Genomic DNA, 72,089 nt, shown 5'->3' with positions numbered 1-72,089 from the left:
GATCGGGACCCTACATTCACTTCCAAGTTCTGGAAGAGTTTACAGCAGGCCATGGGTACACAATTGAAGTTCAGTATAGCTTATCATCCTCAGACAGATGGGCAATCTGAGAGGACGATCCAGATATTAGAAGACATGCTGCGGGCATGTGTATTGGACTTTGGTGGATCATGAAGTAAGTATCTGCCTTTGATAGAGTTCTCCTATAATAACAGTTATCAGTCTACCATTGGAGTTGCACCTTATGAGATGCTATATGGTAGGAAGTGTAGATCTCCCATTCATTGGGATGAGACAGGTGAAAGGAGATACTTAGGTCTTGAGGCAGTTCAGAGGACCAGTGAGGCTATTGATAAGATTAGAGCTCGGATGCTTACTTCTCAAAGTAGACAGAAGAGCTATGCGGATCCCAAACGCAGGAACGTGGAGTTCCAGGTAGGAGACTATGTTTTCCTCAGAGTCTTGCCATGGAAAGGGGTGAGAAGATTTGGGAAGAAAGGCAAGCTGAGTCCCAGGTTTGTAGGTCCATTTGAGATCCTGGAGAGGATTGGTCAAGTGGCTTACAGGCTAGCTTTGCCTCCGGCGTTGTCGGCCGTGCATAATGTATTTCATGTTTCCGCTCTTCGGAGGTACGTATCTGATGAGGGTCATGTTTTGAGTTATGAGGATCTAGAGCTTGAGCCAGATCTCTCCTTTGAGGAGCAGCCTGTTCAGGTACTTGATCAAAAAGATAAAGTCCTCAGGAACAAGACAATACCTTTGGTTAAGGTGTTATGGAGGAACAACAAGGTTGAAGAGGCGACCTGGGAGCTGGAGTCTGATATGCGGAGTCAGTATCCTGAGCTGTTCAGGTAAATTTCGAGGACGAAATTTCTGTAAGGAGGGGATAGTTGTAATGCCCCGGATTCCCTAATGTGGTTTAACGGCTGGATTTGTAGGCCGGGAGGGCCATAATTGTTTAATTATGCCATTTAACGTGTTTATGTATGTTTATGAGAATTATATTATAATATAATGTTAATTGTATGCATGTCGATGATATATGTTGAGACCACATTATGATGTGGGTTTGTTAGAGCTATTCGACATGAGACGATCGTAGAATATTGACTAGCGGTTTAGTCACAACGGGTTTAAGTGTCGGGACTTGGGTTGAGTCTCGGGATGATTTTGAGGGTTAGAGCGTTACCGGGAGATAAAGGGTAACGGGATGTGAATTATTGGTATTTGAGATTATTGAGAATAGCGGGAATTGGAGAGCGTTAATTATGATTAACGAGTTAGGAGGAAAGTACCAATTATGCCCTTGGGAGCCTTTAGAAAGTATTAATTGACCTAGGGGTAAAATGGACATTTCACCCCTAGGATAGATATAACACTTGATGACTTAAGAAAATGATAGAAAACAGAGTATACTTTAGAGTTCTCCCGTACCTTCTTCTCCTCACTGTTCTTTGTGGTTTTTGAACCAATTTTGAGGATTCAAGCTTGGGAAGCAAGCCTTGGGAGTTTGGGAGTGTGTTCCACCATTGAAGACCATCATAAGCCGAGCTTTGGGTGAGTTTCTAACCATGGTTTTCTTTGGTTCGCTCTGTTTTAGTTTTGTTTTGCAGCTGAGTTTTCTAGGGTGAATTCATGGTTTTGTTGGGAGTTTTGGCTAGGGTTCCCATGCTTGTGATGATTGGGATGTGTTGGGATGGTTTTTGGGTTTATTTGGCATCAAGAATAGGCTTTGAAAGCTTGGGAATCGAGTTCGAATCGAAGAAGTTGAAGAAGGTCGGTTCAGGGGTGTTTGGGCCTGGAGGTAGCGCTACAGCGCCCACCCTAGGGCGCTATAGCGCTCCTCGGGAGGCTTTCTGGCGCTTGGGAGGTTCTGAGTTGAGTGCTGTGGCGCTAGGGGTTGAGCGTTGTAGCGCTACCCTGTTCCTTCCAAACCCCGTTTTGAGTGTTTTTAAGGGTTTTTGACTTGGGGTTTCAATCCTTAAGGCCCGGGATCGAATCTACTCACCGTGTGGGCATGTTTCGAGGTCCTGAGGGTGGTGCTTAGGTTAAGACCCTATTATTGTGGATTCTCATTAATGGAGGTTATAATTGGTTGTAATTTGGTAACCGCTAAGGAACTAAAAGATCGATCGTTCTCAGGGGTCGTCTCTATCATACTTCTCGCTCGAACTTGAGGTAAGAAAACAGTGTATGGATACAGTTGCACCCTGTACAGGTATATGACATGCATGGTTTGATATTGAAGCATGTTGGTTGATATATGTGAACGTGGATTGCATATTAAAACAGTGTATGGATACAGTTGCACCCTGTACAGGTATATGACATGCATGGTTTGATATTGAAGCATGTTGGTTGATATATGTGAACGTGGATTGCATATTAAATGCTAATGAATGCTGATTACCTGGTTAAGACACTGACTAGTCAGGGACCGACTCCAAAGTCGATGATCACGCATTGAATGGCTCTATGGCATTAATGCGGGACCGACCCTAAGGTCGAAGAACTTATAAGCACTTGCCTGGTCTACGACCAGATGTCTATAGCCAAGGTATACGACCCCGGTGACCGTTAGTCACATGGCTAAGGGATGTTGTCCATAGTTACGACTCCAGAGTCGTGAGGAAGGTTATGTTGGTGACTAATCACCATACACATGTCCTGATCAATTTATGAGAGAATCACTTGTCAGTTAAGCCCTGGTGACCCTATCGTCACATGGTTAGAGGGAGCGCTGCTCGTTATCGTGGCTTTGGGTTATTGTCATCTATTTGTCTGGACTGATAGTCCTGAATGGTTATTATGATCGCTGTTGATATCATATCATGTTTTATCGTGTTTTCTTGCTGGGCCTCAGCTCATGGGTGCTATGTGGTGCAGGTAAAGGAAAGGAAAAGCTTAATCAGGCCTGAGTGGAAAGCTTGGGCGACGTTGTGTACATACAGGGCCGCTTGACCGCCACGGTCAAGGAGTTCTCAGAGGGACTAGGGGTTTACCCTATTTTTGCCACTTAGGTCGGCGGGGATTGTAAATTTGAAACTGTAGCGACTCTTTTGTATTACGAACTACTTGTAAACATTTTGAAAGGCTCATGAGCAGTTTATTTACTTAATGAAATGTACCATTTCCTTTTTACTGGTTTCCTACCTTAACCTGATAATAACACTTAGATCACGTTTTTAACCAAAGGACTCGGGTAGCAGGTCAAATTTCCGGTTCACCGTTCACTGTAACTGTTCTGGGGTAACCAGGGCGTTACATGTTATTTCTTCATTAAGCTTGAGAGAGAAAATACAGTTTGAAAGAGTTTACGCATGTAAAGTGCGTATGAAAAATAATTGTGGTGAGAGGTCTCTATTTATAGTCTCTAGTGGGTCTTGAGCCTTACAGAAATAATACGGGTTTGTTACAACTGGATATGCAATAAAAGAATATAAAAAAATACATTCAAATCACAGTTAAATAAATATCTTGTAAGATTCGGATTGCTCATCTGGTCGTTTGAATTGCATCTAGGGATTTCCTACGACCAGGGCTTCTTTGAGCCATCATAGTTTGCATGTATTTAAATTGTTGTCTTCGAACAACATCCTTTAACTATATCGGATGAACCTGAGGAGGGAAATTCTTAACTTCTGGTCGAGCTTAATTAAATCAGCTCTGATACATGCCATTTTGTTATATGTCACATCACTATGTCTATTTTTTTTTTTGGATAAACAAGTAATAACAACAATAATAATAGTATATGAATTAATAATAATAGTATATGTTTATATGATTTTATTATTAACATATCATATATATTTTATATCTTAGGTGTGTATTTTATGTGTATATATAATATTATCTTAACAAAAAATATTAAATATCATATATATATATATCTTTATATATTATAAAGATGAGTTTAACATAAATTGTTAATTTATGTTAGATTTAATACTTTTTTATTGTTTTCTAACACAGTTAGTATTAAAGTCGTCTAAAAAAAGGTAAATAGATTAAAAGATTATCTAAATAAGGTAAATAAATTTAAAATAAAAAAATAATAAATAAGCTATAATAATTTCTCATTACATATTTTAAAATTTCATATTAAAGTATTTAAATTACTCTATCAATTATGTTTTAAAAACAATAACAAAAAAAAATGGAGAGTGTGAGAGATAGGTTGAGAGAGAAAGAGAAGAGTTCATGAGATGGACATTATAGTAGAAATTTTTTTTAAAAAAAAGCCTATTTTCAAGATGCCACATAATTTTGTCATATTTTTTAATTAGTGTGTGTTATTATGCATAAAACACGAAATTTCCCTAATAAAATTACAGTAGCTTGGGAGCAGAGTCATGTTTGTAATTCCAAGTCAATTTTTGAACATTCAAAATATGCTGCTTATTTGAAAAAGTGTTGGCTTCCAATCAATTTTTTTTTAAAAAAAAATTATGTAATTAATTATTTTACAACTTAATGTATAATGTTTCATACTTTTTTAAATAAAAACTTACGAGTTGGGGTGTTCAAAATCAAAACCAATCCAATTATCCTGAACTAATCTAACCCAATACAACTACAAAAAATTAGAATTGATTGGATTTGAAAAGTTGGATGTTAATTGGATTGAATCAGGTGGCGGATTAAATTGTGAAAATCCAATTAGGAACATATCCAATCCAATTATAATTAATATATATACATATACATATATATTATATTATATTTACATATAAATATATTTAATTACATTCTTGTTATTTTTTGTAACGCCCTGGCTACCCCAGAACAGTTACGGAGAACGGTGAACCGGAAATTTGACCCGCTACCCGAGTCATTTGGTTAAAAACGTGATCTAAGTGTTATTAACAGGTTAAGGTGGAAAACCAGTAAAAAGGAAAGGGTACTTTTCATTAAGTAAATAAACTGCTCATGAGCATTTTTAAAATGTTTACAAGTAGTTCATGTTACAAAAGAGTTGCTACAGTTCCAAATATACAATCCCCGCCGGCCTAAGCGGCAAAAATAGGGTAAACCCCTAGTCCCTCTGAGAACTCCTTGACCGTGGCGGTCAAGCGGCCCTGTATGTACATTACATCGCCCAAGCTCTCCACTCAAGGCTGGCCAAGCTTTTCCTTTCCTTTACCTGCACCACAAAGCACCCATGAGCCAAGGCCCAGCAAGAAAACATAATAAAACATGATATAATATCAACAACATTCATAATAACCACTCAGGACTATCAGTCCCACAAATAGGTGACAATAGCCAAAAGTCACAGTAATGAGCATCGCTCCCTCTAGCCATGTGACGATAGGGTCACCAGGGCTTAACTGATAGGTGATTTCTTTCATAAGCTTGATCAGGACAGGTGCATGGTGATTGGTCACCAACATAACCTTCCTCATGACTCTAGAGTCAAAACTATGGACAACGTTCCTTAGCCTTGTGACAGACAGTCACCGGGGTCATATACCTTGGCTATAATCATCTGGTCGTAGACCAGGCAAGCGATTGTAAGTTTCTCGACCCTAGGGTCGGTCTGGCATTAATGCTATAGAGCCATTCAATGCGTGATTCTCGACTTTAGAGTCGGTCCCTGACTAGTCAGTGTCTCAAGCAGGTAATCAGCGTTCAATAACATTTAATATGGAATCTATGTCCACATATATCAACCAGCATGCCTCAAATATCAAACCAAACATGCCATATATCTATACAGGGTGCAACTATATTCTTACATTGTTTTCTTACCTCTGGTTCGAGTGAGAATTATAATATGAACGACCCCTGAGAACGATCAACCTTTAAAATCCTTGACGGTCACCTGGTCATAACCAAATTATAGAATTTATCAATAAAAATGATAACCGAGGGTTCCCAAACCAAATCCTAGCCCCCGAGACCTCAAATACTACCCAACCGGGTACTAGGTCCAATCCCGAGGCCTATGGTTTGAATCCCTAAGCTAAAAACCTCTTTCTAGCAAATTTGGCCTTATGGGCCGCGGCCCCCAAAAGCTGTGCCGCGGCACGCCCCCAAACAGAGAAGCCCCCATCTGCCAGACGCGCATGGGCCGCGGCACGCAAAAGCTGTGCTGCGGCACCCAGCCCAGTTCAGCAACTAGCCCACGCACAAACCAGATTTTCCCCCTGTGCGTTTTTCTCTCAAACCAGCCTCTCAAACCATCATAAAACCTCCTCCATACATGTAATTAAACCCCCAAATAACAACCTTAGCTCAGTCACATTAAACCCCAATCAAAACAACATAAAAACTCCCTTTAATCCTCACTCCCCACATCAAAATCCATGAACTAAAAACTATAAGCAAAACAGAGCACCAGCTGAAATTAATGGCCAAAACTCACCTTGAGACTAGCTTTAAGCCTCCCTCACAGGCTGACACAAGTGCTCCAACCCAGCCTTAGGTTCCTCTAGCTTGAATTACCACCAAGAACACAAAACTCTCAAAGAAGGCAATGGAGAAGATGAAGCTATGGGAAGGTACGGGAATGAAGAAGCAAACCCCTGTTTTTACTCTGTTTTCCACAGCCTTCCAATCCACTTATGTCACATACATCCTCCCAAAAAGACCAAAATACCCCTTGTGTCAACTTAAGCCTCTAAGCCACCCCAAGGGCAAAATTGGTACTTCCCGCTTAACCCGTTAATTATAATTAACGCTTCCCAATTCCCGCTAATCTCAATATCCTCAAACATCAATATTTCATAACCCGTTACCCTAAAATCGCCGGTAACGCTATAACCTTTAATATCACCCCGAGACTCACCCCGAGCCCCGAGCTCAAACCTGTTATGACCAAACCGATAAATCATGTTTTAAGATCGTCTCATGTCGGAATACTCGAACCAATCCACATTATAATGTGGTCTCACAATATATCATTATCACGCAAACAAATATTCAAGTATACCCTCAACGGGCCAAATTACCAGAATACCCCTGTAAACAAATGTGGACTCACATGCATGCATTTAACATCATATTATAATATAATTCTCATAAACATGCATAAACACATTTAATGGCATAATTAAACAGTTATGGCCCTCCCGGCCTACTAATCCAGCCATTAACCATAATAGAGACTCCGGGGCATTACAACTATCCCCTCCTTACAGAAATTTCTTCCTCGAAATTTACCTGAACAGCTCGGAATACTGACTCCGCATATCAGACTCCAGCTCCCAGGTCGCCTCCTCGACCTTGATGTTCCTCCACAACACCTTAACCAAAGGTATTGTCTTGTTCCTGAGGACTTTATTCTTCTGATCAAGTATCTGAACAGGCTGCTCCTCAAAGGAGAGATCTGGCTCAAGCTCCAGATCCTCATAACTCAAAACATGACTCTCATCAGATACATACCTCCGAAGAGCGGATACATGGAATACATTATGCACAGCCGACAACGCCGGAGGCAAAGCTAGCCTGTAAGCCACTTGACCAATCCTCTCCAGGATCTCAAATGGACCTACAAACCTGGGACTCAGTTTGCCTTTCTTCCCAAACCTTCTCACCCCTTTCCATGGCGAGACTCTATGGAAGACATAGTCTCCTACCTGGAACTCCACGTTCCTGCGTTTGGGATCTGCGTAGCTCTTCTGTCTACTCTGAGAAGTAAGCATCCGAGCTCTAATCTTGTCAATAGCCTCATTGGTCCTCTGAACCGCCTCAGGACCTAAGTATCTCCTTTCACCTGTCTCATCCCAATGAATGGGAGATCTACACTTCCTACCATATAGCATCTCATAAGGTGAAACTCCAATGGTAGACTGATAACTGTTATTATAGGAGAACTCTATCAAAGGCAGATACTTACTCCACGATCCACCAAAGTCCAGCACACATGCCCGCAGCATGTCTTCCAATATCTGGATCGTCCTCTCAGATTGCCCATCTGTCTGAGGATGATAAGCTGTACTGAACTTCAGTTGTGTACCCATGGCTGTCTGTAAACTCTTCCAGAACTTGGAAGTGAATGTAGGGTCCCGATCTGACACGATCGACCTAGGATCTCCATGGAGGCGCACGATCTCTCTCACATAAAGATCTGCATACTGGTCAACAGTATAAATAGTCCTCACTGGGAGAAAGTGAGCTGACTTGGTATAGCGATCCACTATCACCCAAATAGAATCATGCTGACCAACAGTCCTGGGCAAACCCACCACAAAGTCCATTGTGATGTCTTCCCACTTCCACTCCGGGATATCCAGAGGCAGCAGTAACCCTGCCGACCTCTGATGCTTAGCCTTGACCTGTTGACAAGTCAAGCACTTAGCCACATACTCTACTACATCTATCTTCATCCCTGGCCACCAGTACAATGATCTTACATCCTGGTACATCTTCGTGGTACTCGGATGCAAAGAGTAAGGTGTAGTATGAGATTCATCCAGAATCTCCCGCCTCAACTCAATGTCTAACGGAACACATATCCGTCCCTTGTATCTCAATAACCCCAAATCAGACACTGTATAATCCCTGGATGCTCCAGCCAAGACATCCTCTCTAATCTTGATCAGCTGTGGATCACTCAACTGACCCTCTTTAATCCTTTCTAACAGCGTAGACTGTAGCGTAACATTGGCCAACTAGCCCACCAGCAACTCTATACCAGCTCTGGTCATATCATTAGCTGACTCTCTGGCTATCAGCCTAATACCATGAATCTGTCCCGGACCCTTCCGGCTTAAAGCATCAGCTACCACGTTGGCTTTCCCCGGGTGATACAGAATCTCACAATCATAATCTTTCACTAATTCCAGCCAACGCCTTTGCCTCATGTTCAAGTCCTTCTGAGTGAAGAAGTACTTTAGGCTCTTGTGGTCTGTATAAATCTCACACTTCTCTCCATAGAGATAGTGCCTCCATATCTTTAAAGCAAAAACCACCGCTGCCAACTCTAGATCATGGGTAGGATACCTCTTCTCGTACTCCTTCAGCTGACGAGAAGCATAAGCTATAACTCTCTCTGATTGCATCAAAACACAGCCCAAACCCTGATGAGAAGCATCGCAGTATATCACAAACTTCTCTTGATCTGTAGGAAGACTCAGAACTGGAGCTGTTATCAACCTCTGTTTCAACTCTTGGAAGCTGTTCTCACATTTGTCTGACCACACAAACTTCTGACCCTTGCGTGTCAGCTCAGTTAACGAAGTAGTAATCTTTGAGAACCCCTCCACAAAACGCCTGTAATATCCTGCCAATCCAAGGAAACTTCTAACCTCAGAAGCATTCTTTGGCCTTGGCCAATCTCTGACCGCTTCAATCTTTGATGGATCTACTGTAATCCCCTCCTTACTGACAATGTGCCCAAGAAAGGACACCTGAGACAACCAGAATTCACATTTCTTGAACTTTGCAAACAATCTGTGCTCCCTCAGTCTCTGTAAAACCAACCTCAGATGATGCTCATGCTCTGACTCAGTCTGAGAATACACCAGAATATCATCGATAAAGACGATCACAAACTGGTCTAAATAATCCTTGAACACTCTGTTCAGCATATCTATAAAAGCAGCAGGGGCATTAGTCAACCCAAATGACATCTAGGAACTCATAATGCCCATACCTGGTGCGAAAAGCGGTCTTCGGTATGTCTCCCTCCTTAACCCTCAACTGATGATAACCAGAACGAAGGTCAATCTTAGAGAATACTGTCTTACCCTGCAATTGATCAAACAAATCGTCTATCCTTGGCAAAGGATATCGGTTCTTAATTGTCAGCTTATTCAGTTCTCTGTAATCTATACATATCCTCAGAGAACCATCTTTCTTCTTTACAAACAGAACTGGCGCACCCCAAGGTGAAAATCTAGGTCTGATAAAACCCAAATCCAACAGCTCTTGCAGCTGTACCTTTAATTCTTTCAACTCGGCTGGGGCCATTCTGTATGGTGCTCTAGACACTGGCTCCGTCCCTGGGGCCAATTCTATAATGAACTCAATTTCTCTGTGTGGTGGCAACCCTGGAAAATCCTCTGGAAACACATCCTGAAACTCACATGCAAGTCTAGTATCCTCTGGTCTCACTGGCACGACCTGGGTGGTATCAACCACACTGGCTAAGAATCCAATGCAACCCCCTTGCAATAAATCCCCAGCCCTCAATGTTGAAATCATAGGAATACGGGGTCCATGCACAGCACCAACAAATACAAAAGGATCCTCACCTTCAGGCTCAAAAGTGACCATCTTCCTTCTGCAGTCAATGGTTGCCCCATACTTGGCCAACCAGTCCATACCCAATATCATATTGAAGTCATTCATAACCAACTCTATAAGATCCACTGACAACTCTCTGCCCTCCACTATCACTGGCAAAGATCTGACCCATCTCCGGGATACAACCAGCTCCCCAGTGGGTAACAAAGTACCAAACCCCACAGCATGGAAATCACAAGGTCTACACAATCTATCAATAACACTACTAGCAACAAAAGAATGTGTAGCACCAGAGTCAATCAATACATTATAAGCAGTTCCTGCACTAAGAAGCTGACTTGTAACAACTGAGGGGGAAGCCTCAGCTTCTGCCTGAGTCAATGCAAACACTCGCGCTGGGGCCGAGCTGTCCGCCTTCCTGGGCTCTTCCTTTCTTGCCTTAGGGAAATCCTTCTTAAGATGACCCACTGCTCCACAAGAGAAGCAGGCCCTTGCCTTACACTCTCCCAAGTGATGCCTCTTGCATCTAGGACACTCGGGATAAGACTTCCAGGCCTCACTGCCCCCAGGACGACCCATTGTAACACCACGAGGTCTCCTGTCAGGACCTGGAGCTGGGAAGGTATCAGGAACCTTCCTCTTCTGATCACTGGGGCCAACACCCCTACCAGAACCCATAAATGGAGGACCTGGCCTCCTGAAATCCCTTCTGGCTGCATTCTCACGCCAGATCTTAATCTCTGCAGTTTGAGCTGTAAGTGCCTTCTCCACCACCTGTGCATAAGTAGTCACTCCTGCCACAGTGGTGATGCGCACATCTCGGGCTAACCTAGGCTGTAGCCGCTGTCAGAAACGCTCTCTCCTGGTCCCATCAGTGGGCCCCAGCTCCTTGGCAAACTTGGCCAAACGGTCAAACCTTAAGGCGTACTCGGTTACTGATAAGTTTCCCTGAAGTAGCCTCATAAATTCATCAGCCTTCGCCGCTCTAATAGCGTCATTATAGTACTTTTCATTAAACAAGGTCTGAAATTCCTCCCAGCTCAGGAGATTAACATCCTTGGTCTGGCCAACCACTTCCCACCAAATCCGGGCATCTTCCCGAAACATATAGGCAGCACAGGCCACCCTCTCAGTACCAACTACCTTCATAAAATCCAGAACAGTGGTCATCATGCTCATCCATTGTTCAGCTTTGGTGGGATCAGCACTGCCTTCAAACACAGGAGGTTGCTGTTTCCTGAACCGCTCATAAAGAGGTTCCAATCTGTTTTCAACCCCAGGCAGTGGCCCAATAACTGGCACCGACACAGAAGGTGCCTCTGCAACACTGACAACTACAGGCACTTGCTGCTGTCTTAGGAGACGAAGCTCCTCTCCCTGTTTCAACACTATAGCTTGTAAATCATTAAACAACTGCTGCCAGTTTGCAGGTTCTGGCTGTGGAACTTGAGATTGGTCATTCTCTTGACCCTGACTATTGTCATTATTCTGACCCTGACCATTCTGGCCAGCTGAGGTGCCTGTCTATTCTGGGTTCATTCTGTCACTGATACCTTACTGAAACAATGATCAATACAGCCAGTCAGGTAGTAATAACTAAACCTCTTGCCGCCTTACGGTCCAAGAACAAACAGATAATAGTCACATTTCACAGTCATTCAATATTCACAATCAGATACATGTTCATGGCATTCAACACTCAGCATGTATCACATAATAACTCATAAACAACCATACTAATAAGCAGGTGCCAGCAATCTCAGTACTACTCAGTACACATTTGCTGAAGATATAGTATTTCAGGGCACAGGCTCAACATATTATCTCATACACGCAGGTAAAGCATATATATCACGTTTAAACAATTATACACGTAACCACATAAATAGTTACCAAACCATGAGTCGAGCTTGTCTTCGGTGATGTGTGTACATACCCAACCAGTTTACAGGAACCCTAACCTTGGCATTGCTCTGATACCAAGTTGTAACGCCTTGGCTACCCCAGAACAGTTACGGAGAACGGTGAACTGGAAATTTGACCCGCTACCCGAGTCATTTGGTTAAAAACGTGATCTAAGTGTTATTAACAGGTTAAGGTGGAAAACCAGTAAAAAGGAAAGGGTACTTTTCATTAAGTAAATAAACTGCTCATGAGCCTTTTTAAAATGTTTACAAGTAGTTCATGTTACAAAATAGTTGCTACAGTTCCAAATATACAATCCCCGCCGGCCTAAGCAGCAAAAATAGGGTAAACCCCTAGTCCCTCTGAGAACTCCTTGACCGTGGCGGTCAAGCGGCCCTGTATGTACATTACATCGCCCAAGCTCTCCACTCAAGGCTGGCCAAGCTTTTCCTTTCCTTTACCTGCACCACAAAGCACCCATGAGCCAAGGCCCAGCAAGAAAACATAATAAAACATGATATAATATCAACAACATTCATAATAACCACTCAGGACTATCAGTCCCACAAATAGGTGACAATAGCCAAAAGTCACAGTAATGAGCATCGCTCCCTCTAGCCATGTGACGATAGGGTCACCAGGGCTTAACTGATAGGTGATTTCTTTCATAAGCTTGATTAGGACAGGTGCATGGTGATTGGTCACCAACATAACCTTCCTCACGACTCTAGAGTCGAAACTATGGACAACTTCCCTTAGCCTTGTGACAGATAGTCACCGGGGTCATATACCTTGGCTATAATCATCTGGTCGTAGACCAGGCAAGCGCTTGTAAGTTTCTCGACCCTAGGGTCGGTCTGGCATTAATGCTATAGAGCCATTCAATGCGTGATTCTCGACTTTAGAGTCGGTCCCTGACTAGTCAGTGTCTCAAGCAGGTAATCAGCGTTCAATAGCATTTAATATGCAATCCATGTCCACATATATCAACCAACATGCCTCAAATATCAAACCAAACATGCCATATATCTATACAGGGTGCAACTATATTCTTACACTGTTTTCTTACCTCTGGTTCGAGTGAGAATTATAATATGAACGACCCCTGAGAACGATCATCCTTTAAAATCCTTGACGGTCACCTGGTCATAACCAAATTATAGAATTTATCAATAAAAATGATAACCGAGGGTTCCCAAACCAAATCCTAGCCCCCGAGACCTCAAATACTACCCAACCGGGTACTAGGTCCAATCCCGAGGCCTATGGTTTGAATCCCTAAGCTAAAAACCTCTTTCTAGCAAATTTGGCCTTATGGGCCGCGGCCCCCAAAAGCTGTGCCACGGCACGCCCCCAAACAGAGAAGCCCCCATCTGCCAGACGCGCATGGGCCGCGGCACGCAAAAGCTGTGCCGCGGCACCCAGCCCAGTTCAGCAACTAGCCCACGCACAAACCAGATTTTCCCCCTGTGCGTTTTTCTCTCAAACCAGCCTCTCAAACCATCATAAAACCTCCTCCATACATGTAATTAAACCCCCAAATAACAACCTTAGCTCAGTCACATTAAACCCCAATCAAAACAACATAAAAACTCCCTTTAATCCTCACTCCCCACATCAAAATCCATGAACTAAAAACTATAAGCAAAACAGAGAACCAGCTGAAATTAATGGCCAAAACTCACCTTGAGACTAGCTTTAAGCCTCCCTCACAGGCTAACACAAGTGCTCCAACCCAGCCTTAGGTTCCTCTAGCTTGAATTACCACCAAGAACACAAAACTCTCAAAGAAGGCAATGGAGAAGATGAAGCTATGGGAAGGTACGGGAATGAAGAAGCAAACCCCTGTTTTTACTCTGTTTTCCACAGCCTTCCAATCCACTTATGTCACATATATCCTCCCAAAAAGACCAAAATACCCCTTGTGTCAACTTAAGCCTCTAAGCCACCCCAAGGGCAAAATTGGTACTTCCCGCTTAACCCGTTAATTATAATTAACGCTTCCCAATTCCCGCTAATCTCAATATCCTCAAACATCAATATTTCATAACCCGTTACCCTAAAATCGCCGGTAACGCTATAACCTTTAATATCACCCCGAGACTCACCCCGAGCCCCGAGCTCAAACCTGTTATGACCAAACCGATAAATCATGTTTTAAGATCGTCTCATGTCGGAATACTCGAACCAATCCACATTATAATGTGGTCTCACAATATATCATTATCACGCAAACAAATATTCAAGTATACCCTCAACGGGCCAAATTACCAGAATACCCCTGTAAACAAATGTGGACTCACATGCATGCATTTAACATCATATTATAATATAATTCTCATAAACATGCATAAACACATTTAATGGCATAATTAAACAGTTATGGCCCTCCCGGCCTACTAATCCAGCCATTAACCATAATAGAGACTCCGGGGCATTACATTTTTTGATCCTATGTTAGCACTTTGAAGATGTTGTTGTTGTTTTTATGTTATGTTATTATCTAAGAACTTTAGTTATTGGTTTTTGGATATTAGTTTTAAATTTGAATGGTTATATTGTAAACTTAATATTTCAAGAGAAATTTCACTATTCATGCATAATAGTGTCTATTATTACAAAAAAAAAAAATACCATCACTATTAACTATTTCATTTGGATGTTAAACATTCCTCATCTACCCAAAATACCCTTGCCATTTTTTTACCCAAATTTTTTTTACATCTCTCTATACACTTGGTTTCTCACTCTCACACAGGAAACCCCAACTTTCCATCGAACTCAACCCCCGTCGAGCCCCAACCCCTTCGAACCCCAACCCCCTGTCAAGCCCCATTCCTCGTCGATCCCCAACATCTGACAAGCCCCAGCCTCTATCGAGCCCAACCCCCATCGATAACATCTCAGGCGACCTATGGTAAATGAATGTAATTGGAACCTAGCCCATGACAACACGATTTCCTCCCAATCAAATCAAAGGTTAGATCTCGAATACCCACTCCCTATTCAATAGAAAAATGAGTTTCATTTGGAATATGGGCTCTGTGATCTGCGGAAGGGAATGGGTTCGTCGATACTGTGCGTTTTTTGTTTGGGTTCATAACAGTTGCTCGATAGGTTTGATATTTTTCTGGGTTCATACCAGTTGCTCGATAGGTTCGATACTGGTTCGATAGTAGGCTTGATAGCGACAACATGAATGGTTTGATAGGTGCTTGATAGGAGCTCAATAGGATGAGTGTAAATTGCTCGATGGATCTGTGGTATTAGATAAAAGGGGCTCGTTAGACCACTCTGGAAACTGTTCAGATAGAAGATCATGGTCTCCAAAATTGTCTCTCGACCATAGAGCGACTTCAGCGCACCATGATGTCTCAAGTTGATGTGGGTCCTTCCAAATGATGCCTTCTGTCCCAAACTATGTTTTGGCTACACCGTTTTCAGTTTAAATAAATTGTACAAGAATGCTTTTTGTGTCTTTTTGTTTGGCTTCTTTTGTTTGTGTTGTTTTTCTCCTTTGGCTTATTGATAGACAACAAGGGGGAGAAATGTTTATCTTGGTCTATGTTTATTTTGTCATTGTGATAATTGATTATCTTGTTTGTGTTGTTATTGTTGTTATTGAGATAACTATCGCAGGGGGAGTAATTACAATGTATTTTGCTCTAACCTGGTTGTCTTTGTAGGGTCTTTCAAAATAAAGTCTTAAAATATATTTGTCTATCAAGTTGCCAAAGGGGAATATTGTAAAACCCTGATTGGCTAACTTTATTTTTAGACAAAATATTTTAAATTGCAAAAAATCAACAACATATTATCCCATAATTTGGCTGGTTTTTTAAGTGAAAATATCTTTTAGTGTGAATTACAATTTTTACCTTATTTATCACAATCAATCTTTATTGGTAAAATATTATATTTTATCTTGTGAGAATATTTTTAGGGATTATGTTCATTCAGGAATAAAGAAGGTTTCGAAAATGAACATGGTAAAAAGAAATGACCATGCTTGTTTTTCCATATAAGTCTAATGTCGTTGCTGACTCATCAATTTCCTTTTCTGTCGACACAGAATTCATTTGGTTGGCAGATTTCCTAAATCAAAGGAATTTGCAAATTGATTACAAAGATCCCAGAGAATACTGGTCTTGGATGATTTCTTTTCCTATAAATACTATGTCAATGCATTTGGAAATTTCACCTCGTCCATTTGGAAATTTGTAAACATAATGTTATTTTGAAGAGTGTTTTCTTTGTAGAGATTAAGTTTGTTCATCTTAATCTTTGTAAGAGTGCTGAGTGTACTTGTGGATATCTATCTGGTCATTTGCAAACAGGTAGTGTATATTGTGAACGTGTTTATAGGGCTGAGCATAAAATCTGAAAAACTGAAAAAACCATGTACACCGACCTACCGAACACCGAAAAAACCAAAACCGTTTAAACCGAAAACCGAAAAAACCGCTGACGGTGCAAACCGCCACTGTTCGGTCGGTTTTGGGTGAACCAACCAATAAAACCGAAACCGACCGAACACAATAAAATAATAATATAATATTATATAATTATTAATTATTAAAATTTTTAATAAAAAAAAAAAAACTTAAGGCACTTGTAAATGTAATTATGTTGTATATATTTATGTTTTAAAAACACACAAAAATGGATTCTAACAATCCAAAATTTTTAATTTTTTAACTAAAACTTTTTAAAAAAAATAATAATCAATTCGGTTTGGTCGGTTTAACCGACCAAACCGCAGTCCAAAACGGTCGGTTTTTTTTTAAACTAGTTTGGTTCGGTCGGTTTTTGGATTGCACCAATCCGAACCGAAAACCGAATTCTGGATTTTTTTTTGTGAAAAAACCGCCCAAACCGACCGATGCTCACCCCTACGTGCTTATAAGGTGTAGAGTCCAAGAACTTTACTTAGCTAATTATTTAGTAGTATTATAGTATGTATAGTATTATCTTTGTTACTGTGGATTTTTTGTTCAGACCGGGAATTATTTGGACACTCATAGTAGTACTTATAGATTTTCTATGTTTAACCTATAGTTTGAGAATATTAAGTATAACCTAAGGTTTGATTATATGACTGATATTAAGGATAATATTTGTTATATTATAAGGTTTAGACATCAACCAATAGGATTTTAAGCACATGTTATGAATGGGTAATTAAGGATTAAGTATTTTTGAGGATTAAATTAAATAAGGGTAAAATTTGAATGCTTTAAGGTCAGTCAGCAGCTTCGAATACGTTGAGGGCTTAGTCAAGGCTGTTTACCCCATTCAAACTTAGCTAAAAATGTGTAATTTCGTGTTTAAATATTCAGCGTGTGCCGATATATCGCAGCTATAGGGGGCGATATATCGCAGCACGTAGATACGGAAAACACGAGACGATGCACGGTCGCCTCGGGCATACTGGCCCAGGCGATATATTGCCTACAGGGGGCGATATATCGCCTCCTCCAGCATGTTTTCAAACATTTTTTAATTCTTTTCCTTTCAGCCATTCAAACTCCTTCATAAGTCCAGCATCTTTTGAACGAGTCTTCAGCCTCTGCTGAACAATTATTCAAATTATTTTCACCTAAAAAGCCATTATTTTTATTCAAGTAAAATCAAGATACTTTCATTCCCAAACTCTATAAATAGGACCTAGTACCTAGCCATTATTCACCTTTTGCTCTAAGTTCAGAAGCTGCTAGTGTTAAGTGAGTGTGAGAGTGTAAACACCTGGTTTGGGAAAATCATAAGCTTATCAAACACTTTGGGAAGTGAGGTTCTATAGTATTTCGGTTGTGGTGTAGATTGGTCTTTCAAGTCTTTGAGGTAAACCAAAACTCTAGCTCATTGTATTATGTTATTTTCTTTCTCATAGCCTTCTATTCAGTTCCCTAACCTCATTCTTATTTTGGTTAGGAAAACTAAGTTCTTGAGCACATAAGTTTCGGTAAGCATGTTTTTCAAATGGTTTAGTTTTTCCATCCCTTTCATTTCATCTCTTTTCTTCTTTAGACTCACTCTTTCTAATGGTTATTAGGAGTGTTCCAAAAAGTCCCAACTCAGTCCACATATCCCGGTAACTTTGGTAAGGAAAATAGGCTAGAATCTAGGGGTGAGCATCGGTCGGTTTGGGCGGTTTTTTCACAACAAAAAATCCAGAATTCGGTTTCGGTCCGGATTGGTCCAATCCAAAAACCGACCGAACCAAACCAGTTTAAAAAAAAACCGATCGTTTTGGACTGCAGTTTGGTCGGTTAAACCGACCAAACCGAATTGATTATTGTTTTTTTTTTTTTGAAAGTTTTAGTTAAAAAATTAAAAATTTTACATTGTTGGAATCCATTTTTGTGCATTTTTAAAACATAAATATATAGAACATAATTACATTTACAAATTTTAAAGTTTGAAACATAATTAAAAAAATTTATTTTTATTAAAAATTTTAATAATTAATAATTATATAATATTATATTATTATATTATTATTTTATTATGTTCGGTCGGTTTCGGTTTTATTGGTCGGTTCACCCAAAATTTCAAAACCGACCGAACAGTGGCGGTTTGCACCGTCGGCGGTTTTTTCGGTTTTCGGTTTAAATGGTTTTGGTTTTTTCGGTGTTCGGTAAGTCGGTGTACACGGTTTTTTCGGTTTTTCGGATTTTATGCTCAGCCCTACTAGAATCTATATGTTTATGTTTATGTTATCTTATGTGTTATGTTATGAAACATGCTATAAATATGTTATGAAATGTGTATGTTTGTAGGCTTGGGCATATGCCCTATTTGACTAACAAGACCCCAAGTAGATTATGGGCATATGACCTACTTAGCTAGTAGGACCCCACTAATCTCATGGGCATAAGCTTGTTTAGTCTATGGGACCCCAAGTAATAATGGCCATTATAATAAGTGTATGTATTAAGTGTTATGATATGTCTTTACGTTTATTATGAAATTATGTTTATGACTATGTGTTAGATTTTCCTTGCTGGGCATTAGGCTCATTCCTTTTTGTTTTATGTGCAGGAAAATAGCTTTAAGAGGCGGTAAGATTCGTGGACGCTTAGAGGATGTGTATCGATGGTGAATGGATGTGATTCGAGGATGTAGTTACTGTTTTATGTCTTTTTATGGTTTTACATGTATTTTCCGCATTTCTTATGTAATGTTTTTTTTATTAAATCATGTTTTGTTTTTAAAGACAATGGGATCCCATATCCTTCTTAGTATTTTATTTTGTAAGTAACTCTTATTTCTTTTACAAGTTACTTAATAAAATTATGGTATTTTCGCAAATGTAAGTTCTATTTAGGATTTTATGTATAGTTTCGTTAATGGTCCAAAAGTCTAGATTAGTGGGTCATTACATAAGGATCTTCGGGAGAGGATTCTATCCAAGTCTCACTTCAGGAGGAAGTGAGCACTCACTATTCTTTGAAGGGATATCAACTTCTTCTATGTTCACACCTCTAGTGGATGTTAAACCATAACTTCTTAATTTATCACATAATTTGCAAAATACATGTTTTTCCATTCGAAAAATTTCATGGCAACACTGATCGTGTCTATTAAGAATTTCCGTGATAAAATTCCATCTTGAAAGAGGAGAATCTCTACATGGCTCTTTAAATACAAAATTTTAATACAGTTTGCGACTGTGAGAATTAGCCAAGAGATAAGTAGCGAGGTATCCTAAGAGTCTGAATGATCCTTGGGGTGCTTATGCTCCATTGTATAATACGGTGTGTAAATGTGTTTAGTGTGTGCACACATTACAATAAAAAAAATTATCCGCATTTTTGAGACCTTTTAAATGTTATGAATGGTTTTAATTCCGCAAAATTGGTGTTAGTATTTTCCGGTCATTGATTAGTTATACAATAACATTCAAACATACCTTTGATAAATTATACATAATCATATATATTATATGTTAGAATATTTTAAATGGTATATAAAATCAATTTGTTACAATTAATTGATTTAATATATCAAAGTTAATATTTTATTTATTGACAAAATATTCTAATTAATGGTCAACATTATTTGTTACCCGATTTTGCATATCCCAACTGATTGAGAGAATATCTCAATCTATGGTAGAGACTCTGATGGTAGGTCTCACTATATAAATATAGAGTACTAGTCCCCAAGCTCACTGCTCATTTTGACTTTCAGTAACTCCATCTAAAAGAGTTTGTGAGAGCTTGGAAGCCCGAGTACTCGTTCTAATTATTTTCTTTTTCTTTTGTAGATCTAAAGCTTTTAGATCAAGGTTCACCAAATCAATGGTTGGAGGTATACAATTTCGATCATCTCTTTGTATATGTTCAATCTAGATATTAATTCCGCCTACATGTATAGGATTGTTCATATGCCTATATTTTATTTTAATCTAACATTTGGTATAAAGAGCATGGTTTACCTCTGCCTTAATTTATATTGTCTGCCATGAATTATATATATATACATACGTATGTGTTTAATTTTTGTACATATACGCACACACACACACACACATATATATATATATCTAAATTTTAGTTTTTGTATTTTGGTTGTGTTTTACTGTGTTTGTTGTTGGGTTTACGTTGATTTATTCATTCCTAACAATTTTGGACATAAAAACCTATACCATATGGCCATATACACTTATATATATAAATATATTATTTATTTTGACCGAACATTTAATTTGTTTTTGGTGGATGGTTTCTTTTTTTTTTTAATCCTAATTTCATTAGAAATACATTAAGTTTTATATTTCTTTTCATTTGGGATAAATTGAACCACGTTTCATATCTATTCATCCACGTAAATGGCCATAAGTTTTCTTTAATATTAAAGTTCGGTTTTCATTTGCTTTTAAAGCAATAAAATGCCACGAATCTCTTTAGACATTGTTTTAGATCAAATATGGGCAAAAATCTATGCATTTGGATGTAAAAATCATTGTTTCCATCAGTTTTTTTCGTTCGGACTTGTTTATGGCCGATTTTATTTTTGAAATTCAAGCCCGATTTTAGTTGTTGTTTATGCAAAATAATCCCATGAATCTCTTCATATAAGGTTTTCTAATTGATCTGGGCTTTAAAATCTTGAAAATCGACGTCAAAATGGGGTTTTCCAGTCGGGTTTGGAAATCGGGTCGTGTGACCTGCTTTCAAAAAAATGGGTCAAAACACTACTACAAAAACGGGATTTCTCGACAGTTTTTAACTGTCGCTATTGAGCAATGACGACAGTCGAATAACTGTCGTATTTTCCTATGCTGGCGTAGGGTAGCTACGCCGACAGTTAATAAGTGTCATCATTGTTGGCTATGCCGACAGTTAATAAGTGTCGTCGTTGCTGGCAATGCTGACAATTAATACGTGTCGCTGTTGCTGGCAACGCCGACAGTTAATACGTGTCGCCGTTGTTGGCAACGCCGACAGCTAATACATGTCGTCGTTGCTGGCTATGCCGACAGTTAATACGTGTCGCTGTAACATTAAATTTATATTAAACCGAAGCGTGCGACTCTCTCTCTTCTCTCTCCATGGGGCGGAAGAAGAAGGAGTTTCAGAAGCTAGATCTGAAGGTCATCGGGCAGGTATCGACGGTAGCAACGGCACAGGAGGTCCCTTCGATCCAGGCACTGGTGGAAACATCGACTCCGACTGAGATCTTCCATGATTCTGAGACCCAGCTTGATGCCGAGACAAATGAGATGGTTACAGAGTTGGTTGCTAGAGGGAAACTTTGGGCAGAGGAAGTTGAAGGTGTGGAATCTCAGAACAAGGGGACGATGGAGGGCTCTAATTTCTGCAACTCAGCCAAGGATTTATGGAGTAAATTCAAGGCTAATCAGGTGTGTACCCCTTCTACCAAGCTTGATTTTACTGAACCAATGAAGCATGGGGATCAATTGATTGCAAAAATGGATACTGATGAAGTTGTTGTTGAAGCATCTTTCTGGAAAAGCTCGGTAGTTTGTGTTGTTCTGGGTGCGAACCCTCCGTTTAGAGTTTTCGAAGGTTTTATCAAAAGAATTTGGGGGAATTTGTGGGTAGACCAGATTGTTCGAATGCATTCTGGCCTAACGTTGGTTAGCTTCCGTGATGAAGCAACAAGAGACTTGGTTCTTGAAACGGGAGTGATCCACTTTGACAAGAAGCCGGTTGTGGTGCGACCATGGACAAGTGATATGGATACAGCCCGAATGATTTGATCGGTCCCCATTTGGATTCGTTTGAACGGTTTGGGCCTTCAATACTGGGGTAGAAACAGCCTTAGTGCTATTGTTAGTACTATTGGCAAGCCTATAATGATCGATAAGGTCACTCGAGATCGATCGATGGTTAAATTTGCTAGAGTTTTGGTTGATGTTGAAATTTCAGATAAGCCGCCTCTGTTTGTTAATTTCATTAACTGTAACGACCCACTACTCTAGAATTTTTGGACCATTAACGAAACTATACATAAAACTTACATTTTTGCGAAAATACCATAATTTATCAGAAACTTGTAGAAACAAAGTTTACTTTCATAAAATAAGTAGGATATGGGTACCCATTGTCTTTAAAACAAAAATAACTTAAGAACTAAAAAGAGTTACATAGAAAATGCGGAAAATACATTTAAAACCATAAAAAAACATAAACAAGACTACATCCTCGAATCGAATAACGCTCGGCCCCTTGACTCCATTCACCATCGATACACATCCTCTAAGCATCACGAATCTTTCCGCCTCTAAAGCTTATTTCCTGCACATAAACAGAAAGGAATGAGCCTAATGCCCAGCAAGGAAAAATCTAACACATAGTCATAAACATAAACATAATTTCATAATAACGTAAAGACATATCATAACACATAATTCACTTATTATAATGGCCATTATTACTTGGGGTCCCATAGACTAAACAAGCATATGCCCATGGGATTAGTGGGGTCCTACTAGCTAAGTAGGTCATATGCCCATAACCCATTTGGGGTCTTGTTAGTCATATGGGTCATATGCCCAAGCCTACAAACATACACATATACATATCATAATACATTTGATAACATAAAACATAAGATAACATAAACATATAACATATTGATTCTAGCCTATTTTCCTTACCAAAGTTACCGGGATATGTGGACTGAGTTGGGACCTTTTGGAACACTCCTAATAACCATTAGAAAGAGTGAGTCTAAAGAAGAAAGGAGATGAAATGAAAGAGATGGAAAGACTAAACCATAGAAAACATACTTACCGACTTATATGCTTAAAAGCTTGGATTCCCTAACCAAAATAAGAATAAGGTTAGGGGACTGAGTAGAAGGTTTTGAGAAAGGAAATAACATAAAATACAGAAAGGAACTAGAGTTTTGGGTTTACCTCAAAGATTGCAAGATCAATCTATCATCCACCGAAATACTACAGCACTCACTTCCCAAAGTGTTTGATAAGCTTATGATGTTTAAGCTTATAGTTTTTCCCCAAACCAAGTGTTTACACTCTCACACTCACTTAACACTAGCAGCCTCTGAACTTAGAGCAAATGGTGAATAATGGCTGGGTACTAGGTCCTATTTATAGAGTTTGGGAATGAAAATATCTTGATTTTACTTGAATAAAAATAATGGTTTTTTAGGTGAAAATCATTTGAATAATCGTTCAGCAGAGGCTGAAGACTCGTTCACAAGATGCTGGACTGTTGAAGGAGTTTGAATGGCTAAAAGGAAATGAATTCAAAAGAGTTTGAATCCATGCTGAAGGAGGCGATATATCGCCCCCTGCAGGCGATATATCGCCTGGGCCAGTATGCCCGAAGCGACCGTGCATCGTTTCGTGTTTTCCGTATCTACGTGCTGCGACATATCGCCCCCTATAGCTGCGATATATCGGCACACGCTGAATATTTAAACACGAAATTACACATTTTTAGCTAAGTTTGAATAGAGTAAACAGCCTTGACTAAGCCCTCAACGTACTCAAAGCTGCTGACTGACCCTATAACATTCAAACTTTACTCCTTATTATATTTAATCCTCAAAAATCTTAATCCTTAATTACCATTCAAAACATGTGCTTAAAATCCTATTGGTTGATGTCTAAACCTTATAATATAATAATATAATCCTTAATATCAGTCACTTTAATCAAACCTTAGGTTATACTTAATATTCTTAAACTATAGGTTAAACTTAGAAAATCTATAAGTACTACTATGAGTGTCCAAATAATTCCCGGTCTGAACCAAAAATCCACAGTAACAAAGATAATGCTATAAATACTATCATACTATTATCTATCTTAGCTAAGTAAAGTTCTTGGACTCTACATTAACGAAAGGGATCAATTGGTGGAACAAATGGTGGAGTATGAGTGGCTCCCAACCAAATGTGCTGCCTGTGATATGCTTGGACATAATGTGAGTAACTGTGCTAAAGAGAAGGGTGGGACTTGGGTTAGGAAATCCAAACCAGCAAAAGGTAAAGAGACAGTGACTGCTGATTTAGTTAATGATGAAAGCAAGATTGATCCTGGAATGCTAAAGGGTAATGATGAGACAGCAGGGAAGGAGGCTACTAACTTAGTTGTTCCCTCTATGGAGATTACAAACCAGACACAGGTTCATGTACATCAAGAGGATAATGTTTTGAAGCAGAAAACTGTTTTGGAGCATATTGATGCTAAAAAAGGGGATATTGAAGGGGTTTGGATTACTCCAAAGAGGACAGGGGCCAAAATTGCAAAAGGAGTGGTTGCTGTGGCTTCCACAAGTAATCCTTATGATGCTCTTCAAGAGCAAGCGGTTGGGAATGGCACTAAATTTTCTGATGTTATTGTCAATGGAGTGGTGCAACGTATTGAGTTGGAACGTTAGAGGAATGAACAAAGTCAATAAACAAAGATCTATTTTGGATCTTTGTAGATTGAATAAGGTGGGTTTTGGGGCTCTCTTGGTGTAATGCCCCAAATTTCCTAATAAGGTTTAGGACCTTGATTAGGAGGCCGGGAGGGCCATAAATGATTTATTATGATATTTAATGATGATATGCATGTTTATGTGAATTATATTATTATATGATGGTGAATGCATGCATATGGGCTCATATTTATGATGCGAGGGCATTTTGGTAATTTGGCCACAGTGGGCGTAAATGTATATTTTGGGTGCATGGTTGAGATTAATTAATATAGCCACATTATAGGGTGGATTGGTTCGAGCTTTTCGACATGAGACGATCATGAGATGTAAGTGTTCGGTCTAGTCATAACGGGTTTAAGTTCGGGGCTCGGGGTGAGTCTCGGGGTGAATTTATTGATTAGAGCATTACCGGGAATTAAAGGGTAATGGGATGTGATTTATTGGTAATTGAAATATGGAGATTAGTGGGAATTAGGAAGCGTTAATTATGATTAACGGGATAGGTGGAAAGTACCAATTTTACCCTTGAAATGGTTTAGAGGCTTTTATTGGCTTAAGGGTATTTTGGTCATTTTGGGTTTTGGATATATATGATTTAAAGGCTGCTGGCTGTGGAAAGTGGTAGATTAAAACAGAGTTAAAACAAAGCCTATCCCTTCTTTCTCACTTCCTTCCCGTACAAGTTCTCCTTCACCCTCTTCTTTAGGTTTTGAGAGCCTATCTTGAGGAAGCAAGCTAGGGAGTCAAGCTTGGGGAGGTTTAGCTTGAGTTCAGCCATTAAATTGGATTCAAATCGTGTTTGAGGTAAGCTTCAACCATTAGTTTCTGGTTCATACTCTGTTTTGAGTTTTAGTTTTTAACTTGTGAATCATTTGTGGAAAGTTTGAATTAATGGAGGTTTGGATGATGTTTATTTTGGGTCTTGGTGAGGGGAGGTTATGGGTGATGTCTAGGGGGTTGAATGAGTGTTTGGAAGAGGTTTTGGGCTAATTTGAGGGGCTGGCTCTAAGGGAAAATGCAGGGGACATTCTGATGTGCGTGCTGGGTTTTCTGGGCAAAATTGGGTGTTGCGCCGCGGCATGGTCAGGGAGAGCCGCGGTCCTTGGAGGATGCTGGGTTTGGGCGCCTCTGTCTGAGGGGCGGGCTGCAGCATGGCCAAGGAGGGCCGCAGCCCTTAGTGACCTTTTAGCCCAAAATGGTGTTTTAAGCTTGGGGATTCAAGCCATAGGCCTCGGGGTTGAACCTAGTACCCAGTTAAGTGGGGATTGATGTCCTGGAGGCTAGATATTGGTTTGGGAACTTATATTGAACATTTTTATTAATGGTATTCTATATGTTTGGTTATGACTAGGTGACCGCTAAAGGATTAAAAGCTGATCTTTCTCAAAGGTCGTTTTTTTTATTAATTCTCGCTCGAACCCAAGGTAAGAAAACTGCACCCTGTATGTGACATGCATGGCTATGATTGATGCATGTTGGATGTTTAAATGTAAACATTGATAGCATAGTGAATGCTTGGCGATCTTGCCCAATTGCATATGATTATTATTGAGGCATGTTGGATGATTAAGTGTGATGCATGTGATGCACGAGAAACATGTGATTAGGGCATGCCATGAGTGATGAATATGAGATTGGCCAGAGCTTGAGTCTCTGAGTTTGTGCATGATCATGATTATGCTAGCAACTATTTAGTAAGCGTGTTGAATGCCCTATTCTTGGATAACTGGCATATGATACATATTGATAGCATTGCTTACTTGTGCATGGTACTGACTAATTAGTCAGATTTGGCAAAGGTGCTAGTATCAACTGTGAAGCTGTGACTTATTAGTCAGGTTCGGCAGTGGTACTGGGCACTGGTCACGTTGCACTGACTCGTTAGTCAGAATTGGCAAAGGTGTTAGTATCAGCTGTGAAGCTGTGACTTATTAGTCAGGTTCGGCAGTAGTACTGGGCACTGGTCACGTTGCACTGACTTGTAGTCAGAATTGGCAAAGGTTTTAGTATCAGCTGTGAAGCTGTGACTTACTAGTCAAGTTCGGCAGTGATACTGGACACTGGTCACATAGCGCTGACTGATTAGTCAGAACGGTCTTAGCGTGGTTCACGCAAGCCAACAGAGATTAGATCTAATCGACCATCAGCATTGAATGACTCAAGGAGCATTAATGCTAGACCGACCTCGAGGGTCGATGAATGAAATAAGTGCTTGGAGGCTAGTGGCCTACCTAGCAGCCACTCTCCCTCTTGAATCATACGGTGTTCACTCATTGGTTTGGAAGCTTTATGCTCCGTGTGATTATAATGATAATCATTTGATAACGCTTATGTATAGTGTTATGTTTTCTTGCTGGGCTTCGGCTCACGGGTGCTATGTGGTGCAGGTAAAGGCAAGAGGAAGCTAGACCATCCTTGAGTTGGAGGGCTTAGGTGATGACGTGTACATATGCAGCTGCTCGACCGCCACGGCCGGGGTTTAAAATGGAATTAGAGTTGAACCCTGTTTTGCCGCTTAGAACGACCTGTTGTAAAGATTTTCTGTAATAAACTCTGAAATTTATATTCTCGGGATCCCAATGTATATATTAAATGTTCTAGTGAAACGTTACATCTTAACCAAACTATTTAATCCCTAAACTGCTAGTCATACTTAGTTCACGATTTTGGCCAAATGACTCGATTAGCGAGTTTAGCACTGTTTACAAGGCACACCGTAACGGTCCCTGGAGTTTGGGGCGTTACACTTGGAGACCAAAGTTTGTGGTAACAAAGTGAGTGAGATGATGTTGAATAACTTCCCAAATTGGGATTTTTATTCTAGTTCTACTATAGAGGGGAGGATATTGTTGATTTGGCAAAAATCGTTTGTTAAAGTCGAGATAATAAAAGAAGACCCGCAATTTATCCATTGTAGGGTCAATGTTACTGGTTTGAGCTCTGTTTTTTTGGTTACTGCAGTGTATGGTAGGAATACCATAACTGAAAGGAAGGTGCTTTGGGATGGTTTGGCTAGTCTCGGAAGTTTTCACCAACCGTGGCTCGTCCTTGGAGATTTCAATGAAATGTTTGTTGGTGATGACCGAATAGGTGGTAAACGGGTAACTCAAAATGATACTGAAGATGCGCAGAAGTGGCTTGCTCTGGGCCAAGTGGATGTGATGAAATGCACTGGGTCCCAGTTTACTTGGTCTAATAAACATGACCAAGGGGCTAGGATCTACTCTAAACTTGATAGGGTCTTCAAAAATGAGAGTTGGGTTGATTGTTTCCCGGATACTGAAGCGATGATGACTTGGGATACTTGTTCGGATCACTGTTATTATGTTGTTAAGAAGGTGAAGATAGAGGTTGCTGGTATAAAACCTTTTCGATATTTAAATTATTGGCAGGAACATGATCAGTACAAGTCAACAGTTCTTAATTGTTGGGCTAGGCCTATCATTGGTAGAGGGCTGAATGTCATTATGGGCAAGCTGAATAGACTTAAACAATGCTTGAAAAAGTTTAATAGGAGGGAGCTCGGGGTCATACCCATGGAGTTTCAACTTGCTAAAGATCAATTTATTATGGCTCAAAATTACTCAGCAGCTAATCCTACTGATGGGAGTCATATTATGGCTGAAAAAGAGGCTCAAAGGCACTTTGAAATGGTTTACAAACGGTATGCTAGTTATTTACAACAAACTAGTAAAATCACCTGGCTCAAATATGGTGATGAAAACTCTAAATTCTTTCATGCTAGCCTCAAGAAAAGAAAAGATCAAAATAGAATTACAACCTTTGTGGAGAATGGGCAGATAATTGATTCTTATGATCTGGTTGTTAACCACTTTCTAAGTCATTTCAGGAAGTTCATGGGCAGCAAGAGCTCAGCTACGAAAACATTGAACAGGGATTGTCTAAAGCTTGGCAAAAGGCTCAATCTGAAGCAACAACTTCAGCTTGTAAGACCTTTCTCGAGGAAAGATGTTCGGGATGCTTTGTTCAGCATTCCTTCGGTTAAAAGTCCAGGCCCAGATGGCTATGGAGCAGGTTTTTTCAAAGGGCTTTGGTCTGAGATTGGTAATGAAATAGCTGATGCAATCTTAGATTTTTTAAAAGGGGGGCTAATTCTGAATGAGCTCAACAAAACAGTGATTTCTTTGATTCCAAAGATTGATTCTCCTTCCACGGCTATTAACTATAGGCCTATTGCATGCTGCAACACTTTGTACAAGTGTATTTCGAAAATGATCTGCTCCAGATAAAGTGTGGTGCTGCCTTGCTTGGTTCATGATAATCAGGGGGCTTTCATCAAAAATAGACTTCTAGCCCACAACATCTTGATCTTTCAGGATTTGCTCAAAGGCTATATGAGGAAGAATATTTCAGCTAGGTGCCTTATAAAAGTGGATTTGAGCAAGGCTTATGATACGGTTGATTGGGATTTTGTTGAAGACATTCTTCATGGTCTCTGTTTTCCAACAAAGTTTATCAATTGGATCATGGTTTGCCTTCGAGGCACGTCATACACGTTAATGCTCAATGGTAGAGTCCATGGCTTGTTCAAGGGCGAGAAGGGCCTTCGTCAAGGCGACCCCTTCTCTCCTTTATTATTTGTGTTGGTGATGGAGTATCTCACTAGGTTGCTCTCTCAAGCCTCTCTCTCTAAGGGCTTCGGGTTTCATCCAATGTGCAAATCTCTCAACCTTTTTAATCTGTGTTTTGCGGATGACCTTATCCTTTTTTGTAAAGGAAATGGTACCTCTTTGAAGCTTGTACTTGAGGCTTTTGATGAGTTTGGTGTTGCCACAGGGTTATCAGCCAATGCTTCCAAATCTTCAATTTACTTTGGTGGAATCAAAAATGAAACAAAATATGATTTTCTTAGACTTTCAAAGATTGCCGAAGGGTCTTTCCCCTTGAAGTATTTGGGAGTCAATCTTCGTCCAACCAAATGGAAAGCTTCGGATTGTGAAGGAATTCTTAGCAAGTTTCAAAAGAATTTGCATGGTTGGTCTTCTCGGCACCTGTCTTTTGCTGGACGATGTCAACTCATTCATTCTATTTTGATGGGTATCCAAAACTATTGGATGGGAATCTTCATTCTTCCTCAGAAAATCACTACGCTTATAGATAAAATGTGTCGAGATTTTCTTTGGGGTTGTAATGGGAATAGAAGTAAACTTCACTTTTGTTCTTGGGAGCATGTTTGCTTGCCAAAGGACCATGGTGGTTTGGGCTTTCGAGAAGGAAAGAAGTGGAACATTGCAATGATGTCTAAGTACATTTGGGTTGTTTCAACTAAACAAGATAGCTTGTGGGTTCGTTGGGTTAATGCTATCTATATGAAGAATGTGAACTTCTGGTTTGTAACTCCAATTCCGGATCTAAGTTGGTATTTCAAAAAGATGTTAAAGCTTAGAGGTTGCATTGATAAACAAGCTCTTTTGGAGGCTGGTTCGTCAGGAAGATTCAAGGTGAAAAAATTCTATCTCTCTCTTATAAGTCATGAAAAAGTTAAGTTCCATACGATGGTTTGGCATAGATGCACAGTCCCGAAGCACATATTTATTTTCTGGCAAGCTATAAATTGTCATCTCTTGACTAGAGATTTAATTGGGAAGATTATGCCTATAAGCTCCCTTCTTTGTCTGGTTTGTGAGCTTGATGTTGAATCACACTCTCATCTTTTCTTTTGCTGTACCTTTTCAAGGAAAGTTATAGATGAGATTATGAGTTGGTTTGGTTGGTTGGTTTGGCTGAAGAGCTTGACTGATTTGCAAAATATGGACCCGAAGCCTTTGAAAGGCCTTGTTGAGGAGCTGAATGTGGTCACAGTTGCTGCAGTGATCTATCTGATCTGGTGTAATAGTGTAATAGGAATCGGTGCGTTTTTGAAAATATTTGTGGCTTGGTTGGTTCTATTTGTGACCAAGTGAAGAAAATTGTCCAAATTAGAGCTCAACTTTATAATTCAAAGCTGAATGCTAAAGAAAAAATTGTAATGTTGTCTTTAAACATCTTGTAACTGTTTGGTAGCTGCTTTTTGCAGTGTGTACTGGTTGGTTTAATCTCTTCCTTTCTTTAAAAAAAAAACATTAAATTTATATTATATATATAAATAATAATTTTTCGATATATATTTTTTAAAACTTTTAATTATATTTTTAACAATTAAAGTTTGATATAAATTTAAATAAAAATAAGTACTCACATAATTAATTATTATTACCATAACTTGCAAAAAAAAATTATATTTATCATAATAAAAAATCATTTACATAGAATATTTATTCATACAATTGAAATGTAAATAATACATTAAATCCCCATGAGACTAAATAATTCTCAATAAAAATTCATTATTCTCAATGTAAATAATACATCAAATCCTCAGTGTATATAATTCTTACAAGCAAAAAAGAAAATAATACCCAACAACTTGAAGAAGAATTTCTTGATGCCTTGGTTCTCTTAAATATCCAAGTAGAGTTTTAGCCTACAATACAGAATAAACACCATTAAAGTCAAACCAAAACTAAAATAAATAAAGAAATTGAAGTTGCAGAATAAATTAAAAGGATGATTGGTTGTTAGTCACAAAAATGATTCATATAAAAGTTGTATTTTTCTTATCAAACTAGATAGCCTCTGGCTTAAATAGTTAGTCTTAGTTCTTAAAACTAAGGAATACATACCTATCCGTCTCTATTTAAAAGTGCTCAAGCTAGTTAGTTTATCAAATCACATAGACATTAATAAACCAAATTACCAATCATTCACGGCACATTAGCAAATATACAATAAACGAGAAATTAATATACATATATACACACATATAAAGACATGCACTATGTATAGGTAATATGCATGAGATTCTAAGTCCATAGTACTTAGCGAGAAAAGAAAAGATAATATAGTATAAAGCCACCTAAATGACCCCAGAAATTTCACAGGGCTGGATGACGTTTTCTTTTAAATGTGCAAAGTCAATACTATTAATATAGCTTTTTCTTGTAGTGAGCAATAATACTAAGCATGACAGAGCATAGTAATTCAGAAAACTAATAGATTAAGAAGAAACTTGAACATAAATACTACCGATTAAGCAATATTATAAAACCTGAACATATATCAAATAGATTATAGCATAACAAACCAAAAAATTCAAAACAAAATTTGAGTTACTAGTAAGAAAAAGATTGATATTTTATATCACAATTACATTTCAGTTATCAGTGAGAAACTAACAAAAAGAAAAAAGAACAGAAAAACACTTACCATTCTTCATCTTCTCCGTTAACACAGATAGAAACCGCCACAATCCAGGAATGAAGAAGCATGCGGCTTACTACTTGTGCATACAACACATGGTAAGTACATATATGGATAGAATGAAAATAAGATTATAATATGATAATATACCTTGTTGATGATAAGGTCAGCCTGAGAAATATTAAGAGCAATTGAATGATGAGTCCATTAAGATGGCATCTATTTTGCTAGTCCAAATTCAAATATCTAAAAACAATGAAGATACACCAAAATTAACAAAAGAGTAGGTATGTTAAGGCAATGAAAAAAGACATAATATTTCACAACCACATAAACCAACACCATTTTCTTCTGTACTATTGATTTCTTAAAAACCCAAAGACAACTGTAATATTACCAAACAAAGGGAAACTAAATCAATCATGATTGATCAGTAGACATTTTCTAAAACACCATTTCAGGGACTGCAGAAATTTAGAGACTCCAAAAACCAAAAAACCACTACAGCTGCCCTTTGTTAATTCTTAAACCAAATAGTCGGTGAACAAGAAGGAAAACAAAAAGAGAGATCAAGTGCAGCAATATCATCCAGGGGTACATGACTGTCATTATATTTAAACAATTTTTAGTAGTTGAATAATATGCCATGCATATTAGAGAATTATTCTCTTTAAATAATGGTAACTTGATTTAAATATTTTCATTTCAGATTTTTATTGCCATGTAGCAGTACAGTTTTAAACAAAGTTGATTGTCATGTTGAAAACTATTTTCCAAGAAAGAAAAGTTGTCTACCTAAATGAGTTGTCAAGTTTCATGAGCATAGTAATATGATATATGAATAATACGAGAAAAAGCTAAACTAGATAACATATTAATTATATATATACATATATATATATATATATTCATCTGAGTACATTAACATATGAAGACACACATTAATCCTATCATGAAAAGCTAAGCCTAAGACACATTATATCATACAAAGACATCGGCAGTCAAAAGATCTATCCCAAAATCCAATACTATAAAAAAATACATAAGATTTTTAAAGAAAGAAAAAACTCCTTTTCGCAAATATACAAACAGATATCAGTCAAAAAAGAACATTTCAACTAATATCTCAAACATATATTCACATGTATATATATAAAAAAATATATACATATCATCTAATAATAACAGACCTAAAAGATTCACAAAAGCAATCATTCACTCTTCAACTAAAGAAAAATGCAGAAATATATGAATCAAATTGATAATCTCATACCCATTTCAGATTTAAGCCAGCCAAAACGTCGATTCCAATTCCGACCACAGTTGAGTCTGATCCTTCAGTGGGTTTTGAAGCCCAAAACATAAGGAGTAGGGTGGTGGTAGCGGCTCGGCTAGTGGTAGCTTAGGGTGGCCAAAAAGTACTTGGAAAGCTTCGTAGCACTCCCATTCGTTCGAACTTTGAAAGCCCAATGGGGGACCTTAAGGGGCGCGTACGGCCGTGGGTTCTTGGGGGTCGAAATTTCGGAGGCTGGGGAACACGCCTGTACGACACGTGTAGCTTTCCGGCGACTGGAAAGTGATCGTTCAAGTTTGGCAGATCGGACACGAGAGAGAGAAAGTGAGATCTGGTGGGGAAGAGGTAGATCTGAGAGGGAAAGAGGGTTTGCGTGTTTTTCTTTTCTTTTCTTTTCTTTTTTCATTTCCTACTTAAATTAATAATAAAGTATTATTTATTTAATTTGATTTGCTTATTAGTTAATTAAGTAATAAATGTGATTTTATAATGTTAAAATTTCAATACAATTTATTTTAACTTTCTAATTAAATTAATAATCTTATCAAATTAAATTTGGTCCCAAAATTATAAATTAACTTTTAAATCATATTTTACTCCAATTCTCATAATTTTTTTATTGAGATTAAAAACATCTTATTATTTATTTTCATGAATTAAACAATAATTAAGTGGTCCAAAAAATTTCAATCTCACAATTTAAAAAAATATAAACCTTCAAATTTTGATAAATTCTAATTATCAATTTAATTATTTCTTATTAATCATTTCCCAATAAATAATAATAACTCAAATTAAAAGACATAACTTTGTAAAGCTTTAATTTTACTCTAAGTGTTTTTCTTTGTTTTTGTTTTTTTTTAATTTACTTATTAATAAAGCTTTAATTTATTATTATTATTATTATTATTATTATTATTATTATTATTTTAGGGTTCACTTTTAGAGACCTCAATACTCTTTTAATAATATAGTTAATTATATAAATATGTTAAAGAATAATAAATTTAAATCTTGATATAAATATTCTTATAAATACAAAAGTTAATAATATAAAAAATTTAGAAAAAAAAAATCTAATTTTAAAAGTTTTTAATAAATACATAATTTTTATAAATATATATTTACATAATTTAGTTTATTTTTAAAATTATACTATTCATTAATTTTTTTACAATATTTTTCCAATTAATAAAACAACTCTTTTTAACTAATAAATTTTTTTTAAATATGTTAAAAAATAATATAGTTAATATATAGATAATTTTATAAATATCTTAAAGAATAATAAATTTAAATTTTGATATAAAAATTATTATAAATACAAAAGTTAATAATATGAAAATTTTATAAATAAAAAAAATCTAGTTTTAAAAGATTTTAATAAATACATTATTTTTTTAAATATATATTTACATAATTTAGTTTATTTTTAAAATTATACTATTCATTAATTATAATTTTTTATTTGAATTTTGGCGACATTTTATGACTGTCGGCATTGGACTTTTATTAGCTGTCAGCGTTGGGGTCAATAACGACACCTTTTAACTGTCGGCATTGGTCTCGAATTAACTGTCGGCGTTGCGTTCAATAGCGACACATTTTAGCTGTCGGCATTGGTCTCGAATTAACTGTCGGCGTTGAGGTCAATAGCGACACATTTTAACTGTCTGCATTGGTCTCGAATTAACTGTCGGCGTTGGGGTCAATAGCGACAGTCAAAAGCAACGGTGACAATTATTAACTGTCGGTATTGGTCTCTATGCCTACAGTTTTTAAGTGTCGGCGTAAAGTCCCGCTAAGCAATTACGACAGTCAACAGAGTTGACTGTCGTGGTTGGGTGTCGGGAAAGCCCAGTTTTGTAGTAGTGGAACCAACAATTTCTTCTTCTTCTTCTTCTTCTTCTTCTTTTTAAAAAAAAAAAGATGAGTAATTAATACTACTATAAATCTTTTAATATAAAAAAAAACTAGATGTAATTAAAATTTACCAGCATATTAACCATTAATAAGATCGTCTATAATTAATGTATGTGGCAAATGTAGCGTTAAATTTTACACAATATTTTAATATATATATATAGTGCTCCCTTGCACCATTTAAAATATTGGCCATTTGATTTGAAAGTTAAAAAAATTACTAACGTTAAAATTGTCATTTGTCATGTTATTTTTTCTTCATTTAAATAAATGAATAAATAAGAAGGCATAAAATGTTATAGTTTTAAGTCAAATTTTGTAAAAGAAATGGACAAAAAAAGATAAACTATTAACGTCGGCTGTACGTGTATGTGTGATATGCCTGACTTTTGAACAAAAATAGTTCCACTAACTTTGATAATAAATAATTATACTTTATATATAATGTTGAAAAATCTTATAAGTTATATGGCTTAGTTAAAGGATTCACTTTCTCATTCATTATCTAGTCTTCGATCGATTAAACATAGTGAGCCAATTATTCCAACTTAGTTTACACGTTTTGACTTTCTTTTGAGACTATAATGAATTTCTTCTCAATAGACAAAATAATATAATCAAAGTAGTATTAGTTCCATTAATTTCCACCCTACTTTACACGTTGTACCTTATCTATTATTTTCTCTCGTCTCATCCTTTGACCTCTTTTTTGTTCTTAGTTAGTTTCTTCTCTACACAACTACAAAAATAGGCTTTAACTTCAGTTTTTTCGCTTGTTATTCTTCGGATCTCGCGCAGATATTAACTGAAGTTAATCCAAGCGAAGTTAAAAGTATTTAAAAACTGAAGTTAAAGGGTATCATTTAAATTCGGTTATTATGTAAAAACCGAAGTTAAAATGTACATTTTAACATTGATTATTATGTAAAAACCGATGTTAAAGCCCTTTAATTGTTTGGACTCGGAATTAAAATTATAAATAATTCACCGAACTAACAATCGAAAAAAAAAAAACCATTTTGTCTAATAACTGTGTTGTTATATTCAATTTTTACTTCATCAAAATTGAATTTAGAAGTCTATTTGTACCATTTTACAAAATACATGGTCCAAAAATGAATTTGTCAAAACACAATTCCAAAAAGGGATAAACTCTTTTATCAATTCTATTTTATATTCCATTAGACATTAGGGGTATGTTTGGTGACTATATTAGAGTTAAAAAAGATTATGGAGTTTGTTTGTTTAATTTTCTTGTTTGGTGGTGCAAATTCCTAAAATTCGGTATCTTTGAAGACAACTTGTTCTTACTCAAAAGTTGTCACAACAATTGTTGTGACAAATGTGAAAATATAATAGATTACTCATATAATTAAGAGAATAAAAATATAATAGATTACTCATATAAAAATATAATAGGACAATTCTTCGATAGGGCTTCACTTTAAGCCCTACCGGTAGGGCTCTCAGTGTTTCTCGACCCGTGAACAGTTTTCTGTGCGATTTTTTTATGACCGTGTATATTGTAACTATTTAGAGCATCCTGCAAATTTTTCAGAAAATTTCAAATAGTTTACAGTATCAAAAACTAAGTTCAAACATATTGTTTTCCACGCGCATAAAAAAAATTAGTCACGCGTGCAACAACATATTTGAACTTAGTTTTCGGTACTGTAAACTATTCATAATTTTCTGAAAATTTGCAGGATGCTCTAAATAGCTACAATATACACGGTCATAAAAAAAATTCGCGCTGAAAACTGTTCGCAGGTCGAGAATACTGAGAGCCCCACCGGTAGGGCATAAAGTGAAGCTCCTATAAGAGAATTCCTCTATAAATATATAGGACAATTCTTCTATAGGGGCTTCACTTTAAGCCCTACCAGTAGGGCTCTCAGTATTTCTCGACCCGTGAACAGTTTTTGGCGTGAATTTTTTCTATGACCGTGTATATTGTAGCTATTTAGAGTATCCTGCAAATTTTTAGAAAATTCCGAATAGTTTACAGTACCGAAAACTAGGTTCAAACATGTTGTTTTCCACGCGCATAAAAAAAATTAGTCACGCGTGCAACAACATGTTTGAACCTAGTTTTCGGTATTGTAAACTATTCAGAATTTTCTGAAAATTTGCAGGATGCTCTAAATAGCTACAATATACACGGTTATAAAAAAATTCACGCCGAAAACTGTTCACGGGTCGAGAACAATGAGAGCCCTACTGGTAGGGCTTAAAGTGAAGCCCCTACAGGAGAATTCCCCTAAATATATATATATATATATATATTCATTTTTTGTTCTCCTTTTCTCTTGATGTGTAATGGAAGATAATTTATTGGCTAGATTTCACAACTCAACCAATTTACCAATTTTTTTTTTTTTTATATATAGTTTTATCAAGAACTTGAAGCTTTATTATTCATACTGATCAATATTTATTTTATATTCTCAAAATCAATTTATGATCTGCTTGGAGGTACTTGAGTCTTAATTAATTAAGGCCTCTTGTTGCTGATGTTGCTGATACTAATCAGAATAAGTCTAAATAATTTTTTTAAAAAAACAATATTTGCATGTGAGTAGTATATTTTCAATTCAGATTGTACATGATGCTCGTTAGCGTCAACTAAATTGCATCAAACACAGTAGTATTTTCAAAATTCTCCTAATAAGTTCCAGATTGTATAGATAAATACAAATGCAATGCAATGTCTTGAGTTTTTTAAATACATTTATATGATTGACCATCGCCACCAGCCACTTACTAGTTTGAAAGCCATGTTTTTCTTCTCATAAAAGCTACGAGAGAATGAGAGATGAATCATTATATGACGAGAGAGGAGAGCCATATCTCTTTGGTCCCCACCAATGATGATATTTTTTTGGTAGAGATGTATAATTAAAAAAAGAAAAACAGATGACATAATTCATTAATGACTTATTAGAAGGGACATAAAAACTTTGGAAAAAGAAAATGGGGTTCTTGTACAATGATATATGTTACATTCAAAAAGTTGTGTATAGAAAGAAGGACATAATTTAATTTATACAAAAGAAAAACACACCAATATGTTTATTAGTTGTACAGTAGTACTTATATAGCCGAAGAAATAATATAGGAACAACAGCTATTGTGGATCCATACACACTTAATTAGTTTCTGATCATCAGCTCCGCCAATCTTGTTCTAGAGAAGTAAATCAACCACGCCAACCGCGTCCTTGGGATCACCATCTCCCCAGGAGAGAGTCCAATAACAAGCCCGCTAACAAGTCCAGCCAAAGCGAATTTCCAATCTAGTTCAATGGCAAAATTAGAATTAGCATCTTTATTTAAAGCAGATGATGGTGGGAGCAGCCAGTTTTCACATTTCTTCGACAATGGATCTCCGCACAGTCCTTGATTACCCTCAAATGAGGTATTCTCGAACGTGTGGAATTGGTTCTCCTGTGGTATAAGACCTATGAGATTGTTATAAGAGACATCAAACTTTTGGAGGAATTTTAGCTCTGCTAGTTGTTGAGGAATCTTTCCCGACAGTTGGTTTTGAGAAAGGTCTAATGATTCCAATTCTGTTAATGCCCCCAACGATGGTGGAATGTGACCGGTGAGCGCATTGTTTGAAAGGTTGAGTGAGTAGAGAGCCTTGAGGCTTCCAATGGACTCAGGAATCTGACCACTGAAATTGTTGCTCGATAGGTCAATGACTGCTAGATTTGCTGGGATTTTCCCATAGCTTGTTGCCACACTTTTCATCACAAATGTTGTTGAATAATTATACAAAGTGGTTTCACCAACAATTTCATGTGTGTTAATGGTGACATTTTCCCATGCGTTCATGTATTTCAAATCACTCACCTTAAAAGCTTTCATAGCATCCCATAAGAGCATATATTGAGAAGGCAATGCCCCTGTGAAATAATTGTGAGACACATCAATAATTTGTAGCCTTGGAAACTCACCCTTAGTGTATTCAGGTTTCCCTATGACTCCATGAAATTTGTTCTCCCTCATTAAAACAACTTTTAACAGAGGAAACCTCCCAAGCCAAGTGGGGAACACATCACTGATTTGATTGTAAGAAAAGTCAAGAAACTCAAGATTCACACATGTTGCAAATGGTCGTTTAAGTTTTCCCTGAAAATTATTGTGACTGAAATCCACCATCCTCAAATCACTTTCCTGCTGCTGACATTCAAGAGGAATGGTGCCATGGAAAGAGTTGTTTCTCAAATTCAAAGCTATTATAGAGCTACTGATCATACCGCCTGAACAACGAGGAAACTCCCCACTCAAGTTATTATTTGACAAATCAAGGATCAAAATTGAACTCAAATTGCATATCGACTTGGGAATTTCACCACTTAGAATATTGTCAGAGGCATCGTAATGTATGACATATGATGGAAGAACTGGCAGTTGTCCTTGCAACAAGTTAGATTGGATTTCTAACACAAGCAGACTAGACCAAGGTAGAATGGTTTGATGGTTATGAAACCCTGTTATCAAGTTGTTGGATATATCTATCACTTCCAAGCGTTGAAGACTTGAGTTCATTAGATTTTGGGGAATTTGGCCGTATATATTGTTACTGGAAAGGTCCAACAGTTCGAGATTAGTTTGATTACCAATAAATTCAGGAAACTTGCTCAAGTTGCAAGAGGCCAACGATAGATAATTGAAATTTAAATCTAACAGCAATGTACCACTCAAACTATTATGCGAGAGGTCGAGATCTTCAAGATTATTGAGTTTGAACAAGGACGGCGGAATTGAACCAATCAATTTGTTTGAAGAAAAATATATGTATTGTATTGCAGTAAGATTGCCAAACCAAGAAAGGATTGGCCCTGAAATTTGATTGTAATCTAATTTAATCTTAGAAAGTAGGGTGAGGTTTTGAATAAAAGATGGGATGTACCCAGTGAAATCATTTTCTTTGAGATTTAGAATAGAAAGTTGGGTTAATTCACCAAGTGAAGATGGAATAGGCCCATACAATCCACAACCTCCTAGACCAAGATTTTTCAAAGAAGTCAAATTTGCCAAGGAATCACCTAGTTCACAACCCATGTCCACATAGTGTAGAAAAAAAATCCAAAGCAGTCAAGTTTTGGACTAGGCTTCCAAGATTAGGATTTTTAAGTTTCAAAAGATTCTCAACTACAGATGGATCGTTAATACCAGTGTTATATGACAGGTCAAGGAGAGACAACTTAGACAAAAGTGAAAGTTGAGATGGAATCTGACCTTGGAAGAAAGAAGAACGCAAGCGAAGAAATTTCAACTCCGGAAAAAAGCCCATCGCAGTGGGAATTGGAGAGTGTTGTAATGACCAATTAGTGTACTTAAGTCCTTTAAGTTAGTCTGTTAGTTAGTTTCAGTTATTTCAGTTATTAACTTATAGTATGATTCGGGTTGGCTATATATAGCACCCTCTTATTTTCTTGTAAGGTCTGACTCATTTTTGTAAACATTCTTTATATTCTTCAATAAAGCTTGATAGAGATTTTTGCCGTGGACTAGTCTAATGAGAACTTTATTGTCTCATTAGGAAACCACGTAAATTGGTGTTCTGTGTTCTGTGTTCTGTGTTCTATGTTCTGTGTTCTTTGAGTAGTGTTTTTCTTTGTGGTTCTTGGCAATCAACTGAAGTGTTAAGAAGCTGGTGTGGTGGTTCCCTATTTTGCACAACAACTGGTATAAGAGCCAGGTTGTTAAGAGGAGAGTCTTGATTACCATTGTCAAGATTTGGTTGACAACCAGAGGAGAAATGGGGAAAGCAAAGTTTGATCTTGAAAAATATACAGGGAAAAACGATTTCGGTCTATGGCGTGTGAAGATGCATGCACTGTTGGTTCAACAAGGTTTGCAAGCTGCCTTATTGGGAGAAAAGTGTCTCTCATCTGAGTTATCTGAAAAGGAGAAGACTGAGTTACTGGACAAAGCTCACAGTGCCATCATTCTCAGTTTGGGTGACAAAGTTCTTCGAGAAGTATCAAAGGAGAAGACAGCAGCTGGTATTTGGATCAAATTGGAGAGCTTATACATGACCAAGTCGCTGACAAATCGTTTGTTTTTAAAACAGAAGCTGTATTCTTTCAAGATGACACCAAGGAAACATGTTGAAGATCACTTGGATGAATTTAACAAGATCATTCTTGATCTTGAAAATATAGACATCAAGATTGATGATGAGGATCAAGCCATCATTGTTCTAAACTCTCTACCCATTGAGAGTTATGAGCATTTTGTTGATACAACGATGTATGGCAAAGAATCATTGTCTCTGGAAGAAGTTCAGAATGCTTTAATGTCAAAAGAATTAAAGCGAAAGTCTGAATTGAAGGAAGAGGCAAATGGAGATGGGCTGTTTGTTCGAGGAAAGACTTCCAAGAAGGAAAACAAAGATCAATCTGGACAGAACAAGGCAAAAGGAAACTCAAAGTTCAAGAGGAGGTGTTTCATTTGTAATAAGACCACGCACTTGAAGAAGGACTGTCGTGTTATGAAGAGTTACAATCAGAAATAATCTGGAAATGTTGATGTTGTTTCAGACTGTGATGACAATGATGGATATGGCAGTGCATGGGTATTGGTTGTGTCAAATGGAGTAATAGACAACGACTGGATTATCGATTCTGGATGTTCTTTCCATATATGTCCCAACAAAGACCAGTTCAAAGAATATCAGGCAGTAACAGGAGGAACGGTCAGACTTGGAGACAATCGTGCATGCACTATTGCTGGAATTGGGACAGTAAAGATTGAACTCGATAAAGGTTGTGTTACAGAGTTGAAACAAGTAAGACATGTACCTGATATAAAGAAAAATCTTATATCAGTAGCCATGTTAGATCAAGATGGCTGCTTGGTCAAGGTTGAAGGTGGAGTACTCAAAGTGATTAAAGGATCCATGGTCATCATGAAGGGCATTAAAGAAAATGGCATCTATGTTTTAAGAAAGAGAGCTGTGAAGAATCAAGTTAACACAGTGGCTAATGAGAAGAAAGTATCTATGATTTGGCACCAAAGATTGGGTCACATTAGTAACAGAGGTCTAAAAGTCTTGAGCCAGAAGGGTGATTTTGGCAAGGATAAAATTGAAGAACTTGATTTATGTGAGCAATGTGTGCTAGGAAAATCAACAAGGGTCAAATTTGGAAAAGGCAAACACAATTCAAAGGGCGCATTTTAGATTATGTGCATTCGGATCTGTGGGGACCATCCAGAACTATCTCAAGAGGTGGAGCAAGGTACTTTCTTACTATCATAGATGACTATTCTAGATTTGTGTGGGTATACATACTGAAGCATAAGAATGATGCTCTTCCTAAGTTTAAAGAATGGAAAAGTTTGCTTGAAAACCAAATAGGAAGAAAGGTGAAGAAATTGAGAACTGATAATGGTTTGGAATATTGTTCCAATGAGTTTAATCAGTTTTGTAAGAATACTGGTATAGGAAGGCATCTTACTATTCCAAGGGCTCCTCAGCAAAATGGACTAGCTGAGAGAATGAACAGAACTATTCTAGAAAGGGTCAGATGTATGCTCATTTACTCAGGATTGCCTAAAAATTTCTGGGCTGAGGCAGTTGTCACTGCCTGTTATCTCATAAACAGATGCCCTTCCTCAGCTTTAGAGTTTAAGACTCCAATTGAAGTCTGGACAGGTACAAATGCTAGATATGAGCATTTAAGAGTTTTTGGGTGTTTGGCATATGCTCACATTAGGTAGGACAAGTTAGAGCCTAGAGCTAGGAGGTGCATTTTTCTGGGATACCCCGAGGGTATTAAAGGCTACAAGTTGTGGAGTATTGAAGATGGTAATCACCAAAAATATTTCACTAGTAGAGATGTAGTCTTCGAAGAAAGGAAACTATACAAAGATACACTCAAACAAGATAAATATGATGCTCATACAAAGCCAGAAATAAAGGAGACGATTCAAGTTGAGGTGGAGATATCTTTCAATCATTTTCAAGAGGAACCTGATACTTCAGAAGAAAATGAAGAAGAAACTGAAGAAAAGGCAGAAAGTGACATGGATATAGTTGACAACACTTGAGATTATCAACTGGTTAGAGACAGAGAAAAGAGAGACATAAAGGCACCAGAAAGGTTTGGTTTTGCAGACATTGTACACTATGCTTTGAGTGTAGCCGAGCAAAATGAAGATGAACCAAGGACTTATGTTGAAGCTATGACATCAGTTGATAAGATTGAGTGGAGTAAATCTATGAGAGAAGAAATTGATTCTCTAAATAAAAATAACACCTGGAAACTAATAGATAAACCTATTGGGTAGAAAATTGTTGGCTGCAAGTGGATTTATAAGTTTAAGGAAGGAATACCAGGGGTAGAAAAGCCTAGATATAAAGCAAGGCTTGTGGCTCGAGGTTTCACACAAAGAGAAGGTATTGACTACAATGAAATATTCTCACCAGTAGTCAAACACACTTCAATAAGAATGCTACTGAGTCTTGTGGCAACTGAAGATCTTGAGCTTGAACAATTAGATGTAAAGGCAGCTTTTCTACATGGTGATCTTGAAGAAGAAATCCTAATGTTACAGCTAGAAGGTTTTGAGGTAAAGGGTAAGGAAAATCAGGTTTGCTTATTAATGAAATCTTTGTATGGCTTAAAACAATCACCAAGGCAATGGTATAAGCGGTTTGATGATTTTATTACTAAAATTGGTTTTAAAAGAAGTGCTTATGACAGTTGTGTGTATGTTAGAAATGCAAAGTCAACTGTCTTTCTCTTGTTATATGTGGATGACATGCTAATTGCTAGCAAACATATGACTGAGATTGACAAAGTTAAAAAGCTGCTAAATAGAGAATTTGACATGAAGGATTTGGGGTCTGCCAAGAAAATACTTGGAATAGAGATCACTCGAGACAGAAAACTAAGGAGGCTGAAGCTGTCTCAAAAGGGGTACATTCTTAAAACTTTATCTAAGTATGGTTTTGATAAAGTTAGCTTTGTTAGTACTCCTATAGCTCAACAATTTAAACTCTCAAATTCTCATTCACCCTCTACTGATAAGGAAGAAAAATTCATGGAATCTATTCCCTATACTAATGTGGTAGGTAGCATAATGTACATTATGGTCTGTACAAGACCCGAATTATGCTATGGTGTTAGTGTGGTTAGTAGGTTTATGGGAAAACCAGGTGTTGAACATTGGAAAGCAGTTATGTGGCTCATGAGGTATCTAAAGGGAACTTCAGACATAGGATTAATATATGGTACTGATTGCAGCAAAACATGTGTATTGGGGTTTGTTGACTCTGATTATGCAGGAGACTTAGACGCTAGAAGGTCCCAAACTGGTTTTGTTTTTCAACTTAATGGTTGTACTATTAGTTGGAAAGCTAATCTTCAATCTATTGTAGCTCTCTCAACAACAGAGGCAGAGTATATTGCTTGTACAGAGGCTATTAAAGAAGCCTTATGGCTTAAGGGGATCACTCGAGAATTTGGCATAGAACATCGATATGTAAGTGTCTACTGTGACAATCAAAGTGCATTACACCTATGTAAAAATCAAGTGTTTCATGAGAGAACCAAACATATTGATGTGAGGTTACACTTCATCTGAGATATTATTGCAGAAGGAAAGGTTCAGTTACACAAGATTGCTACAGAAAATAATCCCTCAGATATGCTCACAAAATCACTGCCAACAGCCAAGTTTAGACATTGTCTAAGCTTGCTTCAGATCACTCACACATAAGCATTGTGATCTTAGGAATCTCTGTTATAGTTTTTTAAATTGTAATATATCTGTTATAATTGTTTACTGATCTGTAATGTACTTTAATTGGTCAAGGTGAAGAATTGTTGTAATGACCAATTAATGTACTTAAGTCCTATAAGTTAGTCTGTTAGTTAGTTTCAGTTATTTCTATTATTAGCTTATAGTATGATTCGGGTTGGCTATATATACCACCCTCTTATTTTCTTGTAAGGTCTAACTCATTTTTGTAAACATTCTTTATATTCTTCAATAAAGCTTGATAGAGATTTCTGCCGTGGACTAGTCTAATGAGAACTTTATTGTCTCATTAGGAAACCACGTAAATTGGTGTTCATTGTTCTTTGAGTAGTGTTGTTCTTTGTGGTTCTTGGCAATCAACTGAAGTGTTAAGAAGCTGGTGTGGTGGTTCCCTGTTTTGCACAACAGAGAGAAAGTGAAGTTATTATAACTAAGATCAAGCTCCTGAAGATGAACAAGGTGAAAGATAGTGTTGTTGGAGTGGAAAGAGCCGTAGAGACATGAACTATCGAGGTAAAGACCAATGACATGACCAGTCTCCACATCACAGTCGACACCATCCCACGAGCAGCAGTTGGTACCATTATTCGATCCCCAAGACGATGTCTTTGGATGGACAACTACAGTCAAAAAGGGATCATGTCTCCTCCGACAATCTAATTTAAAGCTTTTGTTGAATTGTATCAAAGCATTTCTCTCCTCATCATGGCAAGAAGGCTGCATAGAATTAACAAGCTGATGAGATAGTAGCAAAAAATGAAACAGTACATTAATCACAACTAATAATGAAAGAGCCATAGTGTTTCTTTCCAACTAATAATGGTTTTTATGATCTTGGTAGAGACCATGCAATTCCCTTATTCCTTTAAAAATAGACAGAAATGTGTGGATATATATATTTATATATATATATGTTATCTCCATTTATTCAACTTGATGTGTACCAACAGTTTGTCATCATTTCCACGTCCCAATACTAACGAGTCATCACCACATGAAATCAATTCGTATTTTCCACGTTAAAACCATCAAAAAGACAAAAGCCAAACCGTGGAAAGTACGTAATGCTGACAAAACGCAATGTCTTTAAAGTCATCACTGATGCACTAATTAATACCATAATATTTGTGTTTGCCTCATTAAAACTAATTCGTAAGGGCAACGTTAAAACTAATTCGTAATGATAGTGGTAAGAATGGTGTTGAAAATTGATTGTGATGTTTGAATTCTTGTTGGAATGAACATTGGAATCTGTCATTAATTGTCCATATTTTATTTTTTTGTTTATATTTTTTAAAATATTCAAAATATAAATAAATTTAAAAAATATTTATGATTTAAAGGCACGGCAAAAAAATATTTCTAAATAAATAAAAATTACCTTTCAAAATTAAATGTATTCAGTAATGTTGATGACAAATTTAGTCAACGACACTGAGTCAAGTAAATGATAATAAATAATAAAATAACTGAACTTAAGTACACAACATATAATAAATATGAGCATAAATATATAGTGAGTCGGCTCCAAGAGTTGATAATGACTTACATCCACTTGCACTTTTATTTATCACAAATGTCTCAGACTCAAGATCATAAGAACAAGATTCAGCTGAGTTATTTCTTAATTAAGCTTGAGAGAGAAAATACAGTTTGAAAGAGTTTATGTATGTAATAAGTGCGCGTGAAAAATAATGATGGTGAGAGATCTTTATTTATAGTCTCTAGTGGGTCTTGGGCCTTACAAGAATAATATGAGTTTGTTACAACTGAATATGCAATAAAAGAACATAAAAAAAAATACATTCAAATCACAGTTAAATAAATATCTTGTAAGATTCAGATTGCTCCGGTCGTTTGAATTGCATCTAGGGATTTCCTATAACCAAGACTTCTTCGAGCCATCGTAGTTTGCATGTATTTAAATTGTTGTCTTCGAACAACATCCTTTAACTATATCAGATGAACCCAAGGAGGGAAATTCTTGACTATCTGGTCGAGCCTAATTAACCAGCCGGGATACATGCCATTTTCTTAATTATATGTCACATCACTATGTCTATATTTTTTTTTGGATAAACAAGTAATAATAAAAATAATAATAGTATATGAATTAATAATAACAATAATAATAGTATATGTTTATATATTTTTATTATCAACATATCATAGATATTTTATATCTTAGGTGTATTTTATGTGTATACATAATATTATCTTAACAAAAAAAGTATTAAATATAATATATATATATATATGAAATACTTCTCAATGGTTACTACCCATAGATGGGTACTAATAATTATGGTGATGTGACAATATGATAACTTGGTATAACAAGTCACAGGTCATTTTTATTAATTTAGTTATTATTTTTTTTATCATAATTAATCTTTATATAGAAATTGACATAATTTTAATTAGCCAATATGTAAGTCCATGTTGCTTTTTTAATCTCTCTGTTGTGCGATCAAATGTAATACTAATATTGAGACCATTATATCATGTTTATATTGAAACTATTTTTTTTATTTCTTCATTTGTTATTTTTATTTTTTTCTCATATCTGTATTTACATTTTTCCTTGTTTTCTAAATGCCTGAGACTCTAATTCATTTCTCATCTTTTTAAAATCACGATCGATTCATTTCCTCCATTCGATATCGGACTCCATCAAGAATTTCTATTAGAAAGAAGAAGAAGAAGATTATCACTTAAAAAAAGGTTATAAATATGTTATAATTTTTTTTAACAATTAAAACATTTCAAAATTCTATAAGAAAGAAAAACAAACAACAAAAAAATGATTGAATATCTTACAAGAAACACTTTGAAATTGAAGCTTCCTCGCGTAGATAGCTTAAAAAAAAATTGGACCTTTTTCACTAAACAAGATTTGCATGAAGATGAATGGTTAAAAAAGATAATGAAAATAAATAAATAAATATATAAAATACAAAATTTGGAAATTTTTATAGTGTTAATTAATTTCAAAATTGTGGATATATTTATATAAAAGAAATAAAAAAATAATACTAAATAGGCATGTGATAAAGATGATAAAAAAAATTAAAATATAAATAAATACAAAGAATTTCAAAATTTAGTTTAATTAGGTGATAAATATTAGTTTGAATGATAATTGTCACATTAATTATTCTTGCCAAAAAAATTAGGTGATAGTTTATTTCAAATAAACATTTATGTAAATTTTATTATTTAATGTTTTATTATAAAAAAAACGTATTATTAAAAATATATTGATTTTGTTAATAAAAACTCAAAATAACAAAAAGATGTTTTAACAAATACTATATTTATATACGATATGTTAATGAATATATTTTTTTAAATGTATATTATAGGCTATTAAATATATCAATCACCATTTTTATTTTTGGAAACAAATAAAATAATAATTTTTCATTAACTACTGAAGGGTATTGAATAAACCAATAGAATTATAATTTTCATTAATTAAAATTTTAAAATAATACATATACACACACTAATGTTAAAATTATTAATTATATATAGAAACTAAAATATGTTGCAAAACTGTAACTGTTGCAGAACTGTATTCTTTTTAGTGGCATTTGAAAAAATGTAACTAAAAATAATTAAATATCATTTTCAAATATTATGAAATTTTTAATAATAATGAATTACATACTTTTTTTTATATTAAAAAATCTTTTTAGTGACATTCTATAAAAATGTTACTAAATGATATTTCAGAAAATAATTTCCTTTTTAATGTATATTTGTAGACATTTTGATATAATAAAATTTTATAAATACTTTCTAATAACAATTGAACATTACAATATTAGTTTATGTATAGAAAACAAATAGGTAATACACATAACATATAAAACGTATGTAATTATATTTACAAAATACATAATTATAGTATAGAGCTTTCCTTCTTCTTCTTCTTCGATTTCTTTCAATTTCTTCAAAAAAAAAAAGTCTTCTAAGCTCTTAATTTTCTGGCATAGGTAATTCAGACACCTCCCAATTCTCACAGAATGATACCTAGGTATGCTCCCTCCATCAAACCATTTCTTGCTAACGATGCTATATCTGCATCACTAAATTGAAATAATGCCTGCAAATCCAATGAAAATGAGGATGATGGTGAAGATTAAAATCGTACACCCAAAGAAATTTCATTATCAATATTCAATATCTTCGACATATCATAAGAAAATTATCCAGAAAAAAAAGATAAAATGAAAAAAATATATGGATAGTAGATCAAGAAAACTATATCACGAAGCTTGCTAAACAAAATCAAATTCAAACTAGGAGTCCAAAATAACAAACACAAACATATATATAGATAAAAAAAATCAAATATGACAAAGTATATGAGAGCATTACCGCACAATGACAAGTATGGGAGGTGCGAGACACTGGGCTTTGAAGTCTTAACCCTAAGGTGTCCTATGATATTGGTAGTGACTTTCATATTTGTCTATAGAGCGAGATCGGAGCCGAGAATCCCAGAAACGCCGACGACATTGAAAGCCAATCTTTTTGAAAACCCAAAAAATAACCAGTTTTTCTTTTTGAAAACTAGAATATAACAGTTATAACATTCTTGACTAATTTTTTTTATTAATATATAATGCAAATTTCCTTTATAATGTTTAGATAAGATTTTATTTAATTCTTTAATTTACTAATTATACGATCGACATGTCATCAGGTTACTCTACTAAAAATTTGAAAAAATCACAATTTATTTTTAGAAATTTTAATTAAAAACTATAAATGTAGACTATTGATCTTAATCCAATGGTTAATATCAAAGTAACCATCCATAGGTAGTAACCATTAAGAGTGCACCTATATATATATATATCTTTATATATTATAAATGTGAGTTTAACAGAAATTGTTGGTTTCTGTTAGTTTTAATATATTTTTATTGTTTTCTAACACCGTTAGTATTAAAGTAGTCATCTAAAAAAAAAAGATAAATAGATTAAAAAAATATCAAAATAAGGTAAATAAATTTAAAATAAAAAATAATAATAAATAAGTCATAATAATTTCTCATCAGATATTTTAAAATTTTATATTAAAGTATTTAAATTACTCTATCAATTATGCTTTAAAAATTATAACAAAAAAATATTTATGTGTTTAATTTCTTTTCTTTCTTTTATTATTTATTTGTCTTGTCACTTAATATATTTGTTTATTCAAGCATATATATGTAATATTGACATAAGACATAAATGTTCATATTTGTTATTTTGTCCTTTAGTATTAGTATTTTAATGAGAAGTCACTTATTTTAATTGTTCTAGTCATTAATTGAATAATATATTTATATATAAATTTCTATGTTCGCTTTAATTTTTTTTTAATTAAATAATTAAAATTATCATATATAATATATAAATCAAAACATAAAAAATACCAAAATTTAAATTATTATGAACACTAAAATTAAAACTATTAAACAACATCAAATTATTTACTTTAAAACTGTTGCTTAATTTTAATACACGCAAGTGCACGCATCATACAAGTAGTACTCACACAGGTGAGGTCGAACCCAAGAGAATTGCAGTCAAGTACTAACAAAATTGGATATATATTTCTATTTGGCGACAATAAAAATTGGTTTTTAAATTAAATTGCAGAAAACACGACAAGCAATACAATAAATAAAAATTAAGGGTTTAACAATGGATGTGAAGATAGGGATATGATTTCAATTGCTTCAATTACCCAATTGTTAACGCTAGTTGACTATTCTTCTTCTTTCAATGAAATGACAGATTATAAAATTACCTAAACTCTTTTCAGATCATTTAGGTTCTAAATTGCATTGTCAACTATTGCATTTCTGAGATAGCACAACAATCAATTCGCATTGAGTAATAATCTATAAGTCACATAAGCTATGCGAATACTTTCGTTTCGCATCAAAACCTATGTTCATTCATTTAGAGCATTCCTAATATTCACTTTTCAGATTTCACATTAGGATCATGAATCATGCTTAAGGTGATCAATCTCAAACATACATTAAGCATAAAGATGAACAAATTTCATAAACAAGCAAGAAGAAATAATCAAATAACATTAACCATGGGGTGATCTCAGTCAATATCCATCAAATCCCTAATAAGAGTTTAGTTCATAATCTCAATATTCAAATCCATAATCAAACTAAACAATAGCATAGGAAAATCAAAGAAAAAGAGGATGAAACTAGATGGGGAGTTGTCAGAGATCGTCCACGCTTGCTCCAAAATCCGTCTTCTCTTGTCTTTTCTCTCTTTTTGTCTGTCTCCCTGTCAAAATCGCGATCCCCTTTTCAGAATGAAGACCTCATTCTATATCTTCCCAAAATGACAAAATTGCCCTTAAAAATTCTGAGGTGTACGGACGCTAGAGCCGCGGCGCCAATTCCTGCGCCGCGGCCCTACTCGGCAAATGCTAAATCTTGAGTTTCTGGAAAGGGGCTCGCCGCAGCTCTAATACGCAAGAGCGCCGCGGCGCCAATTCTTGCGCCGCGGCCCTAATTGAAATTTCAGCACAATCCACTCCAAATGCTTGATTTCTACACAATCCACTCCAAATGCCCAAACACATAAGCTTAACTTGAAATCAAGCAAAAACAAGCATAATTCCGCTCCAAAAACACAAGAACCATTAAAAAGACACTGATAAAGACACTTAAAAAGATAGGCTAAAATTAGCCTAACAAACTCCCCCAAACTTTATTCTTACTCGTCCTCGAGTAAGGGAACGACAAATTAAACTAAAACAAATAAACATGACAAGTTAAGCCTCTAGTCTTATTTAAACCACGCCGTCATCACTCACAAAACTTCAACTGTTGATCAACCAGAATTTCAATTCAAAAACTCTAATAATTAATCTGAATGCCTCAATTGGAAATTAGATTATAACTTGCAAATACAAATGAATAACTAGATAACACCATACATGCCTCACTCATTCCAACGATCCACTACCCAAAATTCAATATGCTTGCACACTTACCTTTCTCCACTAATGTCAACAACACATGTTATGGAATTAAAAGGACTTCAAAGGTTCATAACGTTTTGGCTTAGGTGAAGGTGGATAAAAAAGACATTTAGGCTTCATTATACCATAAGCACATCAAAAACCAATCAACAACCCACTTTGCATTCAGTTACCATCCCATTTTTCACCCACTTCTTATTGATTGAGGACTCATACTCAATGCTCCAACATCACTTTATTTAATTATTCATCACTCAAATATATATATATTTTTAATTTTTTTAGCATCAGGAATCAAAATTTAGTGATGTTGGAAGCACTTTTACATTTCACACTTGTCTCAATCAGAAGATTGCATCGTTCATCCACTTACACCAATTACCTAATTACAATTCGTTCCCCCAAACTTATTTCTAAGCTTATGGCATAATTCACAGGGTAGGGACAAATAATAATTAATACATTTTTGGCTTAATGAAGTGGTTATACAATCAATCAAACAAGTTAAGGCACAAATAGGCGAACTAGGGATAATAATGATAAGGGTAAGCTTGAAAGGCCCAAACGTTCCAAAAGATTGCCTAAATCATATTCCAAAACATATGTCATCAAGGATTTTGTCTCAAAAGGCAAGCAGTGCAAGTTCTATCCTTTTCATCAATTCATACCTCAAACCCAAATAACACAAGTATAGCATAATCCACTTATTCACATTTGCAACATATACTAAAGTTTCCAAAAGGCATCAAAATTAATCCAAAGAGTGATCAAATCAAGCACACGGTTAGACACAGTATCCGTTTGACAAGCGACAACAACGACATTTATACATATCATTGGCTTAACTTTTGACACACACAAAAAAAAACAACAAAATTTTAACTAAGCTAAACTAAAACAGAAAAGTAAGCCCCTCCCTCAAACTTTTATTTCACATTGTCCCCAATGTGAGCATGACAATCAAAAAGAGAGAAACTTACCTGACAACCCCTCAAAATGGGTTGGGTGGTGGTGGTTGATCATAAGGAGTGAAACGCGGTGGTAGTGCAAAGTAATTTTCATCTTCTTCATCTAAAGACCACCGAGATACCAAACTATTCAGCTGCTGAATATGGTTTGCATCGTAAGCACTCCGCTGCCCCATATACGTCTGCATATGCATGTTTTGCTGAATAAGATAATTCAACTGAGCATGAGTGTACTGCATAGCAAAATCCATGGGACCACCCAAAAGTTCGGGCTCATCTTCACCATCATCGGTCCTTTGTCGGCGGCGGCCTCTTCTTCTTTGAACTTGTGGGGCATCATAGGTGTTATACCCAAAAATTGGAGAATGCATCCTAGGAGGCTAAGGAGAATGCATCTAGGAGAGTGCCTCCTAGGAGAGCTAAGGGGAGTGGTCCTAGGAGACTCCAAGGAGGATGTGGTCCTAGGAGACCCCAAGGAGGGTGTGGTCCTAGGAGACCCCAAGGGTGTGTAGGAGGCAAGCCTCCCAAGGTTTTCTAAGTGTTGGCTCGAACGTGTCCAAGGTAAATAGCTAAGGAGGAGGAGTCTCATGCAAGAGAATGGAGACTTAGACTTTCATAAGGAAAGTCTATACAATGTTCGATCGGACATGTTTGGGAGATGCTAAAGAAGGTTGCCTCAATGTTGTCCAAGGTGAGGTTCCCTCAATATTGTCCAAGGTGAGGTTCCCTCAATATTGTCCAAGGTGAGGTTCCCTCAATGTTGTTCAAGGTGAGGTGTCAAGGAAGTTGCCTCGGACCACCTTGGTCCGAGGAGAAGCCAAGGAGATTGGTTCAAGGAGGGACATGGCATGCTAGAGGAGAGTACATGTTCGAGGAGAACCATGCACGTTCAGCCCACCCAAAGCATGTCCTACCACCATGCATATCCTACCACCATGCATGTTTAACCAGCACTTGCATGGGTAGTGAGTAGGAGGTGGACCAACTAGCTAGAGGAGACTAAGTCAGATACAACTTCAACAACATGCGCGGGAATCTCTCATTCTTCCCACAAATGGGGAGTTTGTTACATTTTGAATGTTGAATGTTTATTTGTAATATAAATATAATAAATATAGTAAAATATCCCTATTATAAGGGGATATCAGTTGAGGATCCCATCTCTATAAATAGAGAGCTGATGGGATGAGAAGAGGTCCTGGGCTTATTCTTTCTAGAGAGATAAAATTGGGTCTGTCTATTCTAGAGAGAGAAAGTGCTGAAATTAGAGAGAATTCTTGTATTTTCACAATTTATACTGAAGAAACTCAGTTGGCATAGTTCATCTGATCTTGAGTATAGATTTATAAATCACAACTCTAAGTGGATTAGGCTATTACCGACAATCGGGGCTGAACCACTATAAAAATTCTGTGTTACTTACTTTTCTTGTTTATACCGTCTGTTGTCGTTTACATTCTCTTGAAGGTTCGTCGTATTTGACGTTCTCACGTCGTTGGCTAAAAACGCAGTCAACAATAGGGATGCGGTGGAATGAGGCGATTCACCATGGCCAATCCGACTGGCTTTTGCGGAGGCACCTTCATGTCAGTTAAGTATTGAGGTGCGCCATACGCCACGCAAAGTTCAGTAATGAAAGTGCCATGTCCTAACCCGCCAGTAGTGGTGCCCTGGATTATATGATTTATACTTTCCCGAACATACCTCCCAATGTTTAGGTTGTACCCCTTTAGAATAGCATATGTCACTTTAAGCCGGTCAATAGGGATGTCAGACAAATGATTGTTGGGAATCAGTCGGGCACTCACAAAATAGCACCAAGCACGAGCCACTTGATTAAGTTCACAGCGATACATATAGTTTGGCTCACCATCCTTCAAATGAATTCTTCCGCCAGGAAAACCCAATGTTTCAGCAAGGTCAACATAGTCGATATTATCGGCCCCCAGTACCCGCAGCTCTTCTTCTTCTATGGGAAAGTTAGGTACCTCATACAATTGATTGAATGCCGCAAGAGTGACTGGTATCTTCTTGCCCCGCACCATGACAGCATTATTTTCTTTTTCTGGCCAATTAGCAAGGAACTTGTATGTCATCGTGTGATTTGCCTTGCCATTACAATCAAAAAATTGGTCCCACTGCCGCTGAGCGATCTCAGCTCGAATAGGCTCATACAATGGCTGGTTTTCTAGGGGTTCTAGACTAAATTCCATGCCTCTTTCTTCAAGAATAGGTTTCCCTGACAACACCACAAACCGCTCTTGAGCCTCTTTGCTCACAAATCTTGAGGTGTCATAATCCGCCCTTGTTGAGACACGAGGAGGGCGGGACGATGACGCACCTGAAGCATTCACAGTACCCTTCTTTGGCCCCATAGAGTGAAATAACTCCCAAAATACCAACTTGTAAAATCACTAGAAATTTTGGCAGCACCTCCCCTTGTTTTTGTCACTTCCCAAAATCAGAAAATTCTTCACAAACCACAATTCTCCAATCCAATTTTTTCAGAATAGCAAAAATAACCAAAATGCACCACTTAATCCATAATAAACCCAATAAACACTAGATTTCCCAATAACCAAAGGATTCTCAATAAATTGAAAAGATGAGAAGAAAAATTACTTACATTATTGAGAAACCCATGGATAATCCACCATTGTTATCCAAAGCTTGAAGAAATGAGCAATATTGATGAAGAGAATGGGATTTTCGGATTAAGGTTAAAATGACTGGGTAAAAGGGGATTTTTGAAGAAAATAGGTCAAAAGGGGCAAAGAAAATGATGGAGGAAGTGATTTTTATGGAAAGGGATGAAGAAATTATGAAAGATGAGTGAAATATTGGTGGTTATGGAGATTTTATGGTGATTTGGGTGAAGGAGAGGCGGATGGGGTATTTTTTTGGGTCTAAAAAAAATTGGGGCAAACTTTCGGATTTAAATGGTGGCCCAGAATAACCATCCAAAAAGCAATAATATTCCTTTCCTGCCAGTCTGTCTAACATCTGATCAATGAATGGAAGGGGAAAATGGTCTTTCCTTGTTGCCATGTTGAGCTTGCGGTAGTCAATGCATATTCTCCAACCAGTAACAGTTCTTGTTGGAATTAACTCGTTCTTCTCATTCTTCACTACCGTCATCCCCCCTTTTTAGGTACTACCTGAACCGGACTCACCCACTCACTGTCAGAAATTGGATAAGCTACCCCTGCATCTAACCACTTCACCACTTCCTTTCTCACAACTTCCTTCATTGGCGGATTGAGTCTTCTTTGGGCATCTATGGTTGGTTTGACTCCGTCCTCCATTAAAATCCGGTGCATAACAGTAGAGGGGCTGATCCCCTTGATGTCTGCCAAAGTCCACCCAATGGCCTTCATGTGCTCTCTTAGAATTCTCAACAATTTTTCAGTCTCCACATCAGATAGTGAAGCTGAAACTATAACCGGAAGTGTCTTGTTTTCACCCAAAAACTCATACCTCAGATGGTCAGGAAGTACCTTCAGTTCTAACTCTGGGGGTTTCTCAACTGAGGGCAATGACCTTTTCAGTACTGCCCCAAGCTCTTCAAAGTATTTCCTTTTCAATGGCCCATAAGAATTAAGCCATTTTGCGTACTCCATAGCTTCCTTTCCATCTTGATCCCTAACCTCATCCTCAACCAAACTTAACTCAAGAGGATCATTTATCAGTTTTCTCTCTTCCACTAAATTACCCATTACATCCACTGAAAAGCAATTGTCACTAGCTTCTGGATAGGTCATGGCCTTGAGCACATTGAACACAACTTCTTCCCCTTGCACTCTCAACTTCAACTCACCCTTCTAAACATCTATGAGTGCTTGGCCTGTTGCCAAGAAGGGTCTCCTAAGGATAATGGGGACATTGCTATCCTCTTCCATGTTAAGAACTATGAAATCGGCAGGAAAAATAAACTTGTCTACTTTGACCAGGACATCTTCAATTACCTCTCTTGGATGTGCCAACGAACGGTCAGCTAGTTGCAAAGTTACAGTTGTGGGCTTGGCTTCACCAAGTTGCAATCTCTTGAAAACTGACAATGGCATCAGGTTGATGCTAGCCCCCAAATCACAAAGAGCATTTATTCCCTCAATTCTCCCAATAGTGCACGGTATTGTGAAACTCCCAGGATCTCTCAGTTTAGGAGGGAGTTTCTTTTGCAGTATAGCACTACACTCTTCCGTCAATGCCACAGTTTAAAAGTCCTCCATCTTCCTCTTCTTGGACAAGATGTCCTTCATGAACTTGACATAGCTCGACATTTTCTCTAAGGCCTCCACAAATGGAATGTTGATGTGCAGTTTCTTGAATACTTCCAGGAATTTAGTAAACTGCTTGTCCATGTTGTTCTTACGGAGCCTTTGGGGGTAGGGAATCTTTATGTGATGCTCAATACTGATTGGTGGGGAAACCTCTTTTACTGATATGCCCTCAGTAGCCTTTTTCTCACTGTGCTTCTTTTCCTCTTGTGTCGGTGCCTGTGCCTGTTGATCCTGACCCACTTCTTCAACTGGCTGCTTCTCACTTGGTCCCTCATAATTCGTCCCACTTCTCAACGTGATTGCCTTGCAATTCTCTTTCGGATTGACTTCAGTGGTGCTAGGCAAGTTACCTTGGGCATGATTAGCCATGAGAGTAGCCAATTGTCCCATTTGGGTCTCCAAATTTCTAATAGAAGACCGAGTTTCAGCCATGAATTGGTTTAACACATCTGACTGAACATTAGAATTTCCACCAGAATTTTGTTGCTGCTGATGATGAGTGGTCGGTTGGGGTTGTTGCTGTTGTCTAAATCTTGGCTGAAAGAACCCCTGTGGCTGTTGTTGGAATGACTGTTGTTGGCTTGAAGATTGGCCTTGCTGATCATTCTTCCAAGAGAAGTTGGGATGATTCCTCCACCCTTGATTAAAGGAATTGGAGTAAGGGTTATTGTTGCTCTGTCGAGGAAAATTCCCAATAGCCTGAGCCTGCTCCATAGGCATGTTGTTTACATCAGCATACTGACACTGTTCATAGGCATGAGGGCCCCCACATATTTCACACAAAGTATGGGCCTGTTGCACTGGAGCTGTTATTACATTGCCTTGCAATTGCTTAGTCAAGGCCTCAACTTGAGCGTTCAATTTTGAAATTGCATCCACTTCATACATACCGGCCACCTTCCTTGAAGAACTTCTTTCACTTGGCCACTGCTGATTATTCATGGCCATTTCTTCCAACAAGTCATACGCCTCACTGGCGCTTTTTCTCATAAACACACCACCAGCTGCTGCATCAATGAGTGTGTGAGTAGTACCACACAACCCATTATAAAAGTTATGGACTAGCATCCATTTCTCTATTCCGTGATGCGGGCACTTTCTTATCAATTCTTTGAATCTCTCCTAAGCTTCATAAAGAGACTCATTATCCAACTGAGAAAAATTATTGATCTCTCCTCTCAACTTAGCTGCTTTAGCTGGAGGGAAAAACTTAGAGAGGAACTTTAGTGCTAGATCATTCCATGTATTGATTGAGTTAGGTGGCAAAGATACCAACCAACTCTTAGCTCGCTCCCTCAGAGAAAATGGGAACAATCTAAGTCTGATAGCATCATCACTAACTCCATTCATTTTAAATGTCTGACAGAGCTCCATGAAGTTAGAGAGATGCATGTTTGGGTCTTCAGTGGGTAGTCCCCCAAACTGGACTGTGGATTGAACCATCTGAAGTATGGCTGGATTTATTTCAAAATTGTTTGCATCTACGGTGGGTGGTCTTATACAAGACTGGACCCCTGTCATTGTTGGCAAAACATAGTCCCTCAGGCTACGGTCGGGTGGATTCTGACCATTAGCTGGGTCTTCTATGGCACCCCCATTATTACCGTAGTTGGCCATAACTTCCTCTTGCTCAATCCTGTGTGCAACTCTTTCCAACTTTTTTTTTTTTTCTGTTTTGCCGACAAGTCTTCTCTATCTCAGGATCAACAGGCACTCTTGTAGCTGGTCCTTGACGTCGCATAAACCAATGGTACCTGAGATGAGATAAGAAGAATTTGACACAAACAAGTTAGCAAAAAGTGAAAAGAAAACCAAATTAGAATTTAATCCAATTAACGTAATATTAACTAAACAATTCCCCGGCAACGGCGCCAAAAACTTGTTGCTTAATTTTAATACACGCAAGTGCACGTATCATACAAGTAGTACTCACACAGGTGAGGTCGAACCCAAGGGAATTGCAGTCAAGTACTAACAAAATTGGATTTATATTTCTATTTGGCGACAATAAAAATTGGTTTTTAAATTAAATTGCAGAAAACACGACAAGCAATACAATAAATAAAAATTAAGGGTTTAACAATGGATGTAAAGATAGGGATATGATTTCAATTGCTTCAATTACCCAATTGTTAACGCTAGTTGACTATTCTTCTTCTTTCAATGAAATGACAAATTATAAAATTACCTAAACTCTTTTCAGATCATTTAGGTTCTAAATTGCATTGTCAACTATTGCATTTCTGAGATAGCACAACAATCAATTCGCATTGAGTAATAATCTATAAGTCACATAAGCTATGCGAATACTTTCGTTTCGCATCAAAACCTATGTTCATTCATTTAGAGCATTCCTAATATTCACTTTTCAGATTTCACATTAGGATCATGAATCATGCTTAAGGTGATCAATCTCAAACATACATTAAGCATAAAGATGAACAAATTTTATAAACAAGCAAGAAGAAATAATCAAATAACATTAACCATGGGGTGATCTCAGTCAATATCCATCAAATCCCTAATAAGAGTTTAGTTCATAATCTCAATATTCAAATCCATAATCAAACTAAACAATAGCATAGGAAAATCAAAGAAAAAGAGGATGAAACTAGATGGGGAGTTGTCGGAGATCGCCCACGCTTGCTCCAAAATCCGTCTTCTCTTGTCTTTTCTCTCTTTTTGTCTGTCTCCCTATCAAAATCGCGATCCCCTTTTCAGAATGAAGACCTCATTCTATATCTTCCCAAAATGACAAAATTGCCCTTAAAAATTCTGAGGTGTACGGACGCTAGAGCCGCGGCACCAATTCCTGCGCCGCGACCCTACTTGGCAAATGCTAAATCTCGAGTTTCTGGAAAGGGGCTCGCCGCAGCTCTAATACGCAAGAGCGACGCGGCGCCAATTCTTGCGCCGCGGCCCTAATTGAAATTTCACCACAATCTACTCCAAATGCTTGATTTCTACACAATCCACTCCAAATGCCCAAAACATAAGCTTAACCTGAAATCAAGCAAAAACAAGCATAATTCCGCTCCAAAAACACAAGAACCATTAAAAAGACACTGATAAAGACACTTAAAAAGATAGGCTAAAATTAGCCTAACAAAAACTATAATGCATCATATTTTTATATATAAAAAGTGTGTATCTAACGAATTCTTGGTTTAACGATATTTTTAAATAAAAATTATGATATTATTTATTTCTTTTAAGACTACAGACAATGTTCTTTTATAATATATGATATTGTTTATTTATTTAAAATTTAAATGGTAATTAAAAAAATATAATAATATTTAAATAAAACTAAGCAAATGAGCATTGCACGTTACTTATACTTAGTATATATGAATGGAAGAATTTTCAATAGTTACTATTGACTAGCGTTTTCGTCAACGACACAGAGTCAAATTATACAACAAGAATTAATTAAACGAATTGAAATCAAGTAAAATGACACAAATAATTTATAGTGGTTCGACCACAAGAATTAGTAATGGCCTACGTCCACTTGCACTTTTATTAATCAAAGAGGTTTCAAACTCAAGATCTAGGAGAAACGGGGTTCACCTGAGTTTCTTAGGATGATAGAAAAAGAATACAATTCGGTATAGTTTTGTATGTAAAATGAGCACAAATTTAACTTAGAAATAATGACTGAGAGAGATCTCCATTTATAAAGTCTCTTAATGGGCTATGTGCCCTTACAAGTTAATCTAGGCACTACATGTGTAGTGTGGGATTGTTACAACTAATTACAAATTCAAATAATACATAAAAAGTACATTCAAATATCAGCTACATATATATCTTAGGGAAATTTGCGGCATAAATACCCATTTTGTTCATTTTGTTGCTAATAAGTACCCAATTTTTAAAAATTGCGGCATAAATACCCGTGATAAAATGTATTTTTTTTGTTTTTTTTTAAATTACTAATTAAGAATATTTTTAATCTACTTCTCTTATTATTTTTTTTTTTCTTACATCTTACAGTCTTGTAGATCATTTTGTAGAAAGATGACATGTACGTACGTAGGTTTAACTCCCCTAGTAGTTCTTACTTTGCTGCAAATATACTATCAAATCTGTGTATTGCTATATACTCCCTACTATATATATATATTTTTTTCATTTTCATTTTTATATATAGTTTTATCAAGAACTTGAAGCTTTATTATTCATAACTGATCAATATTTATTTTATATTCTCAAAAACAATTTATGATCTGCTTGGAGGTACTTGAGTCTTAATTAATTAAGGCCTCTTGATGCTGATGTTGCTGATAATCAGAATAAGTCTAAATAATTTTTGAAAAAAATAATAATTGCATGTGAGTAGTATATTTTCAATTCAGATTGTACATGATGCTCATTAGCGTCAACTAAATTGCATCAAACACAGTAGAATTTTCAAATTCTCCTAATAAGTTCCAGATTGTATAGATAAATACAAATGCAATGCAATGTCTTGAGTTTTGTAAATACATTTATATGATTGATCATTGCCACCAGCCACTTACTAGTTTGAAAGCCATGTTTTTCTTCTCATAAAAGCTACGAGAGAATGAGAGATGAATCATTATATGACGAGAGAGGAGAGCCATATCTCTTTGGTCCCCACCAATGATGATATTTTTTTGGTAGAGATGTATAATTAAAGAAAGAAAAGCAGATGGCATAATTAATTAATGACTTATTAGAAGGGACATAAAAACTTTGGAAAAAGAAAATGTGGTTTTTGTACAATGATATATGTTACATTCAAAAAGTTGGGTATAGAAAGAAGGACATAATTTAATTTATACAAAAGAAAAACACACCAATATGTTTATTAGTTGTACAGTAGTACTTATATAGCAGAAGAAATAATATAGGAACAACAGCTATTGTGGATACATACACACTTAATTAGTTTCTGATCATCAGCTCCGCCAATCTTGTTCTAGAGAAGTAAATCAACCACGCCAACCGCGTCCTTGGGATCACCATCTCCCCAAGAGAGACTCCAATAACAAGCCCGCTAACAAGTCCAGCCAAAGTGAATTTTCAGTCTAGTTCAATGGCAAAATTAGAATCAGCATCTTTATTTAAAGCAGATGATGGTGGGAGCAGCCAGTTCTCACATTTCTTCGACAATGGATCTCCACACAGTCCTTGATTACCCTCAAATGAGGTATTCTCGAACGTGTGGAACTGGTTCTGCTGTGGTATAGGACTTGTGAGATTGTTATAAGAGACATCAAACTTTTGGAGGAATATTAGCTCTGCTAGTTGCTGAGGAATCTTTCCCGACAGTTGGTTTTGAGAAAGGTCTAATGATTCCAGTTCTGTTAATGTCCCCAACGATGGTGGAATGTGACCTGTGAGCGCATTGTTTGAAAGGTTGAGTGAGTAGAGAGCCTTGAGGCTTCCAATGGACTCAGGAATCTGACCACTGAAATTGTTGCTCGATAGGTCAATGACTGCTAGATTTGCTGGGATTTTCCCATAGCTTGTTGCCACACTTTTCATCACAAATGTTGTTGAATAATTATACAAAGTGGCTCCACTAACAATACCAAGTGCGTTAAAGGTGACATTTTCCCATACGTTCATGTATTTCAAATTGCTCACCTTTTTAAAAGCTTTCATAGCATCCCATAAGAGCATATATTGAGAAGGCAATGCTCCTGTGAAATAATTGTGAGACACATCAATAATTTGTAGCCTTGGAAACTCACCCTTAGTGTATTCAGGTTTCCCTATGACTCCATGAAATTTGTTCTCCCTCATTAAAATAATTTTTAACATACGATTATGACACGACACTATTAAGGTAAACATGAATACGACACGATTATTAAACGTGTCAAAAACTCAAACACTTACACGATTATTAAATGTGTTACCAAACTCATTTATTTTCGTGTTGTGTCGTGTCATTATGTCGTGACCCAAATTGTCACCTCTAAACCTGAAATTATATATTGTAGCAAGATGTAACCTCATCCATCTATCCATCCATTGTATAAGAAGAACCACATTTTCTTTTCCAAAGTTTAATTTATGTCGTTTCTAAAAGGGAAGGGCAGTATCCTCTGCCTTTAATTTTTTCTTCAATAAAACAATATCATGGTACGCAGTAGGCAAGGCTAAGGCCAGAGTGAAAGCTCATATTGACTCACTGAATGCTTTATCATCATCTTGTACTTGCCTAGCTTTTATTTTTTTGAGAAGAGAAAAAGTACATGGTTTTGGAACTATAGTGGCTGCTGGATTTCATACAAGTCCTCAACAAGCCTAGGATTTCATATTCACACCAAGCCTAGGAAGCAGCCCTCAACAAAGTCCACACTATATTCACACCAAGTTGGTATGAATCATGAAATGGTTGAATATATTGACTTGAAGATGATATATATATAATTATATATGTTATCTCCATTTATTCAACTTGATGTGTACACGAGTGGCGGAGATCAAGTCTTTCTTTACAACAGTTTGTCATCATTTCCACGTCCCAATACTAACGAGTCATCACCACATGAAACCAATTCGTATTTTCCACGTTAAAACCATAAAAAAGACAAAAACCAAACGGTAGAAAGTCTTTAAAGTCATCACCGATGCACTAATTAATACCATAATTTGTGATTGCTCATTAAAACTAATTCGTAAGTGCAACGTTAAAACTAATTCGTAATGTTTGAGTGGTAAGAATGGTGTTGAAAATTGATTATGATGTTTGAATTTTATTGGAATAAACATTGGAATCTGTCATTAATTGACTTAATTGTTCATATTTTACTTTTTTGTTTATATTTTTTAAAATATTCAAAATATAAATAAATTTAAAAATATTTATGATTTTAAGGCACGGAAAAAAAATATTTTTAAATAAATAAAAATTATCATTCAAAATTGATCACTGATTTAGTCAACGACACTAAGCCAAGTAAATGATAATAAATAATAAAACAACAGAATTTAAGTACACAACATATAAATATGACTTACATCCACTTGCACTTTTATTTATCACAAATGTCTTAGATTCAAGATCATAAGAACAAGATTCAGCTGAGTTATTTCTTAATTAAGCTTGAGAGAGAAAATACAGTTTGAAAGTTTGAAAGAGTTTATGTATGTAATAAGTGCGCATGAAAAATAATGACGGTGGAGGTCTTTATTTATAGTTTATAGTGGGTCTTGGGCCTTACAGGAATAATACAGGTTTGTTACAACTGAATATGCAATAAAAGAATATAAAAAAAAATACATTCAAATCACAGTTAAATAAATATCTTGTAAGATTCAGGTTGCTCTGGTCGTTTGAATTGCATCTAGGGATTTCCTACGACCAGAGCTTCTTCGAGCCATTGTAGTTTGCATATTAATGACGCCGTTTTTCGTCAACTTCGAATAGAAGTGCACTAAACACATAATTAAGAAAATCAATGAAAAACACACGATATTTTACGCAGTTCAGTAGTTAAAATCTACCTAGTCCACGAGTCAATAATATTGAATGATAGAATCCTCTCAATGCTTTTAGAAAGAAATTTTAGCAGTGTCTTCCCAGTATCAATTTCAGCGTCCCTACAAATGAATTTCTCCAATCTATTTATAGATTGGTTTACAAAATATCTTCCCTCTTCTTTTGGGAAATTATAATTCAAATTTTAAATAAATGCATTAATTACATAATATCTCATGATAATCGGGATATTAAAAATTATTATTTAAATAAAACATTTATATACAAATCTAAAAAATTATAGATTAAAATAACAAAACCTATACAAATAATTTACAAATCTAATAAACTCATTTTGGAATAAATATAACACTACTACTCAACTCAAAAATCATATAGTTTTGTCTATAAACAGAATCGTCTTGACCTTAAAAAATATATAACTAGATTTACAAAGGTGCTGTTTGGTAATAATTAAAAATTAATTTTTTATTTAATTAATTAAAAATTTGACAATTCAACATAAAATAGTGTTTGGTAACTCTATTTTTATTTATTATTTTTTTAAATTTGAAACAAAATTTATTAAATTTTGAAAATAGAAAATTTTCACTTTCAAAATTTTTTTAAACCGTTTTCGACTTTTAGTTTCTTTTTTTTCTTCTCTTCTTTAAATCAACACCTCATTTTATATTGTTAAACAAAACATAAAAATAAATATTATCAAGCACATTTATTATTTTTTGTTCTTAAAAACAAAAATAGTTATCAAATATATTTTTATTTTTTAAAAATAAATAAACAAAAATAAAAATAATATTTCCACTTTTGTGTTTAAAAAATTCAAAAACAAAAATTTTACCAAACACAACCAAAATAAATAATTAACCACTCAAAAAAGAATATTTTACTCTAATAAAAATTAAAAATAAAATAAAATTATAAATTCATTGTCAAACAGCATATATTTCTTCTTCTTGTTCTTGTACTCACCCTCTTCGTCAATAGTCTTTCCAAAGTAAGAATTGACTGCCATGAATTTCTTTCTAAAATCATTCCTGAAACATGAAAAATCACATTATAATACACCAAACATGAAAAATATAACTAGATTTGTATTGTAGTGTAAATAAATAAGTTTACTCACAATTGTTACACAACTCTCTTACTACCAACATCTCAGTCCAAGTGTGACAACATATTTATTGCAATATCATTTATAGGAGTATTGTCATTAAAACTTTGAAGAGAAAACATTGAAGTATAAAAGTAAATCAAACAGAAAATCGGACAACATATACCCTAATTTACTAGCCTAGTCATCTATCACAATTAACTAATACATGTAAGTTTTCAACCTTCTGTTATTACTGCAACACACAATTATAATCCTGGATGCTACTTCACTATGAATGAATTTTTCGACCAACTGTCTAAAATTTTCGACTGCCTGCTAAATTATGAAAGATCATTTTGCAAATAATTATTAAAACTAGGCTAGAGTGCAAAATAACTTTAAAAAATAGGGTCATTTTGCCAAGAAGCCCATAAAAAAAAGCCTTAAAAATCTCAACTCCAAAAAAAATAAGCAATAATAAAATACTTTAGTGACGCAAGTGTTGTTTTAAAGAAATTTGTCACTGATGAAATTGTTCATCAAACATATTTGTGCTCATACTGTTAATTAAATCAAAAGTTTTTTTGATGATTGTTTGACTTTTTTTGTATAAATTAGTTGCATGTGTTATTGCGTTTTTTTTAGTGTCTTTTGATGAATATTAAAACTTGGAGGTTTAAATTAGACGAAGATGAAGATTGAAACCTGTTTTTAAATGGTAAATCCCAAACTAATTAGTTGGAATAATGTGATTGAAATCTGGGTGAATCCAATATTGGATTTCAGATTAAAATTAGAATTAAATTTAGTTAAAAATTAATAAGTGATCAAGATCCTCAGTAGCACGAGGAGGAGGAGATGTACACTTTTACAGTTTTTTTTTTTCTTTTCAATTGTGTCAAAAAAACATAATTTAAGTTTTTTGTTTTTTTTAATTAATGACGACTTTTATTTAATTCATATTTTCTTAATGTTTTTAATCAAAGATTTAAGTTTGATTTTTATGAATTAGTTTTACTAATGTTGCAATTCATCCTTTGGTGTTAATCAATAATGTTGACTGAAGCTTTTTTAAGCACATGAATATAATAAGCAAATTGGAGGTGAAGCAATCGAATACCATAAGGGAAATTTGACATTTTAGGCTAAAATTAAACCCATGCTGTTTAATTAAACTATCTAATTATATATTTTTTAACTATTCTTTTAATTCTTTTTCATTCCAAAAATGCCCTTCTTCTAAACCAAAAAAAGTCACCTTCATTTCTCTCACTCTCTCTCTCTCAGACAAAAAAAAACCACCACGGCTTGCAGTCAGCCAGACCTCCACCCACCATAAACTCAGTCAGACCTCAGCCGGACCTCCCACACACTCAACCGACCTCCACATTCATTTTTCTCACCCAAAAGCAATGGGTAAGTGTTTTTTATGCAAAATATTGTTGGCTTTTGTTATATTTAGTGTAAGTTGTATGGATATGCATATTTTTGGTTGTATTTTGTCCATTTTGTGTTATGAAATGAAAGTAGACTATGTTCCGTTTTCTGGGTTTTTCGTTTTTTTTGCGATTTTTGAACGATAAATTGCGATTTTGTGCGATTTATACCAAAGTCAGAGGTTAGGGATGAAACTATGCGACATTTGAATGATAAATTGTGATTTTGTGCGATGTTATATGTGTGGCAAAAACTAAGTATTTTGGGCGATTTTAGTGCGATTTTTGGGCGATTTGTGGGCGACTTTAAATTTTTTGTTTGTGACAGATTCAACTGTATTTGTGGCTATATTGTATGATGGTGTTTGGGCTGTCGAGAGTTTCAACTGGGTATTCAATTCCCCAACAAGTAAGACGTTGATGTTTGACATTGACACTACTCTGGAAAAGTTGCGTGAAGTTTTGTATGAAGAGTTGGATGTGGATCCTTTGGTGTATGAACTGAAATTAGAAGTTTGTTACATGTACATGAAAGGCACCAAGTTTCCGCCGGAGGTTTTAGTGAAAGATAGTCAACTACGAGTGTTTTTGAGCATAAAGGCAACACTACAAGAATAACTAATATCACTAACGGCACTATCACTGACGGCAAAATGTTGTTAGTAAAAGTCATAGTATCACCAACGACATTTCACTGTCGTCAGTAATACTTTTTTTTTTGGTTAAATAAAACATCACCAACAAAAATTGCAACAATGAGGACAATGTCGTCATTGATAAATTTATCAATGACGACATTGTCCTCATTGATGTTTTCTTCTGTTTTTGAAAATGAACCGTTAAAGAGGCGGGCTTTTTCCCTCTAAAAAGTATTGCCAACGACTTTGTCGTTAATAATGCTCTGCCACGTCGTCAGTGATGTCCAATCACCAACGACTTTGTCCTCATTGATAGTCGTTGGTGAAAATCATTAAAAATCACCTTCTTCAACCCCGAGCCCCCATTTCCTCTTAACATATTTTTATCAGTTTTTGAGATCTAAAATCCTCCCTTATCACCTTGTCACCGTCCCCTCCCTCTGCCGCCGAGCCCCCCTTATCACCATATCAAGTCCGCCGTCCCCTCCCCTCCCGTCCCCTCCGGCCTATCACCACGGCCGTCGCCTCCCCTCCCGCCTATCACCACGTCCCCTCCCCTCCCGTCCCCTCCCGTCTCCCGTGACTCACACCACCGCCGCCATCTCCCTCTGCCGCCGTGCTCTCCCTCACCGTCGCCTTCTCCCTCTCCCGCCGTCCTCTCTTAAACCGCCGTCGTCTCCCTCTCCGTGGCATAGATCGGTATGCACCACCACCATGGCATACTAATTTTTTTTTTTATGTATATTTATATTTTTGTTTGATTTTACAGATATAAAGGGAGCCAACAGAGAACGGGGAATCGCCACATAAATCACTGTTAGTATTTTTTTTCTTTTATCTGTTGCAAATTATTACTGTGTTTTATTATCAATGTTAGTATTAATTTTAGTGTAGGTTTAAAAAAAATCAGATGTAATTTAATTTTGTATAGTTTTGAAAAAAAACAGATTATATATGATTTTTTTTATAATTATTAATTAGTTGTTTAATTATTTCTGCATATATATATATATGGGTGCACTCTTAATGGTTACTACCCATGGATAGTTACTTCAATATTAACCATTTGATTAAGATCAATGGTCCATATTTATAGTTGTTAATTAATATTTCTAAAAATAAATTTTGATTTTTCAAATTTTTGGAAGGTTTACCTGAGAAAAAAAAACATATTTATTATGAAAATATAATATTGTAAACTTTTTATTTTTCAAATACATGTCAATTTTTAAATATAGGTAGTGTCTCTCATTGGTTGAACACAACATTTATTATGACAAAAGAAAAATAATTAAATTCGAAATTAATTCAGAAAAAAAATATTTACGTGTTAGTGACTTGCTATACCAAGTCACTATGTTATCAAATCATCATAATTATTAGTACCCATCTATGGGTAATAACCATTGAGAAGTCTTCCATATATATATATATGTAATTATTGTGTATCTTGAAATTCTGTGAATATGTGATGTATTTAGAAATTTTTGTAGTGTTTAGTGCAGGTTTTAAAATTTTTGGATAGGTTAAAAATTAGCTGTTATGCTGCCGAAATTTTAGTAGAATTTTTAGACATTTAAAAAAAATTATGTTAATTAGATAATTTATAATAAGTTAGTAATTTGATAAAAAATTATTGAAAAGTTTAATTTTAAAAAGGATTATTATTTAAATAATTAACAATTAAAAAAATTTGATAAAATTAATTTCAGAAGTAGTAATTTAAGTAAGAAAATATTATTGCATATTTTCTATAAAAAATAATATTTAATAAAAATAAATAATTAGACAATTAATTTAATAAATCATAAATAATAATTTAAATGATTTAATATTTAATTTTAACATAATAAAATTTTGTGCTCAAAAAAAGATTAATATTATTTTTTAAAATCAATAAATATATTATAAGTTTAATTATTTGAATGTTTCTTTTAGAATTATCTAAATAATATTTAAAATAACAGTTAAAAAAAATCATAAAATAACATAAAACACATTTTGTTCAACTTGTACATTAATCATAAAATTTGTACCTCACAAACCAATTTGATTAAAATTAATTTATTTTAAATTTTTGGTAGATGACAATCGATAAGACTTGGGTGACCATGAGAAATCGTAAGGATCTTGCTTACTGGGAAGGTCTCCAAGTCTTTATGGCACTCGCGTCTAAACACAAAGATTGTGACGGAAGAATTTTCTGTCCTTGTGTTAGATGCAAGAATACCAGACTGCATCCTTTAGATACTGTGGAGGCACATATTTTTACCAAGGGTTTTGAAAGCAGTTATGGACTTACCATGGGAAGCCAGATGAACCAATCGAGGCTAACAATGCCGATGCCAATGAGATGGTTGATGTCATTGAAGTTTTCTTTCCTCCTATAAATGACGATGGAAGAGCAACCGACGATGGAATTCAGAGGGGTCAATATTATGATGAGATGTTTGCGGAGATCGAGGCAGAGTTGTACCCCGGTTGCAATTGGATATCCTCCCTCAACTTTGTAGCAAAGTTGATGCATTTAAAAAATTTGGGAAAAATACCAAATTATATCTTTGATGAATTGTTGAAATTGTTGAAGTTTGCATTTCTGAAGGAAAACAAAATCCCTCCAACATTCTATGAGGCGAAGAAGAAACTAAGTAAATTAGGCCAAGGGTATGAATCAATTCATGTGTGCAAGAACAATTGTTGTTTATTTTACAATGAGCATGCATCGAAAGATTTTTGCCCGGTATGTGGGACTGGTAGATGGATTAATGAGAACACAAGTGGAAAAAAGATAGCGCATAAGGTGATGCGTTACTTTCCATTAACTCCAAGATTGAAAAGATTATACAGTTCAAGAATTACAGCCAAAGAGATGGTATGGCATCGTACTGGGCGTGTGAAAGAAAATGGTGTTATGCGTCATCCTGTTGATTCCGCCGCGTGGAAAAACTTTGATAGCAGACATCCGGACTTTGCAAGAGATCCACGGAATGTGCGCTTAGGCTTGGCTGCCGATGGATTTAATCCTTTTGGCAACATGAGCTTATCGTATAGTATGTGGCCTGTAGTTTTGGCGAATTATAATTTGCCACCATGGATGTGTATGAAGGATAACAATTTCTTGTTGACTCTCCTTATTCCCGGACCTAAATCACCTGGTAAAAACATGGACGTATTCTTGAGGCCTTTGGTGGACGAGCTGAAGGAATTGTGGACTAACGGGATTGAGACAAGAGATGCGACAAGCAATTCAATGTTCAAGATGCGTGCAGCTCTTCTTTGGACAATTAATGATTTTCCCGCTCGCAGTAGCTTGTCTGGATGGAGTGGCCAAGGATATAAAGCTTGCCCTACATGCAATGAGGATACTAGTTCTATTCGAGTGATTAGTAAGACCTCTTACGTTGGCCATAGACGTTTCTTGCCATCCAATCATCGTATGAGAAAGGACCGTGAATTTGATGGAAAAGTTGAAAAGAGGCTTCCTCCAAGACGATTTACTTGTTTAGAGATATTAGAACAAGTGAATGCTATATCAGAACGAGCTCCGGGGAAACGAAAAAGAGGTGAGAATGAAAGTAATTGGAGGAAAAAAAGCATCTTTTATGAACTAGAGTATTGGAGTACCAATGAGTTGAAACACAACATAGACGTTATGCATGTGGAGAAGAATGTTTGTGATAGTATCCTTGGCACCCTCTTAGATAATGACAAGTGTAACACCCCAACTCCAGGGACCGTTACGGTGTGCCTTGTAAACAGTGCTAAACTCGCTAATCGAGTCATTTGGCCAAAATCGTGATCTAGGTATGATTAGCGATTTAGGGATAAAAACTTTGGTTAAGATGTAACGTTTCACTAGAACGTTTAGTATATACATTGGGATC

General features: G+C 36.0%; 4 protein-coding genes, 1 long non-coding RNA gene and 1 other non-coding gene across 6 annotated transcripts; 1 reads left to right on the top strand and 5 right to left on the bottom strand.

Annotated features, from left to right (window-relative positions):
- Positions 1-31,277: 31,277 nt before the first annotated feature.
- On the bottom strand, positions 31,278-33,978 carry LOC133829858 (uncharacterized). The gene is made up of 4 exons (XR_009891885.1): positions 33,559-33,978; positions 32,436-32,531; positions 32,292-32,361; positions 31,278-31,509 (listed from the first exon to the last, which is right to left on the bottom strand). It is a non-coding gene; the product is annotated as an uncharacterized LOC133829858 (long non-coding RNA).
- Positions 33,979-38,479: 4,501 nt separating this feature from the next.
- Positions 38,480-39,291, bottom strand: LOC133828810 (putative receptor like protein 25). The gene has a single exon (XM_062258905.1). The coding sequence runs from the start codon at positions 39,255-39,257 to the stop codon at positions 38,655-38,657; it is 603 nt and encodes a 200-aa protein (XP_062114889.1). The 5' UTR covers positions 39,258-39,291; the 3' UTR covers positions 38,480-38,654.
- Positions 39,292-39,351: 60 nt separating this feature from the next.
- On the bottom strand, positions 39,352-40,574 carry LOC133831847 (receptor-like protein 7). Its single transcript, XM_062262258.1, has 2 exons — positions 39,464-40,574; positions 39,352-39,359 (listed from the first exon to the last, which is right to left on the bottom strand). The coding sequence occupies exons 1-2, from the start codon at positions 40,572-40,574 to the stop codon at positions 39,352-39,354; spliced, it is 1,119 nt and encodes a 372-aa protein (XP_062118242.1).
- Positions 40,575-57,486: 16,912 nt separating this feature from the next.
- LOC133831846 (uncharacterized) lies at positions 57,487-58,620 on the bottom strand. The gene has a single exon (XM_062262257.1). It carries the CDS (start codon positions 58,618-58,620, stop codon positions 57,487-57,489), a length of 1,134 nt encoding a protein of 377 aa, XP_062118241.1.
- A 10-nt stretch (positions 58,621-58,630) lies between these two features.
- Positions 58,631-58,737, top strand: LOC133833579 (small nucleolar RNA R71). Its single transcript, XR_009892952.1, has one exon. It is a non-coding gene; the product is annotated as a small nucleolar RNA R71 (small nucleolar RNA).
- A 3,536-nt stretch (positions 58,738-62,273) lies between these two features.
- Positions 62,274-63,330, bottom strand: LOC133831845 (receptor like protein 27-like). Its single transcript, XM_062262256.1, has one exon. It carries the CDS (start codon positions 63,328-63,330, stop codon positions 62,605-62,607), a length of 726 nt encoding a protein of 241 aa, XP_062118240.1. The 3' UTR covers positions 62,274-62,604.
- Positions 63,331-72,089: the final 8,759 nt, after the last annotated feature.

Source organism: Humulus lupulus, chromosome 4 (assembly GCF_963169125.1).
Source record: "Humulus lupulus chromosome 4, drHumLupu1.1, whole genome shotgun sequence".
Lineage (NCBI taxonomy): Eukaryota > Viridiplantae > Streptophyta > Magnoliopsida > Rosales > Cannabaceae > Humulus > Humulus lupulus.
Note: the sequence above shows the minus strand (reverse complement) of the source record. Positions and strands in the feature narration are given on the sequence as shown.

What these genes read in the sequence shown, in the direction of transcription:
- LOC133828810 (XM_062258905.1), bottom strand. Translation starts at nt 39,257, where the DNA reads ATGAAAAGTGTGGCAACAAGCTATGGGAAAATCCCAGCAAATCTAGCA.
- LOC133831847 (XM_062262258.1), bottom strand. Translation starts at nt 40,574, where the DNA reads ATGGGTTGTGAACTAGGTGATTCCTTGGCAAATTTGACTTCTTTGAAA.
- LOC133831846 (XM_062262257.1), bottom strand. Translation starts at nt 58,620, where the DNA reads ATGCTAGTCCATAACTTTTATAATGGGTTGTGTGGTACTACTCACACA.
- LOC133831845 (XM_062262256.1), bottom strand. Translation starts at nt 63,330, where the DNA reads ATGAGGGAGAACAAATTTCATGGAGTCATAGGGAAACCTGAATACACT.